Source organism: Megalops cyprinoides, chromosome 2 (assembly GCF_013368585.1).
Source record: "Megalops cyprinoides isolate fMegCyp1 chromosome 2, fMegCyp1.pri, whole genome shotgun sequence".
In the NCBI taxonomy this organism is placed as follows: domain Eukaryota; kingdom Metazoa; phylum Chordata; class Actinopteri; order Elopiformes; family Megalopidae; genus Megalops; species Megalops cyprinoides.
In genome coordinates this window covers 6,314,056-6,386,144 of record NC_050584.1, presented here as the reverse complement: position 1 = coordinate 6,386,144, position 72,089 = coordinate 6,314,056, and the positions used below count along the sequence as shown (strand labels likewise).

General features: G+C 38.6%; 1 protein-coding gene and 1 pseudogene across 1 annotated transcript; one reads left to right on the top strand and one right to left on the bottom strand.

Moving 5' to 3' along the window:
- The first annotated feature begins 3,183 nt into the window (after nucleotides 1-3,183).
- Nucleotides 3,184-4,507, top strand: LOC118795136 (annotated as a pseudogene).
- A 47,974-nt stretch (nucleotides 4,508-52,481) lies between these two features.
- On the bottom strand, nucleotides 52,482-56,102 carry LOC118773628 (dermatan-sulfate epimerase-like protein). Its single transcript, XM_036522643.1, has one exon. It carries the CDS (start codon nucleotides 56,100-56,102, stop codon nucleotides 52,482-52,484), a length of 3,621 nt encoding a protein of 1,206 aa, XP_036378536.1.
- Nucleotides 56,103-72,089: the final 15,987 nt, after the last annotated feature.

The window sequence follows — 72,089 nt, the reverse complement described above, 5'->3', positions numbered from 1 at the left end:
CCATGCAAACAGTGTATTTGTCCATACAGTCATTACCAGTCAGTCCCCTTGCTTTGTCATTTTCATGCATTGTTGAATAAAACTATGAATACAACAGAGTGAATTTTACCAACGTCAGTATGAAATTAGAGCCTGGATGGTTAGCTCACTTAGGGTACAGTGCGATAGAGGCTAATTTCTATGCAAGTCTGTGACAACAGTGACATTAGCCAGTAGGGTTTGCAGACAGCTGTAGGTCTGCCTTGACCTTTTTATTTATTTATTTTTTGTTTGGTGCACTGCTGCTGTTTTGGGCCATGCACTGTATATACTGACCACCTGAACACTGTTGCACTTTTGTAAATAAAGCTCATCATCTTTGGAAGCATCCATGTGGTGACCTGTTCCTCTCTACGACCCCTACACCACATTGCCTTTTTCACAACCATTAACAAGGGTAATCAAAGTGGGAAGTCCCAGACATGTGTGACAGACCCTTAATGAAAAATGATCGTAACCTCAAGAGGAATTATTTTGTTATTCCAATAATGTTGGTAATTGTGTTTGTCTAATGCATATTAAATAAACTGTCCATCCTACACACACACACACACACACACACACACACACACACACACACACACACACACCACAGATTCGAGTCTGATATTTTCCAGGACTGTGTCCCTTATTGGCATATTACCCTAAACACTTCCTTCTGGAAAGGTTTTCAGGTAATAAATGTAAATCTGAATATTAATTTAAATGATAATTTGTCATGTTTTTGGCAGGTCTTTCACTATTTGCTATATTTTTTTCACAAGAAAAAGAATTGCATGAGACAAAATTAAATTCAAATTAAAGTAGCATTCTGGTGACTCATCTGAGTTCTTTGCATCTTACATATAATACTATATAATATAACAGACCAACTTGTTTTCATTTTAGATATTTTTTGACAAGTAAATCATGGGAGAAATCATGATTTCTGTGTGTTGCCTGCACAGTGCTGTTTGTTTTTACAAGGCACCCAGGTGCTGAGCGGGAGCTGGTGTAGTCCCCATGGTGATGTAGCTGTAAATTACCTGCCTCCCCACCACCCTCCGCCATATCTCTCTCTCTCTCTCTCTCTCTCTCTCTCTCTCTCTCTCTCTCTCTCTCTCTCTCTTCCCTAAAGACATGCTTCCTGCAGCACTCAGCACTGTGTCCAGTAGAAAAGTAGTTACTGCAGGACAGCACGACCCTTCTGACATGCTCAGTGTCACAGCTGCTATCCACATGCATGCCAGACTGCACACTGCAAACATGAGTCGAGGTGCAGCAAACACAAGGACACCAGAGATCAAGAAATGCAGAACATTGCAGAACACTGACCCTACTATTCAAACAAAGAAAAATATAGCTGAAGGTGCTCTTCTTCTTCTTTGCCCTTAGTCCTAATAATGTATACCTACAAAAATCAACATCACAAGATCAGCAATAATCTAGCAAAGTCTGGTTATGGATGAGAAAATACATAATATCTGACATGTCTAGTCAAGATATAGGTAAGAAAAAAGAATTTATTATGGTAATAAGGATTGTTATTTTGGGGTGATTTCTATAGTCTATATATCTGAGGAATATCAAGTAATTTTACCATGCCTAAGGGTACAGTAAGGAATAAAGCAAAGAACTAGAAATAGTGTTCAATTCTTTGTACTAAAAAATACAGTACATGGAATTTGTAATAGACATGAATCATGCAAATATAGGGTTAGGGTTAGTTGCATGGCACATTTTTCCAGCACACATATTATTAAAATTAAGAAAAAAAAAAAAAGAAAAACAATAGTGTAGAAGCTGAAGTTTGATGTTGCTACACTTATGAACAGAGCATCTCTGAACCAAAAGGCTTGCTGATATCTTTAAACAAGCCATAAACAATGCAGTTGTTCAGCTACAAACAAAGCAGTATATCTGTAATATGAAATTGCATATTTATATACAGTTATTGCTATTTGCACACGTGCTTATTGGCGCATCTTACCATGGCATTCATATCTACCTTTCCCATGGGACCACGTGCTTGATTTTTTCATTAATAATGAATTGAAAGAAAAGGAAAGATTTTGGGAGGAATTATGGAAAATGGAATCTAATATTTTTCCTTAGATCATCTGAGGTGAGGAATTTGTTCTGATTTCAATAATCAATAGACAATTGAAGCACTCAAAATCCAATGTATTGAATGTCTTGATTTGATTTTGACTGCATCCTTGTTCTCACATCAGTCTGAGTCTGACAGAGCTTAATTCCCCACCTCTTAATTACAGTGCACACAGCTCAATATCACAGCCTGATTAAAACAGCACAAGAGTTTTTTGAATAACATTAACTGCAGATTCATCTCAAAAAAGCGAAAATAATCTCAAAAAAGAAATAATCACTGGGGGTTGAATACTTTCTGAAGATCTGTGTGTGTGTGTGTGTGTGTGTGTGTGTGTGTGTGTGTGTGTGTGTTTGTGTATTAATTTGCGAAAAGACTTAAGTTTGTGAGTCTTTAACACAGCACAATCCATTCATGCATTATTACTTGCCTGACATGATCAAGAGTTCTTTCAGTTTAAGAAGGAAATGGTGTGTTACTCAGCCAACATCTTTAATAAAATAGGAAAAAAATAAAGGAATGGTGTATTATGAATGTCAAAAAAGTATGTATGTGTACTGTTTATTTGCAAAGCATGTTTACCGTAAAGCATGATATCTTGTCAATACATATCCGGCAGTGAAAAAACTGTTGTCATGACAGTTTTTGTGTAGGTCCAAACTTCTACATTTGGTTACATTGATATAAGACATTTGCATATATATTTCAATTTCAATCAAACTTTTTTTTTGCTTTATTCAATTAATTGTGAATTAAATCACTTGACTCCCAATTATCTTCCGACACCTCCCAGAAATTACTTTGAGAGATCTGAGAGCTGTACTACGAAGCGAGGTAACTGGCTTATCCAGGTAACTTCAGGACTAACTTCCTGACGTCGGGTGTAACTTCCCAATTAACCCGTACTACGAAAGGTGGATAAGTCTTACCCGAGGTGTGTTGTCATGGCAATTTACGCTGCATTTCTAAACTGCTCCAAGCAGGTTATCTTCATGGTTAACTCAATGTTACCCTATATAAGCACCGCCCCTTCCACCTACAACTTGTTGAGAAAAATGCAGGCACTTTTGGAAGACCCAGTCGACATTGGCGCATGGATTGTGAGAGGCTCACTCCGCAGGGCGAGGGTGTTTAGAGACTGTCAGAATCCTCTAGCTTACCCCGATGATGTTCTCTATGAAAGATATTGATTTTCATCTGAGGGACTTCAGTATCTTCGCCAGCTTCTAGGGCCAAACGTCTCCAATAGCACTCGCCAGAGTAATGCCCTCACTGTTGAACAGACATTGTGCCTTGCTTTACAATATTTTGCCAGCGGACACTTCATGTATTCCATTGGTGATGGTGAACATCTGAGCAAGAATACTGTATGCCGTGCAGTTCGCAAGGTGGTGTTTGCTCTCACTAAACTGCTGGATGCATTTGTTGTGTTCCCTGGCCATTTACGCGTTCTCAAGATCAAAGAGACATCTTATGCGATTGGAGGTAATGCGCAATATAAAAATACTTGGTCTATTTTTAATATGCATAGGCTCGGCCTATATAACGAACACATTTTTTTCCATAGGAATCCCGAGGGTGATTGGTGCAATTGATTGTACGCATATCCCTATTAGAGCGCCCCTGGGAGAACACGAGGGGGATTATGTGAACAGGAAGTCATTTCACAGCTTCAATGTTCAGGTATTTGATCATGTCGTATTTGATCTGACATGTAGGCTAGCCTACATTATTTTGTCCTTAAAACTTCTACTTATATTCAAGACAAAGACACATTAGGTGGTGATTTTATTACAATGGTAGTATGTTAAAATGGCCTGAAATCCTTTGTCAGATGACATGTGATCCCCATTTAATGCTGACCAGTCTGGAGGCTAGATGGCCTGGGTCGGTGCATGATTCACAAATTTTTCGGGAATCCATCCTTGGTTAGAGACTTGAACAAGGTAAGACAACCACCACCCTATATTTCACACATCATGCTGTATTATGACAATTTCTTTCTATCTTTCAAAGGGCGTTTTTAATGGCTTGTTGCTTGGGGACAGAGGCTACCCGTGTCTGTGTTACCCGATGACCCCCTATCCTGACCCACAAACAAGGGCACAAATAAAATATAACGTGGCTCACAGTAACACAAGGGTCAGGATAGAGATGACATTTGGGGTCATCAAAGCACGCTGTGCTTGCCTGTAAGGCTTGCGGGTGCATCCAGAGTGGGCATGTGAGGTGGTGGCAGCATGTGTGTTGCTCCATAACATTGCCACTATTACAAAAGAACCATGCCAGCTGCCGATGGCACCAGATGTAGTGGCCCCAGTGATGCTGGATCACCCAACAGGAAGAGCCGTCAGAGAGTTCATCACAAATCATTTTTGATCACAAATCAGATTTTTCGACCAGTAAAAATGAACATGAAATGATTCTTTTTTGATTTACGTATTTATTTATTTACAGTCTCCCTTTCCTAGAAATTAAAAGAAGAAAAATTTACAGATGGTAGAGACATATTGATCAAAGGATGGTCAATGTGTAGCAATACCTTTTTGTCATGTTCCAGTTTTTCTACTTCCAGTTTGTTTTATTTGTAGCATTTTCTTCTGGCAGTCAAGCTCAAGCATACGCTTATAGAGCGACCGCACATTGTCAGATCCAGCCTGCACAGCGACACACACTGAGAGAACGAACATGGCATGCAGGATTCGGCATCATTAGTGTTACATATTGTCAGTATGAATAATCTTTTTAATAGCAAAAGAAAAGCTACCCTGTGAGTTCTCTGACAGGCCTGAGAGGAGGTAGCCATGGGTGGGGAGAGTGATTGATTTAGCTCCTCCTGAAAGACAATAATGCGATTGCCAACTGATCAAAGCTTTGTTCTCTTGAAGGTTCATTCTCATTCAGTAGATGTATGACTGGAAATATCAGCTCATGACAATTTGCCATACATAGCCTCGTATGAGCCTATGTTAGACACCGTTAAATAGACATAAAAGTACAAGTGATGAAATGGGTCAACCTAGATGTGTGTGTAAGACATGGCTGACATGGTCTCCTCACCCAAGTCCTCCTGAAAAAAAAAAAAAATTAAAGAGAAAAGCTGTTAAGTTGTGTCAACATATCAGCATTGATAAATCCACAGAACTCTATTTCCACACTTACCTCTACCTGAGAGTCAGATGAAGGGCATGCTGGTGGCTGGAGCAGATCAATAGTATCCCCCTCAACTGTACATAAGACAGGAATGTGAACTACATAAAATTGTAAACTGGGCAATCAAAACAATTAATATGATATTACCCTGTACATAAAGGGTGGAGATTGAGCTGCTGCCAGGGTCAGAACTGACTGCCCCCTCGACCCCCTCCATTATGGGCCTTCCTCTGTTGTTCGCCATTGCCAACTCCTCTACCTGTGAAAATGTAGCAGGAGATGGCCCTCCTCCAGTTTTCACCATCTCTGCCTTTTTTCTGTTTGCTGTGAACACATGAATAGGCTATTATAAGTGTAGGCTACACACCACATCTGTACTCAGTATTAATGATGAGATGCATAATTATCATTAATGATGATTAATGCATACCACTTGATAGAATATTTTTATATTTCATACTGACTTGTTGCCAGGTGTGCTTTCCACTGGGGTTGCAGCTGAAATAGTTGTTAGAATGAAGTTATTCTTAACACAATAGCATTACATTCATACAGGTAGCCCTACAGCCTAGGTGCTTATCTTAATTCATTAACAGTGGGTAACGGGTCAATGTCAGAAATGTAGCCCATGAGTAGGCTATAATTAAACTATCCTAATTGTTTTCACACATTTAGATAGACTATTTTACGTGTCCTTACATATCAATCATATTATAAATCAAAGTCCATAAGACAAAATAGAGAACATACAAAAAGAACACTGTTCTTACGAATGTACTCTGTCAACAATGTGCTGCCAACAAGCCTCCCTGGCTTTGTTGGCCAACACGGTGTTAGATTTGGCTGTTAACGTTTCTTTAGACTCCTAATATCCTGACATTACCAACGTACATTCTTCGGGGAAAAATATGGAGCACGAGCCATTGTGCAAAAACCTGCTTCCTTCTGGCTCATCTGCTCTGTGGCACTGCAGGTACCCTGTCCACCTGTTACACACCTGACAATCACTAGACAGAGAACATAAAGATACTAAGAACGCACATACCACATGCATGAACAAAAGGGACTACTCCCCCACAAAACTGCTTGAATGAGACAGTGGCTCTCATTTCTACCACCAATTCACCACAGTACAAATTGAACTGCCTCTCTTCTCCACAGCTCAGCTTAATCGCACAGCTCCCCAAAGCTCAACATGAACCACGTGCAATTGCACCTTGTTAAGAGTTAACCAGCTGCAATTGCCTATCCTATTTGCTCCTGCCCCACCCCCCAGAAAAGCCCATTTTGCTACCTGCAAGTTTTTTTCACATTGCCTTGTATGGTGGATATGTACAGTACAGCGTGAACATGGTTTTGGGCAATAAGATAAATAATGAATTCTTTAGACAGACACGGACAATAAGAGTTTTGTTTTTTCACATTTTGGATCATGGGTTTGCTGTGTTAAATTTTTATTGTACAACCCTGTCTATTGCAAGTTTATGTGATGCATGTACATCGCTAAGCTAAGTGACAGTTTATACCAGCAAAATAGTGTTTTTTTTATCAACTAAAGATTTCTCTAAAAGTAATTTTACATCAATGTAGCAAAGGACTTGACAACTTAAACAGATGAAAGGAGAAGAGCACAGAAATGTTGTTCTTACTTAGATGGTCTTCAACGATCACTAGAAAATGTCACATCTTTCAAATGAAGAAGCCAAGCTGAAGGAGGGTGCATCACCCACTAAAGCCACAGAAACAGCACAATCGGTTCCCTTAGTTACAGACATATGGCTTTTGCACAGTGTGCTAATCATGTCTCTGGTCAGATTTTATACCACGTGCCACATGCTATTTATAGCCAATGTTGGATTTCCCACCTGGACCAGACAGATTGCAAATACAATGAAACAAAAAGGTCTGTCTTTGAAGCACTGTATATTCATGAGAGACACATGCAAACTGTAACATCTCGGTTTACAGCTCCTGAGTGGCTTAGTCAGCAAGATGCTTGCCTTGAGGGCAGGTGGAGCCCCACAGTCCAGGTTCATCTGCCAACATTGACCATGACCCCACAGTAACAGAACAATCTGGCTTTGTTTGAGTAGGAAGCAATGCGGGTAGACTGGCCAGGGCTTCCTTGTGTTTATGATTTGTCAGGCACTACGAGCTGATTGGATGATGTCAGTGGATCCAGTTGCGGCTAAGGTTTTCATAAAAGAGAAATAAACATTAAATGTCCTTATTCGGTATTGGCTGTTTTCAGTGGCATAATGGAAAGCGAGCTGCGAGAGACTGGTCTAAGCCTGGGCTAGGATATATCTGGAGTGTGAAAAGTTGACCTATACCTGAGTCATGCTGAAGAAAACCTGAATCTAGACTTGGAATGGAGCTAAACATGAGGGTGTTGTTGTGTTAATAGGAATGGCGATGAACACCTCACTCCTTTGAAAAGTACCTCAGAATTTGGTTTGTAGAATGCTAATCCTATCTCTTCATACAATGCATAATTCCTCTGCTGCCATGCTTATTCTAAAAAGAATAATAATTAACATTTATTTGCATGTGCTAAATATGCAGAGTTTATGTTAATCCTGATAAATGGTGCTAATTTTAGCAGTAATGATAAGTAGATGGCATGTGAAAATAAAAATGTGTTAACCACAAAGTTCACCTTTACTTCACAGTTTAAGTAGGGCCTGACCTATCTTGTAAGAGTATCATATAAATATTTCACACCAGAGGTACAAAGATGACAAAATTTATATTGTTTTTGTTTTTTTTCCACAATGTCACAACATGCAGTGGAAAAGTATTAATTCAACATCTTATCCATATATGTAAAATAGTGTAAAAGACTGAGGGGTCATAGTTATATTCTCATGATTCATGATGGAATATGCCACATAAGAATCCAATTGCATGGCTAAAGAACAGATTGAAAACAAATATTTTTGACAAACTTTTTTTAAAATAATAATTTCCATTATTTTATTCAAAATAATATTAAATGTCCAGAGAAACAGATAATGTGAAAAATCCAGAAAACAACTATACTGAAACATAACTATACTTTTATGCTAAATTACATTCTACTCATGAAATGTGAGAGGAAAACAAACCACCAATACCCCAAACCAATATGACAGGGGCCACAGCGTAGCATAGTGGTTAAGGTTGCTGGTTCAATTCCCCATTAGAATGCTGCTGTTGTATCCTTGGGCAAAGTACTTAACCCACAATCACTAAATAGCCAGCTGTATAAATGGGAACATTGTTTAAAAAATGTTACTGATGTAAGTTTCTTTGGATGAGAGCATCTGCTAGATGCCAATAATGTAATATGAACCTTTAAGGACCTGATTGGCAAAATGTTAGTTATGTAATAAAACATATAATTAAAAAGTTATGTAATTTTCTTCAAGAACAACAATCTTTGAAACAGTAAAGGAGTTAAAGCAGGCTGAAGATGTTACCTTTCCTACATTTTCTACTTTTATGTGAACATAGTATAGATTTTGATGCATTATAATAATACACAAGAGGGTGTGTGGCATTGCAGTTATTGGCACAATGGTGATGCAGTTGTTAGGTACAAAGCAAGTACAGCTGGCATCACTGAGTGCCCATAATCACAATCATGCACAACCTCTTGTGTATTATTGCTTTTATAAAACAGGCTGACATGATCTCCTTGGTTTGTAATGAATGAGTAGTTTTAATTTTATTTATTTAACATTTATTTCACCAGGTTTGTCCCATTGATATTAAAATCTCTTTTACCAGAGAGACCTGGCCAAGAAAAGCATCACATCAAGTTTCAGACAAAACAAAACAACATAAGCTAAAAAAAAAACACAAAAAGACAAAGGACAAGTAAAAGGTGCAAAGTACAACAAGTGCAAAAGCAATAAATTTTCAGTGAATGCTAACTGCTGTTAGCAGAGCAGCTAACTGTGATGACTGCGAGCTAACTACAACGGTTACTTGCTTTGTGAATGTGTTTGTTATGGATTGCAAATCAATCTGTAACATATTTAGGCAACCCAATAAGATGCAGCCAGTTGGACGGAATTATCCATTTTACAATGCACTTCATCCAACAAAGACCAATCCAGCATACAGTCATGACCAAAAATATTGGCACCCCTGCACTTCTTTCAGATAATGCACCACTTCTCCCAGAAAATTGTTGCAATTAAAAATGCTTTGGTATTCACATGTTTATTTCTTTTGTTTGCATTGGAACAACACAAAAAAGCAGAGAAAAAAAAGCCATCTTCCACACAGAACTCCAGAAATGGAATGGACGAAATTATTGGCATCCTCAACTTAATATTTGGTAGCACAAAAAAAAAAAAAAAACTGAAATCAATCGCTTCTTGTAACTATGAATAAGTTTATTACACCTCTCTACTGGAATTTTGGACCACTCTTCTTTTGCCAACTGCTCCAGGTCTGTCAGATTTGAAGGGTGCCTTCTCCCAGCTACTGTTTTGACATCTGTCCACAGGTGTTCTGTGGGATTTAGATGGGATTTTAGATGATCTGCCCCCTCTGTACTGGGGCATTGATGCCCAGTGTAAAGTGTATCCCCATATGGCACACCAAGGTGCCTGCAAAAATTACATTTTATCCATATATACAGTTATATAATTCTCTGAAGCAATTTCAGTTAAGTAGTTTGTTCAAGCTAATTAGTTTGTTTTAAGCCCCGTTCCCAGGGGGCAAGTGTTTCATTTTACCTTTTAGGTAGTAGCTTTGTCATACGTGAGATTTACATGCAGTAGCTTAAACAAATTGTCAACATAACCTATTAGACACAGCAGAATCCACATACTGTAATTGTGCATCAGTTATCTAAACAATACTCAAATGCTGGTGCACAATCTTCTGACAGTACAGTCTCATATCTTAGTCAGTATGCAGATTTAAAGCATTTACATTTGCATGCATTCCGCTAAACTACAATGTGACTCACTATATTGTCCATTTACAGCACCTGTGATGAAACCTCTGTACGGGCTAGGACCTGTCCCATATAGGCCACTTTGAAATATGAAACTCCATGGTCAAGGTGGGCTGAGCAGAAGTTAACTGGTGTGTGTTTGACACCGGATTAATTACAAGGCCAGTTTCCTTTGCACAATCCTCTCATGAATTAACAGTGTATCAAAGAAATGTCTTTGCTTTGTTTTATTGTATTACTACATCTGGCATTAAAAAAGGGGAAAGGCTGACAAACTAAGCAGCAACAGATGTACTGTGAGTGAGGCAGCAGAGAATGAATTCTGATAGAGATACGCAGGAATGGCCCCTACAAGGCAATCAGATACAACTTATTTTACAATTATGTGTGACATAAAAGGATGCTAATCATGATTTGTGTGAGAATTGAGTGGTTGTCAGAATTGCAGCGAAGCTGCTGTGGATGGGTGGGGCGAAGCCAGCTGTGTAATAGGTGGACAGGGCACCTAAGGTGCCTCAAAGCAGACAAGGCAGACCTGCTAAGGAGCCTGGTTCAAAATAACCCTTGTATAGCCTCTTACAGTACACTGTTTTAATCTTCTGCATATTTGTCCTTGTGCATATTTTGAAACATTTGTATGTTTAGGTTATCCATCAAAAAATCAGATCTCTCAGAGCAGGATTGTTACCATTGTATCATTAACTCAGCATCATGATTTAGGGTGTACAAAAAGGATGTGTACAAGCAGTGACATTCTTTCTGGTAATTTCGCCTTTTTAGTGTTCCCTCCTAGTTCCACCTAGTTCCTAGTTCCCTCCTCCACTCCTGTATTTCAAATACACAAATTGTAGGTAACATGCAAACAAAAAATGAATTCAGACAGTCCAAGCACTACTGCAACAAGATGGATTAACAATTGGAATATAGAGGGCAAGAGGGAAACAGTCATGCCTATGGAAAGGAAGTATGCCTGGAGTGGAGGTATACTAAATTAAAATGTGAATACTGAAATGAATAAACAGAAAGATGAGGAATTATAAATGAGGAATTGTGTACCACTGTGTCTTATTTGATACAATGAGCAGGTGCTTACATATGAAGTTAGTTTTGCATTTCTGGAAAGAAATTGTCACTCTGGCTTTCTTTTTCTGTTTGACTGGAACAAAATGACTGTTTTCCAGGAGCAAATCTTGAGATTTGCATAAATAAACATAAAAAAAACAAATAAAACTAAAAAATTGCTTTTGAAATAGGTTCATTCAAAATGCGAGGTATAAAAGGGATGTGTTGATTCTGATGGAAGCTGCAAGAGCACTAAGTGCCTCCGTGTGTTTCCCTCTCACAACACTCCCTCGTGGAACACAAATGATATCAGCATATTGCAGTTCAATTTCCTGTCTATTGAAAGCTTCATTATTCATTGTGAACCTCATTCAGACACACACTACTTTGTCCTGTACTTGACTTAAAACACGATCTCAGCTTCAAGCCAGTAGAGAAAGAGAAAAGCATCACCCCTGACATTTCAGTAAAAAGCAACACGTGCAAATAAAATACATTCTGGTATGTTGCTTTCACTGAAATGCATTTATGGTCTTCTTTTAGCTGAGCTGGTCCCTATTGTAAAATCAGTCGTGATCATTACACTGGAGTGAGGCCACACACACTGTTGGGAAGATCTGGTGGCTATTTCAATGACATTCAGAATCAGCACCATCACCCTGTAATTCACAAGAACATTGTCATGACAACATATTTTGGGGAAGGAGTTGTCATGGCAGCGTGTCAAAATAAATGCACCAATACTCATTAACAGTAGTATTTTCTTATTAAGCTGGAACACCATATTTTTTTCTGCAGGAGAGGGAGAAGTTGGGTAACAAAAGAGGGAACTTGAATTAAGTAAGTCACCACTGAAATTTACAATGATGTCAGTGATACAATGTGATGAAAGTGATATCTTACAAGGTTATTTATTGAAAAGTAACACACTGTATTCTGAAATACAGTTTCTGGAAAGGTCATCAGTAATGGATTGCCCTGAGAGAGAAGACTTTTACCTGATAAAAATACTGTGTCATTGCAAATAAATCTAAAAGCAGCGATAGGAAATCACTCATTGAGAAGTCAGATTATGATTCCCATTGTGTTTTTTTTTCTGAGTAGACCATGGTGGAGATGATGTTTTAAATGAGAAAAGACAAGCTCACAATAAACACAGCCTTCACTAAGAAGAAAGGAGAATAATTTTGGCAATGTGAGACTGGAGTCAGCAGAGCTTTCAGTTGTGAAACCCCAGCACGCCGCAATCTTAAACACATCTTTGAAAACATAATTGGACATTTTTACATGCATTCCTGAAAGACGTTCTGCCCCAGGAACCTGTTGAAAGCTCTGTAATTCTGTCAGGATGCCAGCAAGGCTGCTTTGTGTTGTTGTGACAATTTCCTACAAAGGAAGAAAGAACCAGAATAAAAAGAACAGCATTATCCCCTTTGACAATCTGGATAAAGAAAATAAATGAAAATGGTAAATAGGAAGAACAAAGAGAGGAGAAAAAAGGGGAACGACTGAATGGCTCTGTCTAACCTTTGATTAAAAATGCTCGGTTGCTTTTGTCTTTGGAGTTAGATTGGGAATCAATGAATGCCCTTATCTCCCTGGCACCACACAGCCATTGGACTACAAAGAAGATGGTACCAATGATCAAAATAATGTCGTTCTTCGCCAGAGATGAAGGTCCCAGTATGCTTTCTTATTTGCACACTGTCTGTGTTTAATGGGGGTAAAGATGAGGATAACACTGGAAAAATGAGGAAGAAACTACCACATACCTTCATGCTTAATGTTTTGACCTTTATTGTTGTTTCTAAGTGTTACTTCCACACCTACATGTTCTTTCCCCTCTTATATATCCCTCTTCTCCCTTCAAGACTTAATAACTATAGCAGATTTGCACAGACAAACTGATTTTTGTACAATAATAAGTGCAGGAAAACTGCCAAAGTGCTTGTGCAGAACCATCGTGTTAGTCTCACAAACAATGCTTTTTCTTTATTTCTTTTTCATGAGTGCTAAGTCAAGAAAGAAGTCCAGAGCGAGGAAATAGCTGTTACAGTAGAGGTAGTTGGGTATAGTAGAGATTAGTTATTTTAGAAACAGAAAATAAGTTTTCCTTAGATCCGTAATAACATTTTTAGATCTGTAATAACTCAAGCAAAAGAAGTTAAATGTGGTAAAACTTTTCCAACTCTTTGCCTCAGGTATAACTTTTATTTATGAACATTTCAAAAACTTGATGTGCCTGCTCTTTGGGAATCCCTATACAACATTCCAGCATGATTTCTCATGCTACTCCACGTTGATACATGAGCTAATAGGTTAGCTGCAAAACAATAACAGTTTGACATCTGTTGTTTGTGGCATGACAACCGGATCAACATTTTCATATTTACCCCTCATTTTCCTTCCCTATGTACATCAAACATGCATTTAAATGGTTACATTACCAGCTTTCCAAATACCAATGAGCTGCACAGTGTTTGGGATTTATGGGGGTTATTATTTAACCTGATAGTGTTCATATAGGACCATTGCAATTTGCTAAGCAATCTCTGGTTGATTGTGATGGCATTTAGTATGCTGCACACAATCACAGAGAGAAAAGGAAGGGGGGGAGAGGTAAAGCACCTGTACTCTCTGCAAGACATAAACTCAAACAACTTTCCTCACAGCAATGCATATTTTCAATAAGACTAGTTATTCACATTTACACCCATTCCTCTCATGCCAATCCAAGAAGTATGCCTTGATGCATTTTCCAACATCCCAGTTTTGAGGTTTCTGGACCTGCTCTACTGACTCTATATGGAGATATATTTTGGCTGAAACTGAGTGTGTAAGGTTCCACTTACTCATGATAATGAAGGCTAAAGACTAAAATGAGGGTAGGCTAATTACCTGAGTTTGGAAATATATTTTGGTTTAATGATTTGTGACTGGGAAAAAATTTAGCCGTATGCATTTTATACCCCCTTGTATAACTAGCCCCGTAGACTATATCTACTGAAACATAAAAAATAAGCTATAGGCAAATATAAACAAGTATGCAAGTTAAATACTGACTGTAAATGTTTTCCCTGAGAAGGATACCTTTCTTACTATGCTTCTTTCGAGATGATGTTTATTTTATAGATATAGCACATTGATTGCTGCTGTGCCAAACAAATTGTCTTTCACCCTGACAGTCCAGAGATATAACAGTATGAACCAAGTTTTATTTGAATAGCACATCTACAATCTAACAGATAAGCCAACCTATTATACCTACTTGGCGCAAGATTAGGTCAGAAAGAAAATTTCTGCTAAGAGCAATGGAGACATAAATTCACAAGAAAATTAAGGATAAAACGGCCATGGTCACATCCAGCTACATTGTACTTGCTCACGAATAGTCCATCTATATACTTTCCAAAATAACTATCATCACTTAAGTAACGTGCACTCAATTTGCCTGTTGCAACCTGTCAACAACATAGGCAATGCTGTATTTATACAATTCTGTGTGCTCCTTTATTCTATGTGACTGTTAATGGTCTTACTACAGTATTTTCCTCATTCACTCATGACTCACTGTAGCTGCCTTGAAGTTCACAAAAACTACACAATGAGAACAAATTGTTTTAATGGACCGAATAGGGTGTCACAGAAATCTTGACACTTATTTGTAGGTGGCAGTGAGATGATGGTACAGAGACTGATAATGAATTTGTTCACAACTTTTGCTGTGGGAGCACTGGGAGTGACGGGTGGTGTGGGCCTTAGTGACAGGAAAATCCATTGCAGCTGTTCCTTTCATTTTCCTCTTGATAGATGAGCAATTATCAGGCTCTGGGTCTACTCTCTCCCGATGTACACAGATACTTGCAAAGAATTCACTGTAACTAATGAGATATTTTTTGCAGCTATAAATATTCAAGCTCAAGATACAGTTCAATGAAGTCGTCACTTTCAGCTGAAATGGCTGGATTTAACATTTAAGACTTTAGAGAATATTTTGTCATTGGCGTCTTTTAAAGCAAAGAAGGACACCCGTATGCAACAATTAGAAACAAAAAGTGAAGCCAAGTCCTCTTTTGTGGTAGCTTGGGTTGGCTGCATGCAGGCTGAACAGTGCTTTTTTATGTACCAAGAAAGGTGAAGATGTGCAAAAATAATATTCTGTTGTAATTTACAAATGCAGTCATACTTGATATGTAAAATGTGTTTATCATATAGGAAATGGATAATTCTGGATGTAGTGTGCTTGATTGATTGAAGTCGCAATCCAGTTGTTTTTTTTTTTTTGGGGGGGGGGGGGGGGGGGGGGGGGATATTACACAATCAAATGGTTTTATTTATAGATAATTCGATGTAGTGTATAATAATAATATTTTAAAATGAGCCAAAAGGTGTGTGGAAAAGAGGAGCTGACAGATCAACATAGAAAGGGTTTCTGCTATGAGGTGTAAATCATGGTTACAATGATGTCCATTGTTTTTTGTTTGTTTTGTATTTTACAACTGAGTGAAATAAGTATTTACACCTGTTTCAGTATTATTACAATATTGTAATTAAATGCAATTGGTAAATTCCATGGTTTTGCTGTTTTTAAAACAGATTAAAACAGATTTTGGTGAGCTGGGATGGTGTAGTTAGAATCAAGAAGATGAAATACTCTTTTTAATTTGTCTGTTATATACATTCACTTGCTATTTTATTCTCTGGAAAATGCCTGTAATTCTTCTTAAATTTATGAATGCAGTATGTTTTTGTATAAAAATATGCACTATAGCCTATAATGTATACAGTATGCTATAATCAAATAAAATGTTAATAGGGAATTCTTGTTTAAGTTAAGAGCAGAGTGTATAATCAATTACACATTTAAATGTACCCCATTGTGAATTTTACTGAAAGACTGGAAGCTGAATTGAGCAATTTAATGTGGAAATACTTCATAGGTTATGCAGAATGTTGACAAAGAGCTCAAATGACTGTTGCAATTGACTAATGCAGTGTATGAACACTGTGGCATTCTAAAAAGCACTGCCTTTCACTAAAATATAAAGTATACATGTTGAAATTTTACATGTTGAAGTCCTGACATATGGAGGTTTGTACCTGTATATAACATGACACATTTTACATGGAGATTTGTGTTAGAGATTGTAGTTTACTTCTTAAACTATTCAGGTTTTAATGGAGTTAAATCAGATGCATTGATTTATTGAGACCATTTAAAAGTAGAATGTTATATACTTAAGGTAGACATGTAATAGAAGGTAGGTATTTAAGGTAGATATACCATGCTGATTATGTGGCGTTAGAAAATCTTAAGCAATATGTAGAAATGTAAAAAAAGAAAAACAATTTGAATTCTAATAAATAAGAAAGTGTATAAAAAGACATTACAATGATACCTGGTGATATCTGGGCTCAAACAGGCGAAGAGAGGAAAACAGTGATTATCTGGTGCATTTACCGATGACTCATATGTTACTGATTGTATTGTTCAAGTTAACTGGTCTTTTGAAATAACAGTGCATATAAAGTAACACTGATTTATTTTTATGTGCATTGTTCCTTTAGAACTGACCACAAAGCACAGAGAATTACTTTTGTAATTCACAGAGCACAGAGAATTACTATTTTTCCTTTAGTACTGACCACAAAGCACAGAGAATTACTTTTCTGTGTGATCTGCATCCTCATTTTCATTGGCTGATGATGAATAAGGTCAGTGCTGGTCCCTGGCACATCCATGGCAAGACCAAGGATGGATTGTTATGAAATTGATTGTTAATGAGATGGGAAGTATTTCATTCAGATAACAAGATATAGGGACATATGGATATAGGCCACCTCTCTATATTTCCTGTGAAATAAGGCTCAGGGGATTTGGCTGAAGTATGTGTAATTTCAAAGGCAAACGAATTCAGAGGAATATGTATGCTTTTTCAAGCTACAGTGTGTGAAGTGAAACAAAGGACACAGATGGACATTACTGAAAAGTAGATTTCAACTGAAACTGAAACTGAAAGTATATATTCATGCAGAGTTATAAATGCATGGAATAATTTTCTGGGAATTTTTGTGCGGTCAGAGACTCTGGGATCCTTTAAGACCCAGTTTGACACAGTTACAAGTTCACTCTTTTATATTATATGTCAGTGACACAACAGTACGATTGGCTGAATGGTCTTTTTTCATCTTTCTTTCTTTTGTTTTTTTTCACACCAGATGAAGCAAGGCAAAGGACATCTTGGTAATACTGTTTTTGTCATATAGCTGAAATTAGCTGAATACTTTATGACCAGATATCACCTCAAAAAATTCCATTCAGCCTGGAAGTATGCATTCCTGGTTCCCAAACGCTGTATGTGATTTAGGCCTTTATTGAGCTAAGGCCTTCTCAAAGATGAAGATGTTCCACAATAACAGACAAGAAAAATTAAGCTAGTGAGACTGAGTGAATCAGAGCTGAGAGTGAATCAGAGCTGATTAGTATTTTAATCCTATGTAATATCCTGCTCATGGAAAGCCACTTACCACACTTAACAGATGTGTATGATAAAGTGCAATTAACAAACCTTAAAGAATTGGAGAAGCCACCATGAAGGGTAAACATTGAAAGTGGTTAAGTATCAGCATGCTGAGCAGAGAAAAACAGAGCTAGCATGAGCTTTGTAACAGAGCATTGGGATAGTAAAGGCTGTGTCACTTTTATGACCTGTGAAGTTCAAGCTGGCTAACTGTGGCAGCAACATGGGTGAGTAAATAGCGTAGTCATGCAGAATACCCACTCAAATCACATCAATAATTTTCATTACTTTTCAATTAGAGCATGGTTGAATCTGGCCCACAGTACTTTGAATAGCCCTGCAGCTCCAAAATGTGAATCTCAACCTGAGGTGCCTGCCAGTCTGTAATTGCCATTCCTGCCATATTTGTCTGATATTTTTATCATACTACAGCTTCATAATTTGATTATTTTCATGAATGAACGAAGAAAAATATCCTGATAAGTGACACAGTTATTTTCTTTCATGAATAAATTTGAACCTGTAGTTCCAATTTATTTATGGTAATAGTTGAAACAGAACAGAATTCCATTCAGTGTGATTCATTCAAATAATATATGAATAAATTAAAAAAGGTTAAAGACAGCTTTAAGAGAAATTCTGTGTTCACCCACTACACTCTGCTACCAAACGGCGTCTGGTGGTCTCGTCACTTTGCGGCACAAAACCACTGTTGTCTCCCGATGGATAAATGAACTTCCACACTTCATCTGTTCTGCTGAGTTCCTCACTGTCTTCAAGTAAAATCCGAAGACACAGCTCTTTCATGCTCACCTGGACACCTGAAACACTACCACCTAAAGCAATTTCTTATACCGTGAACTTTGTTTTCCACATTAAAAAAAAAAAATCAAATGGTTTCTCGCACTTGTATCTCTACCAGCTAGCTTGGCCAACGATAGAAACATGCGCATGTTGTACTCTGCCTCACCTGTAGTTTAAATTTTAATGTAAATTATTGGTCTATTTCTCCACATTTCTGCTTTGTATTAATATATTTTAAATGTATATATTCTTGGGCCAAACAACATATTCCTCGATATGTTACAATATATTTCATTTTTGTGTGGATTTTTACAACAGGTAACTGTGTGCACTAGTGGAAATTTCGATACCACAGCAAAGTTATCTCACCAGTCACCTATAGAATAGATGTGCAGGTGACAAACTTTGCAACCACTGATAGAATAGTGACCTTAATATATCTGTGTTAACACTGCACAGTCATATCTTTATGATGTTTCAGACAAATTGTCAATTGTCTCTTATTGTAAGAGTAAAAATTCTTTTTCCTAAAGATTATTTCTTTTTTTCTTTTTGACCTTTACTACCAGGAGTAAGCTCACTATCAGAGTGAGCTGTCACCTAAATGGCTGTATTTAAACGAAGGGTAGCAGGGGTAGTCTGGGTAGCAGACATGTTATCTCTGTCTTTCAAGATGAGCTACCCTTGTGATGCAGAGATAAGGCTAAGGCTGAGCTTATCCTTCATAGTTTAAATACTGTTTTTAGGTGGTAGCTTATTTATTTAGCTTATTTACTTTCTATCAATTTTAACTCATTTTTTAGATTGGTCTGACAGTCTGAGGTAACTCATCCTGAGGAGGCAGCTTACATTTTTATAACACACCTGCTATTTTTTAAAGACTGGAAAGAAGTGTAGTTGTGCAGGCAACATGAATACTGTAACCATAAGTGACACTGTAATAAGTATCGCACAGAGGATGCAGGGTATGCAATATCTGTCAATAATCAGAGCAGCAGTGTGGTGTTGTGATAATTAGCAAGGTTTATAACCCAAAGACTGCCGGTTGTGTTTCCAGGTGGGCCATTGTTGTTGTACTCATGGGCATGGTACTTAACCTGAAAGGCCTCAGTAAAACACCAACTACATAAATGGACAGCGTGTGGAAATATGAAGCAATGTAAGTCCATCTGCATAACAGCATCTGCAAAACATCAATCAGTGCAGCCTTCTATATCTATATTTAATTTTAAGAGAAAAGCATGCAGCAGTGGAAAATCGTGTTGCATCAAATGAGCTTTGGAAACTATTAACTGCATTGTTGTTGATTTGAGGTGATTATTTTTGATCTCTCATTTACTGTGTTTCTTCAGCTTCCTAGTTGGACAATGTAACGATGGTTTCATGCTTTCTTTGTTAGAATTAAACTGATGAACAACTGAGTAAGATACCGAGTCAGTGTATGTGGGTAAATGTTTACACAAAAAAAATAGCCAACAGGTCGATGCTAAGTGAGATCTAACTTAAAAAGCTAATGGTAACTACTGTAAGTTTTCTAGCAAGCATACCAATAAGCTGATAACCAGCTAGCTACCATGTTGAAAATGTGATTCTCACTACATAACATTAGTTAACTGCTATGGCATTGCTCACAGTAGAAGTGTGGCAAAGTATATTAGGAGAAAGTATATTAAGACTCCCAACTCAAAATACTTCATACACAAAAAAGTATGGGTCCAAGTCTAATCGTTGTGCTATTATTCTAAACTGTAGAAATAGCTTGCCAACTAACAATGTGATTCTAAATGGCAAGCCAGTTCAAGAAAATTAAATTAGCTAACGTGGCAAGGACACATAGTTAGCGATTGATAGGCTCTCCCTACTATCAGATCGAAAATGGCTTGCAGTGTGCAGCTAGCTAGTAGTTTTGCTCATAGTATAAATTATGATTTTAAACAGGATATATTGAGCCATGTCTCACAAATTATGCCAGCCAGCAAGCCTCAGGATTGGACAAGCAAGGACAGGCTAATGAATATGTTGGTGTATGCAATAGGAACTGAAGCTGAGACTGTTTGGCATTTTTGTAATCGTACAAAGGATTAATTTAAGAAGCTAAGAAATTATAAAAACATAGATGGATAGCCATTTTATTCCAAAATGGAATGTTATATGAGAAGGCTAGGTTCAATAACAGCATAGAAGAAAGCAGGGAAACTGAATCAATTCATAATAACACTCATGAACCAAGTGAACATTGCAAGTATAGACAATTGCACAATTATAAAAATGCATACTATGTGTTATACAGCAATGTGAAATAATACAAAAAAGATCAATAGTTACTTGAATATCCTCTTAATACCAATATGCTTTTATAGAGCAATGCATCAAGTGTAATTGTTCTGATGTCTTTCTGTAAAGTCTTGAAGTTGTGAAGGTCTTCTTACAGGAAAACAATTAGTGTCCTTCATAATAAGATTAAGATTTTCATCATATTACAATTATCAAGTAAGTTCCTGTCTTGCACCAGTACCTATTGGTATGTCCATCCTATGTTTATCTGCATAATTAGTAGTAATACCTTATTGTCACATACAGAAGAAGAATAAATGAAAATTTGCAATTTGTTTTAAAACATATTTTGAGATTCTCTAGAAATCCATTTATTTAAGTAAAAATGACAAAAGAATTAGAGGAAATGTGTCTTCTTGTTTTATGTTCTAAGTAGGTTTGGCTGATACATTCAGAGAACAGTGTGTGATCTCCAGAGCTCCATCTGTGAGGTCATTTACATTACATACATTACATGCATTTAGCAGACACTCCAACACAGTCATAGAGTGACTTCCAACACAACAGAACGTAAGTGTATCCATTCAATTTAAACAAGCAACAGTGTCAGACCATCACTCACATCACTCCCAGATTAGTGAGTGTGAGCATAACACTATTCAAGCCCTGCTACAAGTTAACTTGTGCACTCTTACAAAAGCCAAGTATACTATGAAACAATAGTCCCTGGAACACAAATTCATAATTATAATACTACACATAAAATTGACATCAAATACAAGAAGTAGCAGGTGTTAGGGGGTGAGGATAGAAGTGGAACCGAGATGCAGTCTGAAGAGGTGGGCCTTCAGTCTGTGTCAGAAGACAGCCAGTGATTCCAGTGTCCTGACCCCTATAGGGAGTTCATTCCTACATTGAGGAACCAGTACAGATAGGTATCGTATCTGAGAAGAGTGACCCCATCGGGTCAGGACAGTTAACTGCCCTGTGGATGCAGAGCGCAGTGATCTTGAGGGAACATGGGGTTTGAAGAGGGGTCGTAGGTATGAGAGGGCTGTCCCATTCACTGTCCTGCATGCCAGCACCAAGGTTTTGAACTTCATGCAAGCGATAGCAGGAAGCCAGTGAAGTGAGATGAGGAGGGGAGTAACTTGACTACGCTTAGGGAGATTGCAGACAAGCCATTTGATGGATGAGAATGGCTTGAGAATGGAGCCAAAACTATGTTGTTGTCAGAACTCTGAAGCAGCCTAGGGCATTGCAAGTAGCTGTCAGTTCACAAATGTTTATCTTAATGGGATTTACCTGAATAAATAAAGGTTTATATATATATATATATATAATATGAAAGACCCATACTATACCTTGCTTGGTCACCACATTCTGTGGATAATCACAGCAGTAGTATCTCTCTGTCACCTCCAGCATGAAGGATGGGTTTGATTTATCAGGCCCCCTTTCCCCCTTCATGAAATCCCCTCAAAACCCAATCACGTAAGCCATGTAATGAGGCAATCTGTCCACAGGAGCATGAATCAAACATTATCCCTCTAAGCCACAGTCCAGGAAGAATGCCCCAGTAATGAATGCCTGATTTAGGCAATTGCACCATTCTTACCCTGGAGAACATTACCACTCCCTGGCAGGCTGAACAGCATTTGATATTCTGCCAGATATACCCTTTGCCCTATGAGCAAATGTGTAGTTTAAATGCCTCTGCAATGTGTCTTCAGCCACCACAACCAGAATTTGGGCTCCATTTATTGTACACTGATAACCTATGATTAGTTTTATTCCAGGTCCAGTGTGTTCAAAAGGTTAAGGCCTTGACCTAAAGAGAGTATAATGAAAAAAGAACTAAAAAACTAAACAAAAAAATTTAATTTAAATTTAATTTATGCATGTAATTAAATGAATGATGTATACAGATTTTGTATATTGTTGAAATGTTTTTGGAATCAGCTGCATTTATTATTATTTTGTTCTTCACTCTGGAGGAAATAGCTTCGCAAAGGCATGTACAGTGCTGGCCAAAAGTATTGGCACCCCTGCAATTCTGTCAGATAATGCTCAATTTCTCCCAGAAAATGATTGCAATTACAAATGTTTTGGTATTAATATCTTCATTTATTTTGCTTGCAATAAAAAAACACAAAAGAGAAAGAAAAAAAAGTCAAATCAAGTATCAATTTACACAAAACTCCAAAAATGGGCCGGACAAAAGTATTGGCACCCTTTGAAAAATCATGTGATGCTTCTCTAATTTGTGTAATTAACAGCACCTGTTACTTACCTGTGACACATAACAGGTGGTGGCAATCACTAAATCACACTTGCAGCCAGTTAAAATGGATTAAAGTTGACTCAACCTCTGTCCTGTGTCCTTGTGTGTACCACATTGAGTATGGAGAAAAGAAAGAAGACCAAAGAACTGTCTGAGGACTTGAGAAGCAAAATTGTGAGGAAGCATGGGCAATCTCAAGGCTACAAGTCCATCTCCAAAGACCTGAATGTTCCTGTGTCTACCGTGCGCAGTGTCATCAATAGGTTTAAAGCCCATGGCACTGTGGCTAACCTCCCTAGATGTGGACGGAAAAGAAAAATTGACGAGAGATTTCAACGAAAGATTGTGCGGATGGTGGATAAAGAACCTCGACTAACATCCAGACAAGTTCAAGCTGTCCTGCAGTCCGAGGGTACAACAGTGTCAACCCGTACTATCCGTCGGTGTCTGAATGAAAAGGGACTCTATGGTAGGATACCCAGGAAGACTCCACTTTTGACCCAGAGACATAAAAAAGCCAGGCTGGAGTTTGCTAAAACTTACCTGAGAAAGCCAAAAACATTTTGGAAGAATGTTCTCTGGTCAGATGAGACAAAAGTAGAGCTTTTTGGGAAAAGGCATCAACATAGAGTTTACAGGAAAAAAAACGAGGCCTTCAAAGAAAAGAACACGGTCCCCACAGTCAAACATGGTGGAGGTTCCCTGATGTTTTGGGGTTGCTTTGCTGCCTCTGGCACTGGACTGCTTGACCGTGTGCATGGCATTATGAAGTCTGAAGACTACCAACAAATTTTGCAGCGTAATGTAGGGCCCAGTGTGAGAAAGCTGGGTCTCCCTCAGAGGTCATGGGTCTTCCAGCAGGACAATGACCCAAAGCACACTTCAAAAAGCACTAGAAAATGGTTTGAGGGAAAGCACTGGAGACTTCTAAAGTGGCCAGCAATGAGTCCAGACCTGAATCCCATAGAACACTTGTGGAGAGATCTGAAAATGGCAGTTTGGAGAAGGCACCCTTCAAATCTCAGGGAGCTGGAGCAGTTTTGCCAAAGAAGAATGGTCTAAAATTCCAGCAGAGCATTGTAAGAAACTCATTGATGGATACCGGAAGCGGTTGTTCGCAGTTATTTTGTCCAAAGGTTGTGCTACCAAGTATTAGGCTGAGGGTGCCAATACTTTTGTCCGGTCCATTTTTGGAGTTTTGTGTAAAATGATAATTGATTTAATTTTTTTTTCATTGTCTTTTGTGTTTTTTCATTGCAAGCAAAATAAATGAAGATATTACTACCAAAACATTTGTAATTGCAATCATTTTCTGGGAGAAATTGAGCATTATCTGACAGAATTGCAGGGGTGCCAATACTTTTGGCCAGCACTGTATACTGTCTGTTAGCAATAATTCTTATAGTTTCCCACTCAACTGAATGCAGTGCAATTCAAATGCTGCGTTGGTGGCATGACTTCACCTTCACCTGCCAAATCAGACATAAAAATGCTGCCCAGTTACACAATTATAAAAGCAATAATAATGATAACAATAATTTACATACAAATGTAAATATTCATGCAAAAGGAATGGTATTAGGATGACAAACATTTAGAAATAGCAAAATAAACATTATCCTACACTCCCCTCACAGTCTCTGAACAGTCAAAATAAACCAAGGGTGAAGCTTACCTGAAATTAACTTTAAGACTTCCAGAAATAGCTCTAATAAGAGGTTGTGAAACCAACTGCACTGTCTCCAGTCCAGGCACCAGATGTTCTTCAAGTGCCCTCACTGGTCAGTATTTGTTTAGTGTGTGGGTGCAGTGACTGGTGACAAAATAGTGTTGCTGTGCCCTTGAGCAAGATACTTTATGATAGTTGTTCCAAGTGTGTTCAAATGGTCAGCTCAAGATAATCTGATCATATCCTCTGTGCTGACAACTGGAAAATGTGTTGAATCGGATGGCTGTTTTGCCTGTAAACCAGTGCGCTGAGAATCTGAACTATATCAATGCCAGTCAGCTGAGCAACTGGGGTGATGCTGGCTCCACTATTAGAATGTAGTCCTCTACCCTAAGAAGGGTCTCAGTGTCGAATGTAGTTGCGCCAGTGAGGATCAGAGACCTTGCTGGCACCCTCACCAGGACTTGATCCTCCAGTGTTCCTCACAATGCCACCTTGTCAAACATTAAGTATACAGTTTTAGTAGCAGTACAGCAGTAATGTACATTCATTACATATACAGTATGGCCTGGCATATGTAATATCCAATCGCATGTCCATCAACAACTGTCACGGAACATTCATGACAAAGAGAGCCTGAACTGTTCTTGTTGTTGTATGGATAGAAGAACTCAAATAAGATACCTCTCACTGTTTTCTCATTAGGTACAACAGTGTATTGAGCTCTCCACAACGTTCCATAATTTTTTGTGGCTCTGCTTCAGATGGTAGTAACACTAGAGTGTGCCTCACATTTTGTGCCTCATGTTATGATGGTGTCAGGTACAAATCAAACCTATGATATCATTTGTTTCTCTACACACAGGCATCTGTGAAATGTTTCACGAATATTTATACAATACCTGTATATTTATGCCACATTTTCTCAGTTTCCATTTAAACATTTCTTTTCATATTGTGTCAGTATTCAATGCTTGCTTTCTTATATCCCCTTATAACAGTTATTATTGTTGTGTACGATAGTACCGTTTTCCACTGTGTTTTATGACAGTCAACTGCTTTACGTGTACTTTTGTATTGAACACGAGAGATGCTGCAAGTAAAGCTAATGGTGTTTCAGTTAACTACTGTGTGGACCTCCAGTCATTGTGTCGGCTCCCTAAACATAACAATTATGGTCTAATTGTGTCATAACAAAACTGTCAGAGAATAAATGAATCTTACCCTCCCACCTAGGTTTGAAAAAGGTTAAAACATTCAGGCAACCAAAGTAGACTTCCAAAAACAAACATGATAAATATTGTGTTCATGATAAAAGATCATGAATACAAAACCATGTTAATGTCTCATTTTAGCAAATCCATGTGTTTATTCCAAGTGTTTGCCACACACCTAGGCAGAATTATTATATGATAAAACAAATATATTTCAATAGGCAAGAGACTACTTTTACCCTAGGGTGTTTGTGATTGCCAAAATAATAATAATAATACTTTCTAGTAGTGCTGTCACTATGTGCCTTTGTAATGCTGTCAATACTTTTTTCTTTTCTTTTTTTCTGGCAAAACATAATTATAGTTTCATTTGGGAGTGGATTATATTTTACTTATAAGCAGTAAACCCTTGAGTATGGCACAGATGTCAACACTGTTGATTTCTTAACTTTGAGATTCCCCATTGTGGCACACCTGACAGGTTTGCAGCAAAATAATGATTAAACAAGTGTTCTACGAATTTGTAATAATGCAAAGCATACTCAGCTTGAATTTGAGTATAGTAACAGAAATGCAAAATACATTTTATTTACATACATTTTAAGGATCAGAGAAGGGGAAGAGTGATCCAGATGTGGTAATGAAAGACATGGATTCAGTTTAAGCAGTAGCAACCTACGGTAATTAGTCTGAACAAATTACTTATATATAGCTTTTTAAGATGGTTTTACGGATTTTAAGCTGCACCAAGATTGGAGCATGATTAATGGCTGTGTAGCTTCTTTACCTTGAAATTAGTCGTGGATGGTGGTTCTTCTTCACTGCTTATTCTTCACTGTGATAATGTCTAGCGCAAGAAAAAAAACATCTGAATCTCATAGCAAAAATGCATTATTTTGCTGCTGCTGGAAAGGAATTTGAATTTGTCAACACATGATACAGTATAAATACCCCTTTTTTGTCAAGGTGTAATATGAAGTTTTGACAGTGAAATTTAACCATGGTTTAACTGTTTTAGCATCATCTGGAGTAGTCATCACTGTAGAGCAAGAGCATGTCTCCTTAGGGAGGTGCCAGAGAGTTTGAGGGGAGGCATAACCTAGGTCATGGCTGTTGCTTATATACATTCAGCAGTCTGGCCACAGAGCTGGTACACATCTTACAGACCACTTTGCCTTTGAATGAGAGAGGAATAGCAGCTTTTGTGTCCTGCTTTGTACAACCTATAGTTGTTAATGTTATTGCTAATGTATGTAGCTGCTACAGCTGCAGCTAGCAGACCAACTTCAGATACATTGGTCAGCAGTCTTTATAATGACTATCTGGTTATCTGGCTTGCCACCCCAGAAATCCACCACCAGCCCCACCATGCAGATCACTGGCACAGACATAAATGGCAAAGTGACCACAGGTGAGCACACTACTGTTCACTATGTCACTGCAAATGTTCACATTAAAATTTGACAGCTCCACTTAACAATGTGGAAAGACTAACTAGATATATTGAATTGAAAAATGAGTGATAACTTAAAAAGAGTACCAGTCTCTAGAGAGCTTATAATTCACTCTTAGTAAGCTAAGGGGGACAAACTCCTGCGCTTGCAGATGCCACAGCAATCAGTTGATCTGATGTCAATTTGGTTTAGCAAGCTAGCTAGCAACAACCAGTCAAAATGGTATTATCAGTGCCAAAAAATGTTATTTTAAAATAACATTTTAGTATCTCAGAGGTATCAATACCATTTAGCAAGCTAGCTTAGTAAAATGTTGAGCCAGCCAAAATGCTGAAAATATGATGAAGCTTACCTAAAATTAGGATTTATGTGGACAGGATACAGTAATTCACGAAAGTCCCAGTGAGTTGTCTGCATGGAGGTACTCATCAGTTACAGTATGTGACCCTGTAAGCTTCACAGGCACTTAGAGAGAAGGTACCCAACAACGGTGTCTAAATACAATCTACAGCCAAATGTTTTCCCAGAGGAAACTTGATGAGCTACACGATAAAACAAAAACCCATGAGAAATTCACCATCTTCACTGTAAAAGCCACATCACCAAGGCAGGTAAAGCCCACAACATCTGAGAAACACTTACTTACAGCTGCCAAAGAAATGTGTTCTGTTTTAATGGAAGTGGGTACAGCAGCTCACCGGCATATAATTCCACTGTCTGACAATACATTTTCATGCCATATTTCTAATATGCCATTTGACATGCAGGAACAAATCTTAGAGTTTGTTCTAAGTCAAAGTCCATGTTTTCCCACTCAGATTCATAAGTCCACTGACATACTTGTACCGTATGCCTAATGAAGAAATTTCCAAGGTTTTGAATAAATTTGCTCCAGAAAATAGCCTTGACTGGGGTTAGGTTGCTGCTATGACATTTGCCATGATGAGGCAAGCTCATTGACAGGCCACAAAAGCAATTTCATCTCAGCAGTGCAAGATGTTGCTCCTACAGCCACCTGGAACAACTGCAGGATCCACAAACAGGCACTGGCAGCAAAGAGAATGCCCGAGAAAATCTAAAGCATACTTTGTGAGCCAAAAATATTCAACCTCATCACGTCATTACCTTGAATGCATGACTATTTGCTATTCTGTTCAGGAAGCTTTAAATTGCTGCTTCTACACTATGAAGTTCAATGCAGTTTGCCAGAGCAAGGTGCTGACCAGACTGATTGAAGTGTTTGATGAGGTGTGAGTTTTTTTGGCCAATCTCAGCTCTACAAAAATTTGACTTTTTAAAGAGTGGAATATGACTACATGGAGGCAAATCTCCATACCCATGGAATATTAGCCTAGCATAAGATTATCTGGAAACTATTAGGACACTTACCGCATGACTATTGTGGCTTTCGTCTATAGACAAACAATACAAGCAGCTGTCTTCTCATGTTCAGTCACAACACATATTCACAGTGCACATGGTCATGTACCGCATGACAATAAGCATGACAAGTATAAATGTACATACTATTGTGCTGTGCTGTGTTTCGGATCCTTATCAGTACGTGTATTTGTGCATGTAGCTGACACTTTATATACAGCCATATAATGCTGATATCCAATCATACCTAATACATTATTCTCAGAGAGGCATCCTGTTTGTTTCTTTTCAGTTTCCCTTAGATGAGCACTTCTGCCCAGACAGATGGATGCTTGGACCCTCACAAAGCCCCTGAAATTACACCCTCTCTCCCACTTCAGACATTATGACTGGCTTCTCAGAGATGCAAATCACTCTAATCATGGAAAAATAATTCATACACATTGTGTGACAGTGTAGCATAGTGGTTAAGGAGCAGGACTTGTAACCGAAAGGTTGCTGTTTCGATTCCCCACGGGGACACTGCTGCTGTACCTTTGGGCTAGGTACTTACCTCACAATTGCCTCCGTAAATATTCAGCTATATAAATGGTTAACAGTGTAAAAAGCTGTAATTGATGTAAGTCGCTCTGGATAAGAGCATCTGCTAAATGCCAATACTCTAATGTAATGTGCACATTGAAACAGACTCAGGATGAGTCCGTCCTACCAAACAAATGAGACAGCCTCTTTCTCTGCAAACACTGCTGAGGCTTCCACTGCCAGTGGTATTTGCCTGACATTAAATACGAGAGTTGCAAAGCAGACTACTCCCAGGCACGAAAGCCAAAGAACAGGAATGCAACAGCACTTTACGGTTTGTAAAGCCTCATTATGAAGGGCTACTGTATCCGTCATCCAGGAACTGGCTTCCCAATCAGGCACAGGGCCATCTGGAATCTCGCCTTCACCTCCGCACGCAGTCAGCTCTTGACGACATAACAGGATCTCCCCTTCCATGTGTTCTAAATCCCAGAAATGACTCTGCTTTGGCAAACAGTCTCTTGCTAGCAGGGTGTTGCCAATCCTCTACAGAGCTCCAGCTCCAAATTCAGAATTACTCATTTATGGTTAGTTGCACTGGTATGTAGGCTGCAAAACTTTCATAAACTGCATAACTTAATCAATGCAGCACAGAATTATATCTTATAAGGTGCTGCATCAGTCCCATTTCTTTCTTTTAAAGGAGCAGTTTGGTACATTAATGAGAGCAAAAGAGCAGTCGGCCTTTTGTTTTCCCCATTGTGTCTCACGCCTTCAGATTAAGTGTTATCTTTTCTGCAAGTGTGCAAGGAGGCTAGATTATCCTCTGCATGCACTCACTCATATATATGTACATATAAAAAAATCTCATGTTTATTCACCATGTTTGTTCTTTTTCAAATTTCTGTACCCGCAGAAAGTTGCTCATAATTTTATTTACCCAGAAATTAGCTTTGATATGTGGAAATTGAAATTCTGTGATTCCTATGTGAAAGAGACAATGCTCGATTTTGTCACTGCCTGAGTGTTGGGAACATTCCAAATTGTTGAAATCAATGATGTCTTTAGGCAGCATTCAGATTTTAATATCCCTGTGGTCTCCCCCAGTCCCTGTTCTTGTTACTGTTATCACTTTGTTTCACATTCTGTCATTGTATTATTCATTATTTACTAATTATTATATATTATTTATTATTTGTTCTGCAAATCATGTTAAAATATTTGTTTTCATTAGTAGGTAGCTACCGTTTATCTTAACATCATTGGTGTAATAACAATTGTGCTTGATTCTTGCAACCTCTTCTGTTCTGCCCTCTTAATCTCCATTGGGAAGGCTGCAGCACTGAAAACACCAGTAATTCCTAGTAGCACGCTTTGAAATCAGTCATGGAAATCACTGATAATTAAGCTGTTGTTTAACAATAATGATAACGCTAATTATGACCCTTATTTACCCAAGACTCTTTCACATAGGGTGCTTTCCAAAGATTAAGAATAAAACTGAAGCAACTGAAATGAGAATGCAAATGAACAATATAAACAGCTGAAACATAACAGAATCAATAAGAGGAAAAACATAAATAGCAAGTTTAAATCAGGTCTTAAAAGCAGACACAAGCTGTGCAAAACTGGGCTGTGTTTCATTGAATATGATTTAATTTTGTGGGGTACTTTTGATGTGTGACTGCCACTTTGCAGGGTTTAATGAAGTATTAAAACTTATGCCACCCTCATTCTTCGCACATGCATTTAATTTGGGATTGAAGTCAGTCACTTGGGGGGGTCATCAAAATCCTAAAAGGAGTTGATGTCTCATTTATCATGACACCACAAATAATTTTATGTTGTTTTATGTATTAAATCAGATATCTTCATTGTCGACATATAAATATCTGCGAGTAAAAGATATTACTGGTGAATTATTGTGTTTCAGATCCTTTATTGTACGGAACTTCCATGGGAAAATCTGCACAGTGACGAACTCTCCATAATTTTCTAATAAGTAGCATCCATACAGTATAATTGTTAATTGTTGGGTTCATCTACTTCCACATACTTTGCCATCGTTAGAACATATACACTATCCGTATGCAGCATACTTATGTTTTTAAACTCGACCTGTGCTGTGTACAAAAATTTGGCTTGTGACTTCAAGCAAATTTTTGATATTTGGTCTCAAATTAGATTCTATCAATGGGTCACTCATGTTTTCTGCAAAAGCTTTTCACAGACTAGGAGCCTGCATTGAGTAAGGTCATCCTTTGTCTTCAGCTGGGTCATGAGGACACAATTTAAAACCCTTGTGGTAAATAGGGAGCCGGTAATTCAGACCATTTCATGCCTTAAACAGTAAATAAATAGGTGCAGCAATCATCCGGTGCAAGCAAACTAAGATTGGATTAGCATGTGGCCTTTGCTTCTTCCTAGTGAAAGTCTAGAGGGAGGATTTTGTACTAGCTGCAGGTAATATGTGGCTATTTAGATTTCAAAGAAAATAATGACAATTCTTCAGTCTTAAGGAAATGAACAGATGGATTAATTCTCAGTATCCTAAAATGACAAAAATATTTAATTCCATGTATTTTCCTTAGTATCACACCTGGGGTATCCCATTAATATGTTATTATTGATTTTTTTAAATCCCAGCATTGTTTTAAAAGTAACTGAGGTTATTTACTTCATGTTTATACCTTGGAGTAAGGTACACAGCTTACAATGACATGGATCAAACTCGTACTTGGGACCCAGAAACAGAGGTTCTTTTATATCAGAGTTCATCCGGAATAATTTCCTCTGCTGTGTGAAAGTGTGCAGTAGATCACATACAGTCATTTCATAAATTATTTGTCCAGGAGACATTGTTTCGCTTCGCCTATATTCATATGGGGCGCCAAGTGTAACAGACCTTTTTTCGTAGACAGAATGCCTTCTGTGCTATGAAACGCATGAATTCATTATGAAACCATGTAACACCGTAACACATTTTGTCCAGGAAAATTACAAACGCGTTAGCATTGTGTCCACGAAATATTGAAGAGAGTGCATACTTTCGTGCACAAACAAAACGGATGATTCCTGTCATGTACTGAATTGTTGTGCTTTTCATTTTGTGGACAAAAGGCGGAATGCACTTCTCACTATGTGAACAAAAGAAACTCATTTTGTAGACAAAAGTAATTCTGTCCACGCAATAGATGTCTTAGGCCAGCATTTATGCTGTTGTGGCACAAAATGCAGAATGCGCTATACTATCATCATTCCGTGCCATCAAATGTTCATTTTGTCCACTTAGCTGTTTTTCTATATTACTGAAAGTATGATGCGCACGAAAGGGATTTAGCACAATATATTCCGTGGCTCCGCAGTTACACAAGGCATTCTGTCCACGAAAAGCAAAACACTAATGTCTACGAAAGTTCAAGCAGTCTTTGCTTTCGAGGACGGAATGCTCCTTAGATAGTTTGATATCTTTGTAGTTATAAATTGACCAGATGTTTACACTGCATTTGCAGGCAATTTTTGTCAATGCTGGATGAATAAAGTTTTACACCAGGGGTTGGAACAAACACCACTGAAAATGTTGCACAGTGTCTATTGCAATCCCTTTGTATAGAGCAACTAAAGATGAAACAGTAATGCCTTTTGACTGCATCCAAGCACTGCCCATTCTCTTTATTCACACTTTGCTACCTTGCAATGAAAGGCTTAGCTGCCAGGATGCTGACAGTAACAGGCAAGAGCTGGGAGTGAACTTCATAAAGTCAAAATGTCACAGACTTTTGAAAAGAAAATTATTCTGCTATTTCTTCCCAACAATGAAAAGTTTTAAAACTGTAGTGGTACAACAGAGACAGAATTCTCCAGTTTTTATGGCCATTGAGCGACAGGGCATGTAGGTGGAGAATAGAGAAGAGATTATGGGTTTCAGTGCAGACTTTGAGTGGTGAATTTCAAATAGGCGTTACTTTCAGGGTCAGAACAAAACAAAACTTAAAAAGCAAAATCGTGTTGAATCTGTCAATGGCTTGTGCCATTATGCAAGGAGGGATAAGGGAACAGTCTGGCAAGAGCACAGCGGCGATGACTAACAGCACAAAAGAAAACATAATTTACCACGTTTGTTCTCCAGTCAATAACATCAAGTGAAATAAAGAAATGAACGATAATTCCAGCTTTTAGCTCTGCATGTGAATAAAACTGCTGTCAGATTTTCTGATGAATGTCAGAGGAAGTGGCACAGGCGTAGAGTAACTTCACTGTAGCTAAAAATACTCATGTATATATTCAATTATTTATTGCTTTCAAACGAATACTGGCAATATATTAGCAATGGCATCTAATCAAGGTGGGTAAAATATGGGAAAGTATTTTTATTTTCCAGTATAAAAATAGGAAAATATCTCTGATGCACATTTAATGGAACATTGTGACATCAAAATGGCTACTCATAGAGATGTGTTCCTTCAAGATATAAATGGAAACAACAAATTAGGCCTTTAATCATCAGATTCACTTGCTTGGTTCAGTTGCTGGAATACATACATACATAATCCTGTATATGTATAGAGAGCCCTCCATATTAATTAATACCACATATTAAGTACAAAATATTTAATAAGATTTTGATCTATGTAGTGAAGTGCCGTCCATATTTATTAATATCCCATCTAGAAAACAAAAATGCACATATTGCTTAAAACCTCTGAAAAGTGTTATGCTTTCATCTTAATAACATTGCACAGAGCAGGTTCATTACAAATAATGAGATTTACTCTAGAAAATGCCACACTTATTCACACCTTTAATTAATCTTGACAACAGCGTCACAATAATGTAATGTATTCATCCTGAACTCCCGGTTAGCTCAATGGTCAAGGTGCAAAGTCTGAATGCAAGCTGCTTTACAGCCATTCTAGTCATGTCATTTGCTGACAATAACCAGGAGCATACAGTGTTGAAAAAACTGGCTTTGTTCTGCTAGGGATAGGGGTGGGTGAGTTGACCAGGGTATTTTTTGTCTCGTCTCTTTCTGGTACCCTCTGACTCATTAGGTGCCTGTGAGTTGCTCAGATAGCATCACTGCAGTGGCACCTATCCTCCACTCTGTTGTAGTACGCTGTGTGACATGTAGTACAAAAACAACTGTTGGCTAGTGGTAAGTATACTGGAGCAATTACATTCATCTTGCCTTAGTGAGGCAGAGAGAGTGCAGTTTGTTGTCATGAGATGAGAATAGTATATAACTGCAGATTACAATACCAACCAAACTACAGTTGCATAAAGAGGAAAAAAAAACACATTAAAAATGTGTAAGTAAAGAAAATGTTCATTCAAATCTAGAAAGACCTGTGTACAATACAGAGCAGGTTTCCAGCCCTCAATCCAGCCAATCATCAAGAATGATGTTTGATGGAAAAAAAAAATGAAACTGAAAAAATAAATGACATAAACCAATTCTGACAATGGGAACGATCAAGATCTCTCACTGAAGTTCATATTACACTATAGGAGGCTACCCATCAGGTTATTCCATGCTAAAACTGTACCAGTGCCTTTTCCTAAGTCAATTATTGTAGGGGCTATAGATATTATTAAAATGAATGAAATGTTCAATTTACTCCCAGTTAGCAGCATCCTAACATTTTGCAGCTTGAGGCCCCACAGTATCAACCAAACAACTGGATATAGTCCTCACCACTGGCCAGCAACATCACTGAACTGGAATGGGAGATGAAGCTACCTCGTATTGCAAGAGTTGAAGCAGTCAATATGACAAGTGCACCACAAATTGTCGACTTCTGACTGTAGACAGATAACTGTAATTAACTGAAAGTAATTCACAACAAATTCAACAATATAGGACATGCGTCTTTTGTCTTGACACAACAAAATGAAGTTTGTAGTATGAAATACACAACTCTGATTGGCTGAGATCACAAAACGGGATGGATCAAGGCCACAAAAAGGACTTAAGCAAAAGGAAATATTACACTCTAGAGACCGTTGTGCATGTACATCCCAGGAGATCAGCAGTTTCTGAGATACTCAAACCACCCCGTCTGGCACCAACAATCATCCCACGGTCAAAGTCACTTAAGTCAGATTTCCTACCCATTCTGATGTTTGGTCTGAACAGCAGCTGAACCTCTTGACTATGTCTTTGTGATTTTATGCATTGAGTTGCTGCCAGATGATTGGCTGATTAGATATTTGCATTAATGAGTAGGTGTACAGGTGGTCACTGAGTGTGTGTATATATACATTATATATATATATATATATATATATATATATATATATATACATATATATATATACATATGTCCCTCCCAGCCAGAGGAGCTGTTATTGAGGGACAGTACCTTCCCCAGAGATGGCTCCAACTCCTCTTAGTTTTAGCACCACCCCGTGTTGAGAACACCTGGCATGGATTAGCTCCTCATTAGGGGCACACAAAAGAAGCCTGCAAGTCTGTGTGCTGTGGAGAGTTGAGTTGAGTTGCCTGTGTGGGAAAATACTGTCGTGAGTTCTAATTGCCTTCCGGTGAAAGAGTCTTTTTTTGTCTGAGTGCCCAAATACCTTTGCTTTGACCCTATTCCTGTGTGCGTACCAAACCTTGCTTTGACCTCACTGTTATTTTGCTTTTCCCTTATTGTTTGCTGCCAGTAACATCTTAGTTCTCTGGCTGAATAGGAAGGGAATATTTAATCATTTAGGCTCAACAAGAAGCTAGTGGTTCCTCTTTTGTCTTTCATTGTTTACATCATCCATTTTAAGTTGCCTTTCATAATAAAAATCCAGGTAAATTCACAGAGGAAATCATATCTGCTATTGTGTTGTGTTCAAATTATTGCACACTTCCCCCTTCCGTGGTGGTAAACCTGCCATTGCGTCACAATATCTATATCAGATATGTATGTGTGTGCGTACATAAATATATACACAAGGTATACAGCACATACAAGGAAAAACTGCATCAGCAAAGAGGAACAGTGCTTGCACATCAATGCTTGCTGCTGTGTACAAAGAACGAGGAGACTGGCATGATATTTAGGCGAGTGCCGTGTTTACTTGTCTTTTTTTCATTCCTTCCCTTCCACCTCTCTCCTCCCTACAGTGGCCCTCTAGCTCAGAAAACGCAACATAAAACAGTGGCATATAAGACACAAACAACTGAGTAACGCAGTGATAATTAACTGAGAAGGGGTCTCAGTACACACAACACTTGCCATCAGGAATAAATGGACACTTACGAGGACAGCCTCAGAAATGACCACAGCACTGATTCTTCTATGTATGGTAGGAGAGGGTATGGTTGGGCTATCATTCGGAAACTGCTTGTATCTATGTCAATGTGCAAAAATGCATACCTGTAAAAAATGCATAAACATGGTGGTGGATCTGTTAAGGTATGGGCAGCTATCTTGAGAGAGTCACTGGTTGTGATTTTTACTCTGTATGGTAGAATTATTTAAAAGACATGCAAAACCATTTTAAGCAAACATGGTATGGTGCAAACATTGTTTTCTCAAGACGATAATGCTCCCAACACACTGCTTAACAGATTCAAGACTGGTTGCATGACCACCAGGATGAAGTCAAACACCTTCCATGGCCTCCCCAATCACCAAATCTAAATATCATTGGACCTTAATGTGATGTCCTAGAAAGCGTAGAGCAGATTTCCAGTGTATTTCCATCATCTTCATCTCTGAAAGAATTTGAGTTTTTCCCCCTTGAAGGTTCAATGTTCCACTAGAAACAGAAGGACTGAAACACTCTGAAGGGTGGTTGAAATATACAGTTTGTATATTAAAACAATATGTATAATTCACAATATGTATATTAAAATTACAGACAATACTCTTTTAGTGACTTTAGTAATTCTGTACTCGGTCATTTAGATAACCTAGTTTTTCCAGTCACTGTTTCTAATGGATGGTGAAATTTTGCAGGATTTTGATAAGACCAGTACTGCTATGCATGTTTTTTTCTTTCTTTTAGAAACTAATTTGTTATTTTTCTGCTATATATCTTCTAGAAACACATGAATGGTCATTTCCTATTGTTTGCATCCATGTAGAATTGCAGGATTGTATAAAACAGACATCCTTGCTGGGTTATTCCCAACCTGGAAGAAAAGAGGAACAAAAGGAGTCATTTGTGATTTCAGTGAGTATCACAGGTTATTAAGAGACTCTGTAAATACACTGGATGAGATAAAGCACCCCCTACTGTCTCAGATAACAGGTCATAAGATGGGAAACAGTCCTAAAAATAAACACTGAGTCAAAAATGACATCCAGGCAACAGCTGATCATATGGAGAAATGGTAAATGTACATTAGAATGCATGCAGAATACAACAAAAAACAATCTTCTATGTCCCAACCATAGAGAATAATTAATGAAAGGATGGGTATGTTTGAAGGTAGTAATATGATGTGTGCTTGGGGGAGCTGTGACTGGGTAAGGCAGTGATCTCAGTGAATGCTCTGCTAGCTTTGATGCTTTTCCATTTTTGTTCACTTAGCCCAAAAACCCTTGAACATCTGAGAAAGCAGGCAAATAACACCATTTAACTGAGTGTTCTGATCTGTCCCTAAAAAAGAAAGCCAGTAGCCTCCAAATGGGATCTCCAGACAGATACTGAAAGCCTCCAAAGAGCTGTCTTTAATCTTCCATGGATGTTTCTAGTGGTTCCTGGAATTCAGTAGAACCCGTTGACTAGTAGTTCCAGAAATCCACAGCAATATCAGTCCCAAAAATAGTGAAATCATTGGTAGGACCACAAACCACAGTGCCTTTGCACTGATTTCCTTAAAGGGCTTTGGGAGCATTGTTGTTAATGCAGCAATTTCAGCACAAATGCCTCAGATCATCCTTTTCCATTTTACCTTTGATGAGGTTAATGTTCAAATGGAAAAAGGCTAAGTTTACAACACAATGTAATGCTTCCAAACTGTAAAGTTGCAAAGTATGTGTGAAAATGCCCAAATTGACTCTAAAGAAATAGTAACATCAGCATACCATTTACTAATATTCCTGACCAGCAGTTATTGACCAATATAATGACAGTTCTATTCTCTTCCTGCCTAGTAAATTCTAGTAAATGTGGTGCTGTCAGGGTCAGATAATCGTAGGAAATGCATTGCACTTACAAAATGAAATGGAAACATGCTGAACAACAAAAATTGTCAGTGTATACATTTGGCATGGTAAAATACTCTCTTCACCAATAAGTAGTTCATGGTTTAATGGTTGTTGGTTATTTTCTGTCATGTCAGTGGACAGATGGTTTCACCAATGGAAAATTAATATTCATATCACAGCATTCTCCAGTGTATTGCTAGTCTGTACTGTGCACAGTAAATACTAGTATAAGTCAAAATGCATTTTACTGACTTCTTCATTCAATCTTCATTCTGTTGGACACTGGGCTACACAGCAGGGCCAATCTTGCTGCAAAAGCAAAAAACAGATTTTTTTTTTTATTTTTTTCAAAACAGCACTTTTAGTACTGCTTGAATGGTGTGCATGTACAGGCAGTCAAAATTGGTGGCCAGGACTTTAGGACTTAGATATAGGTCACTCTTTTTCTGGTTTTACAACTCAAAGTAATCACCACAAATCCGAGAGGTTCAATCCAGACACCACCAATCATTTACATAATGTGCACCCCTCTGTCCTCCTACATCAGCAAGCAGCATTTCTCATCTCAATAATAATATCAGTCAGTATGGACATCACTTAAACATTTTACTTTTAAAACTTGACAGGCCTTACGACTTACAACTTCAATCAGTTAAGGATGTATACAGTTACATAAAGGTACTATTATCCCAGTTCTAGTTGTATCTTTGTGAAGGAGTACATACACCAATGAGCCAAAACATTACGACTACCTGCCTAACATGCTGTTGATCCTTCGTGTGCCACCAAAACAGCGCCGACCCACCGAGGCATGGACTCTACAAGACCCCTGAAGGTGTCCTGTGGTATCTGGCACCAAAACATTAGCAGCAGATCCTTCAAGTCCTGTAAGTTGCAAGGTGGAGCCACTATGGATTGGATTTGTCGGTCCAGCACATCCCACAGATGCTCAATCGGATTGAGATCTGGAGAATTTGGAGGCCAGGGCAACACCTTGGATACTTTATCATGTTCCTCAAATCATTCCCGAATAATGTGTGCAGTGTGGCAGGGTGCATTGTCCTGCTGAAAGAGGCCACTGCCATTAAGGAATACCATTGCCATGAAGGGGTGTACCTGGTCTGCAACGATGTTTAGGTAGGTGGCATGTGTCAAATTGACATCCACATGAATGGCCGGACCCAGGGCTTCCCAGCAGAACATTGCCCAGGGCATCACACTCCCTCCACCGGCTTGTCATCTTCCCACAGTGCATCCTGGTGACATCAGTTCCCCAGGTAAACAGTGCACATGTACACAGCCATCCACGTGATCTAGAAGGAAACAGGACCCATCAGACCAGGCAAATTTCTTCCACTGCTCCAAGGTCCAGTTCTGACGCTCGCATAAGTGCTTTCAACGGTGGACAGAGGTCATCATGGGCACTCTGACCGGTCTGTGGCTACGCAGCCCCATACACAGCAGGGTGCGATGCACTGTGTGTTGTGACACATTCCTCCCGTAGCCATCATTAAAATTTTCTGTGACTTGTGCCACAATAGACCTTCTGTTGGTTCGGACCAGATGGGATAGCCTTCGATGCCCTCACACATCGATGAACCTTGGGCACCCAACACCCTGTTGTCGGTTTGTGGTTTGTCCCTCCTTGCATCACTGTCGGTAAGTACTCACCACTGTTGACCAGGAGCACCCCACAAGCCTTGCCGTTTCAGAGATGCTCTGACCTAGTCATCTGGCCGTAACAATTTGGCCCTTGTCAAAGTTGCTCAGGTCTTTACTCCTGCCCATTTCTCCTGCATCCAACACGTTGACTATGAGAACTGATTGTTCGCTTACCATCTAATCTACCCAGACCTTGACATGTAAATATGTAGAGGCAAACCAAGCAAATGTTTGGGGCCCCCCCAAAAAAATTTGGGAAAGGGGGCCCCCGATGGCCACTCATATTGGCACATTTTGCAATGACAACTATAAACCCCCTTAAACCTCCCATAAAGGCACTATACAGTGCACTGCCGCTGCCCCAAAACCCCCCTAAGTAGGGCCCCTTCTAGCTACCATATGACAGCTGGATACCGTTAGTTAGGACAGTCAGCTAGCTACCTGTAACTGTCATACATACAACGTTAGGTGTAACCATCAGCGCTATGAAACGAGCATACCTTTCTGGTCACCAGAAATGAAAGAAAAAATGACAAGAGGAGGAAAAAACACCAGGACCATAATTATAAATAAATACACGATGATTAGATTCTACTTTATATTGTCTATGCAGGCAAATGTGCTAGTGTTAGCTTGGTAGGTAATGTGTCAGTTCATCTCATTAGGCATTACTGTTCTAATGAGTCACAGCTTGTGGCAACATCTCTTTAAACACATATTTTCTAATCAGTTGACAAGTGTTATTTGCTATTTGCACACAGATAACACACAGATATAGGCTATGAAAAAGCAAGTCACAAGTTAATTTAGGTTTTAACGGCATCTGACTGATACGCAACCTACTAGCAAACTTTTACATATGGTATCAATAGCTGGCTAGCTATCACTAGCTAACTATCCAGCTAGCTCACTGAGTTTAGGTAGCTAACAAAACATTTTTAAAGTTAACTAACAATTCATTTGTTACGTATTTAGTTGAGATCTGGGTACAAAATACAAATAGTTAATATACATTTATAATAAACCCTTTAAAGAAAGATGCACGATATGATAATGTAGAAAATTGTGCTTGCATATAAGACACCTTGATGGTTAAGTTAGCTAGCTAATGTGTAGTAGATATGTTAGCTTAGCTTCACATTGCGAGCCAGTTAGTGAGTTAACTTAGGAAGCACAGTCTCATTTTAGAACTGACTTTTTTGCCATCTACATGCCACATGTGTGTGTGTGCATGGTGTTATTTATTATTTTTTAATAAATCACTATGACGTTTGATCAAGCACAATTGACCGAATGCATTTTTATGGGGGGTTGGGGGGCCTTGATGGGCCTCTTTGCCCATCTTATCTAGGATCGTCACTGTATCCAGCTGTATAAATGGATATCACTGTAAAAAAAAAAAAAAAAAACTGTAACTGATATAAGTCACTCTGGATAACAGTGTGTGTTAAATGCCAACAATGTAATGTAAATGCTTACATTAAGAATATATGAAATAACATAAGCTGATATAAATGTTATACCATGCCATATACATTGCAGATATAATGATTGTGGAAAAAAACAATACAGTAATACAACTGGTGCCTTTATCAAACAGCACTGCTTCATAGGATATTGATGATATGGCAGAGAATGTTCCAGTGCAGTTACTCCAATGCAATCAAAGCATACATTTTACATACATTGCCTTATATCTGGATGAGTCAACCGAAGTAGTGAGCTTGGCTCAACTTCTTGTATTTGTCTGGTACTTTCATAAAGGGACTATTGAAGAGGATTTTTTTTTATTTTGCAGGCTGCTTCCCACAGAACAGGAGAGGACATTTTTGAAGCGTTTGATGCTTTTGTGAAAGAGCAGGGACTTACGTGGACCACATCTATTGGCATTTGTACCAACAGTGGCAAATTATTGCCTGGTGCAATGACCCACGTTCAAATGGCTGCTCTTAATTCAACCTGGATCTATTGTAGCGTACACAGGAGGCACTCACCACCAAGTGCAGATGCAATATGAGGTGAAAATACGATCGCCCATTCCCCCTTTCCAACTGCATGCATAACCCCACTTGGTACCTGTGTTGAGTCTATCTATCTGATATTTTATACAGATAGGTTTGATACAGATGGTACTTTTTGATCAACTGCCATCATATGATACTAATACATCTTAGCAAAAATTTGGGCACCTCTGCACAATTTAGCATTCAGTTGGCAACATCAAATCAGTTCACAAGGTCTCTTAAATACCCCAAAAGTTAAAATGCATAGATTATGCATAGATGCATAGATAGATATTATTATGAGCCTATTTGATTCACGTCTAGAATTTTCAAGCACTTCAGAAACATTTCCTCCTTAAAAATGCGGGCCCTGCACTTTGATTGCAAAGTGTGCTTTACAAAAGAATGTGGGAACTTTATTCTGTTACAAGTCATGACTGCCAAATATAATATTCATACAAAGGTATCTCCACCAACTGGCTGTTAATAGACAGACATTTCATTCAATAAATAACACTCCACATTTTATAGCTCTTGCAACAGGGACAGAAGAACACATATACCATTAGCTGAAACATTTCTGAATAACAAGTGCTGTACTCTGTATCTGTTTGGAGCTCATTATGGATGCATATCCAAAAAAAGTCCAAAGTATTCCACTTTGGATACTACTGTTCATTGTATTGTTGTACTAATATAATGCTCATGTGTTTGAAAAGCAATTGACCAATTGTTCAATTCAGTTGTCCATGTCACACTGATGTACCTGAAGTTGAACCAATAGCTAGCTAGCCAAGCTAAGCTGAGTAAATTTTGTAGGTTAATGCACACTGAAGATCACAAGGGCTTCATTGTATGTTAGCACCTGCAAATAAGAGTCTGCCTGAGAGCAGCTACAGAGAGCTAACAGTATTGACTAGATACTGTACTTCCGAACCCGGCGAATGCAAGATTGTTTACCGTATGTGATGTGAAGAACGGATTCTGGCATGTGAAACTGAGTGAACAATCAAGCTACCTGACAACACTCACAACAGCTTTTGGTTGTAATAGGTAGATCTGAATAGCGATGGTGTCAGGGCTCAGGCACGGACTCAGATGCGGACCACGAGTGCTCCAATTCCAGGTGTTTATTAACAGAATCGTCATCCCTTTGAGACCTTGGGCTAAAGTAGGTATGGACCTCTTCACTTTTAACAACAGAGACTATGTGGTGACGGTTGACTACTTTTCAAACTTTTGGGAAGTTGACCATCTACCCGACACCAGATCTACCACCGTCATACACAAGTTGAAAGCTCACTTTGCACGTCATGGAATCCCAGATGTGGTGATCTCTGATAATGGACCGCAATACAGTTCACAAGAATTCAAGCAGTTTAGTAAGGACTGGGAGTTTGAACACATAACATCATCACCAACATATCCTGAATAACGGCAAAGCAGAGTCTGCCGTCAAAACAGCAAAAAGACTCATGGAAAAAGCAATGCATGCAAAGTCAGATCCTTACCTGGAGATCCTGGCACACAGAAATACTCAATACAGCACAGGGATTCCATGCCAGTCCAGCACAAAGACTGATGAGCAGAAGAACGAAAACACTGCTACTAACATGTGACAGTCTGCTGAAGCCTGCTGTGGTGAAAACAGACCAAGTGATAAAAGAGAACCAGTCCCAACAAGTTCACTATGACAACAGGGGCTAAGGAGCTGAGACCACTGCAGGAGAGAGAACAGGTGAGAGTGCAGGCGGAGAAAGGTCGCCGCATACACTGAACACCAGCCACCTTGATGAGGCAGGACAACAATAGATCATGAACAGTCAAACTGGAGAGCGGGACTGTCCTGAGAAGGAACTGGAGACACTTGAGAACAGTGCCAGTGGACTCACCTAAAACAGAGACTGACCCCACTAACAGGGACACACAGGGTAACTTCAGGACGGACCACAGTACACCTCATGCACAAAACACACCTCATACACAAAACATGCAGGATGTTGTTACAACGAGATATGGTAGGGTAGTTAATAGGCCTGCTCACCTCAGGGATTTTGTTTGAATGTTATTCTGGGTTTGATGTGTTCAACCTACTTCAGTTTAATTCAGTTTCATTTTATAATGCAGTCTAAATTCATTAAAAAAAGGAAGGATGTAGCAATGTATGTGTTGGACTGTTAAGTGGGTGTCACTGGGAGTTGTAAGTGGTTTTAGCCTGAAGTAAAACTGTGAGAAAGAAGCACACCACTGAGTCGGAGTCTTTTATTTATTAATTTGCTTATTAAATGTGCAGCAATTTTAACACTTTCCACCAGGTTTCAGGTGGTGGTATCATAAACACAGAACAACCTACAGTACTGTGCCAAAATACAGCTACACCTTGAATATTCACAGCCACTCCTTATTTTTTAAACATGACCCACTACTCTCACACAGGGCAAAACATTAACACAATGGGACAAAACTGCAAATTCTGGCATTTCCTGCAAAATGAAATCACAAAAAACCCCATTGTGCAGTGTACATTTGCTATCAATTTGTACACAGTTAAATCGTAATGTCTTATGTCACTCATAATACATTTTTATATTCTTGAGCATTTGCTTTCAGTTACGCACAGAAAACAGTAACTTTGTTCAGCTCATTTTACCATTGTAATGAGAAATGAGAAATACATTCTTGTTAGCTTTGTTTTTGGGAGACTGTATGTGGAGAAGCTAACTGATGCTTCTCCACTGTCCCTTCGTTCCTAAAATAAATGCCGGAAGTGTGCTCAGACATACGATGGGCGCCTCACTAGCTGCTAGCCGGTTTCCTACAGCACAGTAGTTCGTCAATTTACATAATGCCGTTCCAAATGATTTGCGGGTTTGATTTTCTGTCCATTAAACAACACCCTTCAAGTTATCGTTATCATATTTACAGTACTTGTTTTGTTTTGTTTAGTTAGTTTTGCAGTTTAATTAGTTACAACGTACATTGGTTGTTTGCGTTCTCCCGCTCTCTCTCTCTCTCTCTCTCTCTCGTGCGTGGTCTCGGTGCGTGGAGGAACCCAGCTGCTCAGGGAAGGAGGTGGTCAGAGGAAGCGCACGCCAGTCTGTCAGTGTGAATAGTAATACACCTTTTACTGGCGTGCACATTACGGGCCCCAGGCATTACTGAACAGGAAGAGGATTTGCTGTTCTATAGCATAGGTGTATAGGTAGTTAGACATTCTCTTGGCATTGGGCTCAGTTGCCTTAGTTGAGTGCTTATCCTGGTTTTTTATGGGACTTGTGTTGAAATATTAATGTTTCTCATTAAAGGAAACTCTGACTCATTTATTATTTATCTGTTGCCTAAATAGTACAAGGAAGAAAAAGGAAAATGCAATTCCATGCACCCACCTAAATCCTGGGTAATGCAGAACATCCTTGGCTTTTGTGTCATTATTCTTATGAGATGTTAAGTACAGCTTGATTTTAATCTTAGATACCTTGTTCTTCCTATAAATGTCGCTATGATAGCAGAGATGCATCACTCCTTTGATTTCACTATGTGTGGGCACAAATATCCATGGTTACCACAGTAAAGACCTTCCAGAAGTCCTCTACAATCAGCTTGATTAGTGCCAGATAAGGAGCTTTATTGGTATGAAGGATTCCATTTTGACCACAAAGGTGACTGTCTTCAGAAATAAACTGACAGAACTTCAACATTTAAAAGTGAGCCATTTGTAATTTAAGATTTGACTGATTCACACAACTCCTTGCTCTAAAACACAGAAATGTGCTCATGGCTCTGTCAGTGTAAATTTAACCAGCCAAAGCTAAGTGTCTCTCAAGGAATCACTAAGGTGAGAAGCAGAGGTAATTATCCGGGAAATTAGATGTGTTAGATAAGTCTATTAAAGAGCACGTCTTACCCCTTCAGGAAACTGAGACAGCCACACAGAAGAGAGAAAAGTAAATGCTCCACACTGTAGAGAATTAGAGCCCAATGAAATGGATCATTCAAAATCACAAACATATTTTAATTATTCATGAACAGAGAAATCTGAAATGAAATAATAATGACTCAGAAACTGTTTTTTTTTTTTTTTTTTTTACCAGACAGGTCCAATGTTCCTGCAGCAATACCAAGAAATAGCTAGGAAGGATGACTGATGTCTGTCCAAGCCACTCCTAAAACCAGCCTGTGTGTATTTATTCCATGAATTCAATGGGATACATTTGCTGATACTTTCCCTCTAGCCCCTGTTATTAAACACCGCATACTAAGATAAGATAAATCATTTGCAAGAGACTGCACAGAGTACTCCTGCTCGTTGTCTGAGAAATGGCACTGAGTACAAATGTAAGGAGAAATGAGCTTGAAACCATGCTCCAGTGTTACATGTCAGTGAGTCTCATTTTTAGGCCTTTCTGTAGCTCCACTGATACCCTTTCTCACTTCCCTGGTGTGGTCCCTCTGACTGGATTCAGTTGTTTTGCCAGAATGTCAGTTTTGCAGCGTTTGTGTATTTGTATATGACAGATAGTCAGTGTCCTATGTGGTGCCTCAGTTTTCCAGTTCTGTTCTGAGAGTGACTCTGTTTTAAATGTACTGAACTCATATTGCTCTGGACTATAAGATATAATCTGATGTCACAGCACAAAAACAAGTCTTGGACCACTTGAGCCAGTACCATGCTAACCCCCAAAGACATTTATTTTTGTTACGTGCCACCTATTCAACTTATTCATTTTCTACTAATTAATATTTTCAAATATTAACTTTATAACTCTAAAACTCAAATCAAATTCTTCTGATGGTATTCAATGTTGATGGTGTCCAGTGCTCCATGTTCAGTGCTGCAATGGTACACCAAATACTTATTTTTGGGTAAAAAAAAAAAAAAATCATTCAAGCTTTCACATGGAATACTGAAACACTTCATACAAGTAACATTCTCTTGATTGGAATAAATTGCAAACAAGGAATCAAAATGTCAGTATTTTTTTTTTTTTTTTCACCCTGATTTTGGAATTGCCAGTTGGGCTTGCCTCCTTATGAATCCTTATGTACCTATGGAGGAAGTGCTTAAGTGAGGCACGTGCAATCCTTCGATGCACACACTACAAGGCCCCACTATAGGAGCACCAACTCTGAATGGAGGATTTTTGCATCACTTGCTGACTCACTCATGATAACTGAGCAATGGCAGCACCAATCAGTTTCAAAGCATCATACGCATCTCAGTCATAAAGAAATTTAACTATGTTATTCGTCTCCATTAGATAAATCAAAATATGATTACAGAAAGTTTGTTATCACAAATAAGAAACCGATGCAAGTATAATGCCCTCTAATAACTGATGATTAATCTTACACTGATTGTAACAAATTGTCACAGATAATGAAACTTACAACAGCCTGAGTTAATAATGCTTCACTTATTCTCATTGGCCTTAAAAACCCTGCTAAACCCTCTCTTATTGAATCAGGTTTTAAATGACAGTATTGCAAGGTGATATGTATAAATTTCAATAGCAGCAGAATGTCTTCTGCAGTGCTCTGATTAACAGTCAAAATATTTATGACCCTGGTTCTGCTCCTAATACTGTCAGAAAATTGCAATCAGAGAACATAAAACATAAGTGTGGAACTTACATTTTCTGTTAGGGAAAGGAGCCCTGCTTTCCTTTGACAGACAACACAATAATGTCAATCAACTGAGGCAATCTCACAAGTGAACACTAAATGCATTCCATAAAGAATACATGTGAAATGCGTGTTAAATACATGTGCAGCTAAAAATACCAGACAGCTCATCTTGGAGATGGCAAAAGCACCTAAAGATAATCTTCATCAAATGAGCCCTGGGATGATGGTGAGTGACAGCATCAAGGAGACACATACCTTCCCCATATTATTTAACTGGCATCTGAAAAACATTGATAAGACACTCTCATTACATGTGCTGAGAGAAAAGTGCTCTGGGATTTCTTGAACTGGGCCAAAAAAAACTACTGAAGTTAGACTGGTGACTTTCTGAAGTTTCAAGTGCAGGACTAAACAACACTTCTGCATGGTGAGCTCATCCAGTGACTGGAAGGTTGTGGACTCATGCGTTGTCATTTCCTTCTTCCTTCACAGTATCACCTATGATGAAAGCAGGTTTGAGATGTATATATTGATGAGACAGACTTTATCAATGGCTATGTCCCATTAGTAGTTTATGTTTCACAAAGTACCTGTATTTAGTAGGCTGTATACATGCTATGTAGCTCTATCTTTGTGATGGAGTGATATAACTGTGAATCGGCCAGCTACCTTTTCACTGATTTGGCAATAGATAAGGGTAGTGAAGAACAGGCAGTCTGGTGCCCACCACAGTCAGGGTGACAGGAGGGGTTCCCCAAGGACCAGGACCTGCAGCGCAGGTGGCAGATGGCCAGGTGAAGGATACCACATGTGCCACTCCGTGAAAATTTAATCCTGCTTCCTTTCATTTGGTCTCCTTAACTGTCTGCTTAGAGAGTCAAGTAATCAAGGAGGAACACATCTTGTATTTCAATGACATGAAATTCTTTTCTTCCATTCATTTGTAACATAACAGGATGGGTAATATTCCAAGTTTCTTTTCAGGATGAATGAATATTCTGGTATTACAACTTGTCCATGGAGTGAAATCGGTAGTCAATATATTATGAACATAAGCATGTCATTGTTGTGGGATCAGTTTACATTTACATTTATTTACTCAGTATTACTATTAGGTTGGCAGTATTTACCCAAACCTGGCAGTATTATGCAGCTATTATGCACAGAATAGTTTAAGCATATTCGAATTTTCACAGTTATGAACTTGTGTATGAAGTGATGTGTATCTGTGTCATACTTATAACACACGGCTGAAATCAAAATTGCTTTTAATCACATGGCCGAATATGTTGTCCTTCAATTGAGGGAACTGCTGCTTCCTTGTGTAATTTAAAGTATTGAGGTGAACATAGAAGTGACAAAAGGCAAAATATTTTATTTGTGATGCTACAGTCTCAGAGGGAGTAAGACAGGCATGACTGGTGTGGATGCGGGTGTAATGTCCATCCAGCAAAATTTGTATATCCTTAATATGTTCTCTCAAATGTCACAATCCAATATATTATAATTCCTGTTGTTTATTATTCATATTTTATAACATTTAACATTATAAAATGCATTTTCTTCTGTAATTGTGGCAAAATGTTGGCATGTTCTAGAATGTGTGTAAGGAAAAACAGCAAATGCATTCATATGGCTATCCATTTAGCTACTGTACTGTCCCTAATGATGAAGTCATTTATTAAGGCATTATTTTTTATGACACAAGCAAGGTATCGTAGTTAGATGAAGTCCAAGAAAAGACGATTGTGTGTAGCAAATAATGTGTTTTTTCATCATTTACCCTGCTAACTGATCTAAATAGTGATTACACTATTTAACTCTTCTTGCTCAGCAGTTTTGCCTACTGGTATTTCTATGATATTGTAGAGCATAAAAAAATAAAATGTCTACTTTGCAAGGAACTAAATGAATATCCACCTAGATGACTGCTGAATCAATGACACACCTGCATCATTTTTAGTTTCCTATCAGCCACGCCTTTAGCCAACTTTCAGTTAACCTTACAGATTAACCTGAGATAACCTATGAAGATTGGTAGTTACTGAAGCTACATGCATGTACAAGTTTGTCTGTTCAATTTAACAAGCATAGTTTGTATAGCAAATATATGTTAAATATCAGTGGTACACAAAGGGGGGTTATTATATGAAACATTTCATTTAAAAGACAAGCTCAGAGTTCCTGTAATTTTGAATTAGTCAAGAGGTCATGGGATACTGCTGAGATGCTTGTGTGGGCAAGAGAGAGGAGATCTCTGATAAAATGAGACATCACACAGCAACAAGCTCACACATCATACAGCAATTTTTTTTTTTCCAGAAAAATAAATCACACCAAAACCAGGACTATTTGCATGTCATTATTCCTAAAAAAATCTTCTGTATTCTCTTCTAAAATAATGAAGGCATTGGTCTAAAATGATTCTTAATGCAAAAAAAAAAGTGGAAGTCTCCCGTCACTTTCTCATTCCCTTCATTCTATGCTATTTCTCTTCAGTTTGCAAAATGCCAACCATTGCAGAATTGCTTTCTGCTTGAAATATAACAGTGAGAAATATAAGCTATGAATAATATTTACTGGATCTTCTGTATTGCTGCCACATTGAAATCAAATAAATGTTTTATGTACTTAAACCACAATCCTCATTTGAATTGCTGCTAACACCTGCAACAGTCCTTAACACAAAACACTGATTTAAATAGAGGATGTTTGCACTCAATACTGAAATTGTATGGAAACACACATTTCCAGTTAAGGTCTTTCATACATAGCTGTTCTAGAATAGTAAAAAGTTGTATGTAAAAAACAGTTGTATGTGTGCAGTTTGTAAAACTGGGGATGGATATGCTTATGATTTTCAGATTTCGGGTATCTAGTCTGCCATAGTTTCAGATATATAGTTTGTGTGCCTTACTGGGTCAGAAATGAATCAGCCGTGTATGAACAAAATTCTAAAAAAAAAAAAAAATTAAACTCAAGGCCAAAAAAGCCATGTAATTTATCTGCCCAACACACACTCAAAAGTGTACATCACAGTCAGAGTTTGTGTGAGTCCACACACAATCAGAGATCATACCCCAACGACGGGCAGTGTCTTCATAATAGAAAAAATAAACTGAATTTATATGGGTAAACACACAGGTTTCTGTTTCTTTGCAGGCCTAATTCACCATGACATTGTTTTCAGTTACATAGTCTCTAATGATATCTGACAACCGATCACAAAAATGAAGGTGAATATTTTAGTCAAAATTGACATATCTACACTTCCTACATGACTAGTGTGGAATACATTTAGTGCAGAGCAGAACCAGATGTTCGGGAAATGTATGTTCCCTACACATTATGCAGAATGAATGGCAAAGAATACATTGACCCAGAAAAGATTATAGATATAGTAGTTCACTTTCATAAACTTAATTTTTTGTGTCTTGTGCCTATCGTGTCTTGTTTACCTCAGCAAAGTGGCCTGAAAGTTTCAAGACCACCTGACTGAATATGACAGGAATTGAAAACAACTAACCTTTGCATTTCCTCTGGGCTCAACTACAGATAACAAAAATAAAAGCTTAAGGTAATTAAAAAAAAAACAATGTCTCATGGGATGTGCATGTGATATATACTATAGGTGAGCACCTCATTTTTGCATGGGAAACATACAAGTGACAACAGTAATTATACTTTAATCTCCAAAAATCCCAGGTTATGTGCTTAAGTAAAACAAAAAGGCATAAACTATCTACTTTCAGCCATCTCTGTTAACACTCCTTTCACAGATTAAGGCAGAGTAAATAAGCACATCAATGCCTCCGCTGTGGCTTAGATGTGAGCAGTAAACAGCTAAGTGCTAAACCACCCAGATCTGCCCTACACAAACATGATCGCAGTACAGAGAATTATTTAAACAGGACTAAAACACATCTTAAAATATCTGAAGACAGCACTCAACAGTTCCAAAGCACAACTGCTTTTGACATCATTGATCATTTTGCGCACATTCAGCTACGATCTGCCATAAACCTTTTTTGCAAAATATATAAGTATAAAAAGATACAGCTGTATATTGACTACAGATATTAATACGACTTTATAAGAAAATAATATCCACATTTAAATATTTATATTTATAGTACAACACCAGTAAAGTACCAGGAGCACATTTCTACACTTGACAAAGCATTACAAAAATAACAACTTTTAAAATAGCTCTAAACAAAACAAAACAAAATATAGATCTTTTTTTTGGAGATTTCTAAACACAAGGAATCTACACGACATCAAATAGTTCAGAATCGCTACTCAAAAAGAGTGCTTAAACTGGCTAACATAAGGAAATTGCCACTCAAGTATTTTAATCCCAAATTATCCAATACATTTTAATATAAAATATTACCTTCTAACCAACAAAGGGTACCAGTTTTAATCAGGACAAGCTACACATCATAAAGAGAACCTAAACATTGTGAAGTTTAACATGAATGCCTGCTCCCTTTTCCTCCATTTCACACTCCGCTCCTTTGCGGATCACAGTTACAATCAACATCTCCTGTTCGTGCAAAAGACAAAATAAAATAAAATCAACAGTAAGACAACACTGTGGCAGCTGACCTGCAGCATTTAGTTTGTAAACCTTGAATATCCCAGCCTCTTCATCACAACCCAACATGTATCCTCAATTAGTTTGATTTCCTTGTGGGGCATGTTCTGCCTCCATATGTTGATGTTAGCCGGTGATATATCCCCCTCATACATCAGGTTATACAAATTTGTGGAGGTGGTAAACATGAGCTGGTTGAGGCCTGTGGGTGTGACTGGAACACCTAGGAAGGTGTGTATCCTTTCTGCGGTCTCCTCTGGGAAGCGCACAATGTCCTCAAACCTCACCTGCAGATACGAGCCTGTAGGCATTTCGCTGTTGACCCTCATTGTGGCAGCCGTGTGTGCCAGCCACAAATGGGCCAGCAGCAGGACGGGGTTAGTCTCTGAGTGAGAGAGAAGCCTCCGAAGCACCCGGAACTCAGGGGTGAATCCTGGGCACTTTTTCCTGCTACTATCCTCTTTCAAAGTCAGAGCCAGGTGCTGTGGTATATTTTTCAGGGAATAGAGGCTGGGCTTGCTGTTGTACAGCATCAAGTAGATCCATGCACGTGGGTCCCTAATCACATAGATTGCCCGCAAGGAGGGGCCAATCACCTCCTGAATGAAAGGGAGTTTCAGTGTCCAGCTGCCACTCCTCAAGTTCAAGACTGCTCGGGCACTCTGAAACTGGCTCACATGCCGTCGCAGTTCTCTGATGTACTCTGCATCCCTGTCCACACTTCCTTTTCCTCTGCTCTTTTGCTCAGCCAGGGGTTCCTTCCTCCTCATCCTCTTCCTCTTGTCCTTGGAAGCGCCACCTCTTTGGGTCAGCCTGCCCCTACTGGACTCATACAGCTGGATGTTCTGCAGGTGTAGCTTAGTGTTATAGACCACAGAGTGGAACCAGCCCTGGATCACCTTAAAGCGTCCATGCTGAGCATCAGACTTTGACCACACACAGGCATCCACCAGAGAGTCAAACTCAAACTCCGTTTCTGGAATGTCCAAGTGTTCTGTGGGGACTCTAATGTAGACAAAATCAGAGCTGTTGTAAAAAAGATGCTTCAGTATTTCTGCTCCAGAGCCAGGCAGGGTTGTAATGACAACAGTTGGAAGAGGGTAAGGGTGTTGATCATAATGTTTTAATTGTACGGCTTCCTCTGGGTCAGTGGTCACACCTTTCCATTTCACGCCACACAGCAGCTGATCACAACTGTTTGATACAAACAACAGTTCAAGTATCCACAGCAGGAGGACAAAGAGGAGAGCATAGCGCATTAATTTGCTGAAACAAATATAAAACCGTCTCTGCAGAGTCAAAAATCCAATAGCAACACACAGTATCACCCCAGCTATCACATTAACTGTAAATCCAAAGTCAAACAGTGTATTGTCTGCTGTGCTTTGCTTGGGAATAATTTGAATTCCTAGGCCAAATCGAGTTATCTGATATCTGTCCTCTACTTTAGCATATCCCCCAAATCCTAAGTAGTTTGATCGGGCACCTAAATCTTTGTAATTTGTTGCAATGGACACAACTTTTTCAGTGTTGTTAACAATCACTGACAGCCTCAGCCCATTTATGCTGTTATCCACAAACCTGCAGTTTGATACTTTCACGTAAGGTCCGTGCATCACATACACAGTTCTGGTGACTGTACTCCTCATGGGGAAGGTGACATTGACAAACTGTGTCCATCTTTTTTTGAACTCTGCTGCCTGTTCTGCTTCCTGTATCCTGGCAGCTGGGCTGGAACCCTGACTGTCAAACCAAAACATTTTGTAATGGGCATCCCACACATCCATCAGTGCTCCATTGTACTTGTCCATGAACCTGAATGGGACATATTTGAAATCAATATCGAGGTTGTGGAAAAATGCACTAACCATGTTCACTGGTGAGTCCTCCTGTTTCTCCACATGGTCCACAACAAGCAAAGTTTGTGAGTTGAGCAGTATCAGAGCACGGAAAACACTTTTTAGCTTCATAGCAGAAGAGTATGCTGGTGCTGACTCTCCACTCACAAACATTGAGTCTCTGTGGGAGGATGCTGTAATGAGCTCGCCAGCCGCATCCCCCACCTCCTCATCTGTCCAGCGCAGCCATTTAGCACACTCTCCAAGCTGCCCCTCCCATGGTTTGTTGCACTGGCTGGTGGGAGAGGGGCTGAACACAAGCACATTGTTTAGATAGCTATATTTGGGACCGTAAAGTGCCTCGGACACAAACACCTGCCCGTTCGGAGCAAAGGTAAAAGAGTTCTGGTCTGGATGCTCATGCCCTGGATTGAAATTATTCCACCCATCAACCCAGGAGTAAGGCTTGTCATGGACAATATCATACACTGCACGGCCACCCAACTTCCCAGATTTGAAGGAGACAAATGTATTACCCTGGTTGTTGGGCAGTCCTGCCCCATATGTTACCACACCCCAGTTGGAGAAAATATGCATCCTTGCTTTTCCAAATCCAGGAGGTGGCTGTGGGGTAAGGTGGGGGTTGTACCAGATATATTCCGTGTGCAGAGTAGTCCAGCGCTGGGCAGATGACTGACCCATGGGGCCATCTTTAGGTCGATGTTTTCTGATCTGTTGTGCAAGCCAGTTCCCAGTGCCATTCTGTAGAACAAAGGCATCCAAGAAAACCAGCTGGCTTTCTGGCCCATAAAACCAGTTGTAATTGGAGTCAGCGATGCCCACAGTCCTCTGAAAGCCTGGTAGCAATGTGGCAAAGTAGAACCAAAAGTGTGTCCGAAGCCAGTTGTTCTGAGTGTTGTCAATGTTAAAGTGGCGCTGTGCAAGGAAAACGTACTGTGTTATAGATTTGGCAGTATAGCTTCCATAAGCTACGCCCTCATCCAGAGACCCGTCCACAATGTGGTTCAGTAGGAACATAGTCTTCTCCATATAGTTCACTGCCACCTGTTTCCAAATCATACTCTCTGGATCATCATGGGTGCCAACAACAATTGCACCAATCAGGATGGCTAAAATGTTTGTTGTTTGATGATTTTGTAAAAACTGCTTCCCCCATCCCCTGTACTTGGACAGCTCATATAGCTCCTCTGTTGCAGACCATATTTTCTTGAGATACTGGTCTCTCCGCTGGTTGTCCAAGGAAGAATAAATGAAGTCATATGCTGTGGCAAATCCAGTAAGAGAGTGTGCCATGGGAACTTCATCATTAGGGGCGCTAGTAACTGTCCAGTCTGGGTAGTCTGCCATCCTGTCCATGTACTTCACTAGAAACTGAAGGGCAGCTGTGTCCTCTGGGCATATTAAACAATAGAGGGCAAGTGGGGGCAGGTTGTTTCCATAGATTTCGTTCCACTTGCTGGTAAACTCCTGGTGTTTCACTGGGGGCAGGTAGAGGGGCACATTGGACAGCATGGTGGTGACAGCAGCTCGGACCACTTTGAAAATGTGGCTGTGAGTGGAGGTGGACCTTTGCCTCAGTAGCTGCACATCACCTTGGCTGAAGTACAAGTTGGGGTGAAGGCTGACTGACAGCTGCTTCCAGTGCTGCGATGTGCTATCCTCCGTCAGTTTGAGATGCTCCAAAGCATCTTTTCCTGAAGTATTGAAGACACCAGAGAAGGCAGTTCCCACTGTCAAGAATGACAGTAAAACCACTGACTGCCCTGTGCACTTCACAGCCATGATCCAAGAGGTGTTTTGCTTTAGTTTTTTTTTTTTCTACCTTCACACCGCCGTTCCTTCACTCCTCTTCAAAAGAGCTGCAAGCTGTATCACAAAAAATATTAACTGAAAGGAGGAAAACATTTTCCCCAACTTAAATATATCGACTGGAGCAATTTCAAAATTTAAATGGACAAAAAGTTAACTAATGTGCACTTTTCAATTCACTTTTCATTATATCATATTGCCAATGCTTATGCCCTCTGATGATAACAGGACATCCAATTCTATTTGACTGATGTTAAAAATATTTCCATGTTAATAAAATTCACCCTAAATGATGGCATGAAGTTCAAATACACATCATGCAGCTTCGTGTAGAAGTATGGCAAACGCTACATACCCGACACGTTTGATGTCTGAATGTCACCGAACATAGACAACAAAGGGTATTTTTTTTTACCCTGTGTTTACCCTTTACTCCCAGTCAAAATCAACACATTTCAATTGGTCTGGATTTACGTTTATAAATGATAGCTGCTCCGTGATTGTAACTCCATCCCCCTAGTAAAAATTGTCTGTGTGCAGAACGCTTGTGTCCACTTCAGATTGCTCCAACACGTACATAACAAAAAATTAGGCGAGGGTAAATGTAAATAATAGCGCTGTTAGTAAAAATAACCCCATATCGGTAAGCTCCGTATGCGTCTGAAAGCACAAAAAATCAAAGTCCATATGCAACGGCCGAAGTTTTTGTAGCAACGTCTTATCATTCCCGGTGCTGCTGGGAGTAAAGACAAAGCTCTTGTTATATCTCCTTGTGAGCGGCAACAAACTTGTATTGATCTTCTCTGTCCAAAACATTTCCTCCTGGACAAACATCAGTCAGCTCCAGTCAGTGTCCAGTCCAATCACCCAAATGCGTTTTTATCCTAGTCACTGGGGCTGCAACACACGCGCGCACGCACAGACAAACACCAAAGTAAATAGTGCATTTCCAAGGCATACAGTAAAGCGCTACCGCTGTCTAGTTCTATCCACATGCTTCAGATTCCACTCAAAAAGGACTCTCTGCTGGTCCCTGGTTTCATGCCACTTTTCTCCCAACTTCTTCTGACTTCCGTCAAGAGAGTCTTTAGCGAAAACATTAAGCGAAAAGGAAGTTCGTCTAGCCAAGTATTCAAGGAATTGACCAGCACGCCAACCTTGTATTGCTTACCCGCAGCTTTCTAAAGCCCCCGCGGCTTTCAAGAAACAATCCACATCGGATGATGTTTCCTCATACGTTTATCCAGAGACCAGTAATGTCATCGTATTATACTGGCAATACCGCAGAAGATGTCGTGTGGTTGATGACAAGGGATAAATGCGTGTGCCCATTTCCCCGTGATCCTGAGTATGACTGTTCTTTATTATATTTTGGAAAATTTATACTTTGTTGTCTTTAGAGGGCGCTGGGACTTAAGCAGCTTTTTAAATAGAGGAACGACAGTGGTATGGCGGCGTGTGGAGCTGAATCTTCATTATATCCTATTTTTTTTATAGGTATAAACAAAGCTGTCAGTCATATTTAAGCAGAAGACAAGAAGGGTAAGTGTCAATATTTTTCTTATTTATCACAATTGATGGCAGATCTATATTTTAAATGTGAACACATGCAGCCTGTAGAAGTGGCATATTTAAATATAGTTTAAATAGAACATTTGTTTCCCAATTTGACAATAATTTGACACCAGAACATTAAAAAAAGTTTAAACAAAAACGATCAGATGTCTGATTACAGGAAAAGATGTCTAAAAGATGCAGTAGGCTATTTCTCATTTAAAAATGCTAATGTTATACATCTATCAAGTTTAGTTTGTATGAGAAAAATATTCTACACATATTAGAAGGTTTAGCTGATAGGATCCTTGATCCTTAGATGACAATCATGTATTGCAAATTTTTATTGCCCTTTTAAAACAGGTCAGCTGTAAAATTATGTCACAAAACATCATATAGTACATACAAAACAATATACTACTATACTATAGTATATACTATATACAATATACATACTTTACAAAAAGGTATAATACACTATTTGGATTAGCAGATGCCTTACTCAGGGAGACTCACATACCACGCATTTTACATATCCATTGATACTTCATTTTCACTGAGATAATTTCATGTCAAGTGCTTTGCTTAGGAGTAAAGCAGTAGTACCCCACCTGGGGTTTGAAACCCAATTCTTTGACTGCTGTGTCACATCTCCATCTCGCACAAATATGGCCAAATAATTGCCAATACGCAAGAAGTCTGTCACCTGTGCATTTGAAGATTCTGTCTCAACTGCATTCTGTCTGTTGCAGTTGCAGTCTGATGGTAAGAGGAGGGTTGTCTCTGAGAGAGACTGGAGATAATCCAGTTTATTTTCTATCACAGCTCACAGCCAAACAGGCAACAAAATTCCACTACTGCTGACTATGTACATATAAAGCAGGGCCGTTGTCCAGGAACCTGGATGACTAACTGGCACATGTATAGCAGGGAACTTCCCTCATGATTTAGCATTTACTGGGAATTTCTCAGCAAGTGATCTTAAAATCAAAGCATCATGGTGATGTCATGCTAATGTGACATGTACAAGAACAAGGGAATCGATTTACGTTTTAACATTTATCTTATACAAGGAGCAACATAGCTGTTCCTCTTGATAGATACACTTTGAAGAGTACAAACTTTTGAGTTTTATGGATGCTGTCACTCTTTATTGGCAGGATAGAGGTCGTTATAGCAATTGAGTTTTTGATTGTTTGTTTTATTTTCTTATTTTTTAAGGTGTTATGAAAGGAGCTGGACCATGAAACACTCGCTCATATCTGATTATATAATCATATTAGTTTTTCCATCCCACATACACCCAAAATGACATCCTCTGTGGCATTTGATAATTCTCTTGATATTTACATTATACTTTGTATACACTGTGTACCGCAGCACTCAAGGTATTCACAGACACGTATAGAATATGTCCTATCGAAATGTCTGTAGTCTTCTGCAGTGACTGAGATGGACACACAGCCATAACAAGTAGAAAGCTACAAATGATGTTCTTCTCTCTTCGCTGGCTGTCTGTAGATCTCATTTTAGACACTAGGAGGAATCTTGGCAATTTATCACCCCTCAAACATTCTTACTTACCAAAAGCCTCCTGTTAAGCCTGAATCCTTTTGCATTTCATTTCCATTTGTTGTCAATCTGCTGGGGGGGACCAGAGCAGCTTTGGGTTGACTAAATTAATCAGAGATTTGAATGGCTGAATCTAATTTCCCCAGTCTTCTTTTCTCTGAATCAAAGATTTTAAAAGTGTTTTTTTTTTTTTATCTTGCCCTTACAAGTGCTTTTATCAGATTGAACATACATGATGTTCTCTCAGTATCTGTGCTCATATGCCTCCTTCACATCAGTGACAAAATGAAAGAAAACACTGATTTTGCCCAGGAGATATTTGCCTGTTCTTTCATTCCCTTGAAGATGAATGTAATCAACTTTATTATAGGTTTGAACAAAGTTGTCCCTTTCTAAATTAAAAGATGTGGGCTCTTCAAAGGATAACTACGAATACTTAAAGTATTTCTAAATGGAACAAACAAAGATAAGAAGTTCAAATGATTGCCTGTGACATTTCAAGCCTTACTAATGCCAAACACAAAAGAATCAAGCCTAATTTCAAAGAAGGATGTGTGAAGTGGTCTCTGAGGAGTGAGATTATGTGCACTGTTGATTCTTCTCAGCTTTTTTGCACGGATGTGAAAATTTTAAATGGGATTTCATGTTGTTGCTCTCATCTAAAGAAAATGTCCCCAGTGATTAATCATTGAAGTTCATGAAGCATAAGTAACAAAATGGCTGTAACTTGAAATAAAAACATACATACAGGGATGGTGGAGAATGCTCTGTGTTGTCAAAACAATTTAATATTATGGTTACACGGTACTCTTAGCCATTAGCCTTTTTCGACATTATTTGTATTACCCACATCTTTAAAAAGAACACGTGCAAACAGTAGCATACATTTTGTTTGTTACCTTGATGAGCAAACACCCATCACACCAATCCACTCCGCAGTGCAAAAACAAAAATCTTAAACAAAAATTAGCAAGCATTCAAAGGTGGAAACCCAGTTTCATATACAGCAAAAAAAAAAAAGTTTCAATATGTTGTATCACTGTCCAGAGTAATTGGTGGAGCACTCCAGTCTGACTTTTCTGCAGTTTCAGTACAAATATTTATACTTGAAAATAAATTATTTATTTTTTTATTTTAAATACATTTTTCCCCATGTGTACATTAACAGTACTTGAGATGAATGCACCGTTTATTTATACATGCTCCGCCATTAGTTTTGCAAACGATGCTTGCTTGCAATCCAGTAAAACCTTTCATATGAATTTCAGCCTCTTAATATAAACCCTCAAAGGATAAAATGTTCTAAACTTTTCCACCTCGTTCATCATCATTGCTCTGTCAGTTTTAGGAGAGGTTAATTGTTCTTAGCAAAACAGTAATGTTCTGCCATTACAACCCACATGACCAGTTCTCTAAAGGCCATCAGACCTCCTAAATAGAACATAATTAGATATTGTCTTTTTGTTCTACATCCATGTTCATCACACTTAATGTAGTAAATATTACCACCAAGGGAGAATAATGCCTTATTATTATCTATACCATTTAATATACAGCCAGGTCAATATGTATTGAAAATGTTTGTTACGTTTATGGTGGTATGATGACATCAGTTTCTGATTCCGAAATATCAGTCAACAGTTACTACAATATACTATTGCTTGTGTACTGTAAATAAATCGATTTATATTGTTATAAATAATTCACTTTCAGCTGCAATTCCTTCACTCATCTTAGGCCCGTGATGATGTCTTACCATGCATTGGATTGATGTCTACACTGATGCATAGGCATTGGTGTTAGATTTCCTATTTGAACAGCAATATCATATGACCCTTAACAGAGACCTAATGCAGAGGTCATGTGAGAATACTGTTAACAGCATAAAAAACAGCCTTGCACTATGCAGTAGAATAAATGATAAATATAAGAACAGTTCTCCTATGCTGTGTTTACATCAGCCCAACTTCAGATCTGTTTTCATCCCTTTGATGTGAACTGGAGATAGTATCCTTTCCATTTTATGTTGCGTTTCACACTAGTAGCCAAAGAGGAAAATGGTGCCTGTCATATGATGTTAGACATGAGATGTGAGCAGAGCTATAAAATCATTTTTAAACGTGTTGTATGACATGCAATTGCTAGATGTCCAAAAGAACAGTCCTATTAGCCAATCACAGAGCTCCAAACAAGCAAGTAATCAAAAAGGATGGTGAGGAAGTGAAAGCTGATATTTTTCACTCTTTAAGAGCAGCAATTTCTAAAAGTTAGAAATAACAGATCAAACACATTAAAAATAAAAAAATCAAAGCAGTGACTGCCAACAGTAGTGAAGCAACCTGACAGAAAATAGCTGGGTCTCTCAATTTGCATTGTAAGTGTCCACTCCATTACAACAAAAGACAAACAAATGTTTTATTGTCAGTTTTTCAGAAAGAAAATGTGTTCATTATTCACCCAAATATCCCATACCCCCTTTCGCACAGTGATAGGGTTTGTGACATGTCTGCTCGGTGGTTGTGGTTCAGCAGGCTTGGCATCAATGAGCAGCAGTCATACTATGTGGGAGACTCGCTCCTTCCATAGCAGCGGTGTTGTGTAGTACAACAAATGCAACCTTAATGTCACATCTCTGGGGCCACCCTGAAACCTTTCAAACAAGCAAAACTGGTGTTCAGGATGCCAAAAGTCATCTCTGGTTTTATACAGTGCCACAATGAAAGGACTTTGTGCTCCAGGTGTAAGATTTAGATAAGGGGCCATTAAAAATGGATGGTGGGCATATCCATTGTCACCCTCAAGCAGCCCATTAAAATGACCTGAATAATATCAAATATAAAGTGTCACACGGAAGAAATGTAAGGGCATACAAAATGCAAGTGGACAAAAAGCACACTGTGCATGCCAGTTAACTTTAAATGTAATAGCATTCCTTCTATTTTTCACTTTGCAAAATTATTAGTGTAGCATGGGCTCTCTGTATGCCGCAATCTAAGCCACTTTGCCTCCATGTTGGTGATGAAGTGCTGTGAATTCTAGATAATCTGAAAAGTGTAGTTGTTTGGTTCTAAGGACTCCATGTTTTCATTATGATACCATGGTCAAGTAGTCAGAGTGTACTGATTGACATCCTGACTTTGATTTAAATTATGTTTTGATGTATGATTATACCATAATGGACATTTCTGGTGACAGAATATGACTTCTGTTACAGTATTCCCTTTTGGCCTTATTCTCCCATGTGCATAAGTCCAGAAAAGCACACAGCTAAGCACTTCTCAGCCTACGTGTATTCACCCCTTGACTTAAGTCTATGATTTGCATTCCATGAAGGCAGTTATGTGCTTCGGGTGGAGCAACCCCAAAATCTGGGTGTTTCTTATGTAAACACCATTTATGCGTATTCTGCCCTTGACTTGCAAGCTGTAGTAAGTCAAGCGCCACTACATGGCGAAACACCATAGTGCCTTTTAAGTCGGCGGTAGGCCTTCTTTTAACATTTACAAATGAAGTACAAAATTTACGATATTTGTGTGTCATTATTTTTAAACTACAATTACATTTCTTGTAACCCTATATTATATTGTTAAACTGAAATGTTTAACACAACATGGTGTTGTGAACAAGCCTGGTAAATAACTAGTTCAATTAGAATAAAACAGAAATATCAATTAAGATGAGTATAAATAGGACCAATCTTCTAGTATGCCTTAATAATCCTAAACCAAAATGCCTGCTCTGCATTCGCTTGTGCTCCTGAGAGAGTGGGAAAGACGGAGAAGAGCTCGCCAAGCGCAAAGAAGACAGCCATGAGTATTCTGACCTCGTTTGGATATACTGGGCCTCACTGACGCGCAGTGCATCCGCAGCGATTTCATCTTGACCGTGAAGCCACCATCCACCTGTGCAGACTCCTGGACGAACAGCTTTCCAGCCACAGTAATCACCCGCATTCCCTACCGGTCCTCATCAAAATCACCAGTGCTCTGCCTGTTCTTGCATCTGGGTCATTTCAAAGGGTGGCTGAATTTTTAACAATGAATTTTTAATAATAGGCTACTCAGCATGAGTTCAAGTGTGGATACTGGAATATGCATTTTGTTGCACCTTTTCTTCAATAGTGCATTTTTATTAATGAATCTCCACACGTCAAACATGTCTTTATGCATAGGCCCAGCACATGTGTCATTTGGTATATTTACTTTATTTTTGGGTTTATGTCATACATAGAAACAAATGCTTTCCTTTGAGGTGATTCGTAATATAGCTCTCCCTTTGCATTTATTTTCAAAATCAGAGTCTGGTTTATGGTTTGGATGGACTTTAATGACATTCACATGGTAAATGTGTAAGTCCACGTTCCACGTTTTCCCGACAGCCAAAATAAACGAGGTTGTGACTCAGTCTACTTCTATTTTTAATAAATCATGCCTCTTTCATGAGCCCACCTTCATTCTGAAGTTAAGTCAAAGTCAACTTTATTGTCAATTCTACAATATGCACAGGACATACAGAGGATTGAAATTGCGTTTCTCTCAGGGCCACAGTAACAATACAACAGTTAGACGTAACACAGTGACACTGAGAGACAAGAACAGAATAAGAATAAGAATTAAGTAGAGTGGGCATGATCGAAGCGTGTTTGGGGAGAATACACGTAACTGAAATGCGTGTAACTGGAGGCGCACAGAAAAGGACTTACACGCAAATGGGAGAATACGGCCCTTTGTGAATACGTGGTGTTACAAAAATGTCAATTGAAATGGGCTCCTGGATTCAACCCCCTCAGCATAAAGGACTATTCAGTAAAAAAAAAAAAAAAACTTTCTCAGATCAATGTGATGCTGTATTACAACATTTTGTAATAGAGCACCACATTCAAGACACTTTTCATTATGAGAGCTTAACCGTGTCATTTTATGTTAACATGGTGCTGGATCAGTTTTTTAGGTTGAATAGCACTTGCCCGACAGACAGCTTGTCAGTTTAGATTGAATTTTGTTGTAAAGGTATTCTACCAACGAAGACACCCCACTCCCTACCCCCCAACCCCTCCAAAAGTGTGATGTCATTGCATAACTTATTGGCAACTGTGCTCTTGCATCTGTCTCATTTTACTAGAGTGATGATGACAATGTCAATACACAATACCACACTACACTGATGACATCCTACCAGATGAACATATTTGTTTCTTTCTACAGTGACACAGAATAGACACATAGGGTGTACATGGAAAATTAAAAAAAAAATTAAAATCACACTTTGGGTAATCAAACAAAGCTATGAAATCTCATGAATACAGTGTGATACTTTACCAATCCCAGGTAACCCTTATGTAAAGGCCAATACACCATGACTTTGCATTTTCAGTATCAGTAACTGACTAAAGTAGGTGCCACATGTGTACAACCACATAAAGATGTAGCATGCCTGCACTGTCAAATGATTCAGAATTGTGACCAGTGTTTTTCAGTGATGGTCCTTGAAGACCTGCAAAGTAGAAGGTAAAATGGGGCTCATCACTCAAGGTACTGCATTTTTGGTGTGAATGTTGAGTGTTTGCTTGGCTTTGAAAAGTGACGCACGATTGTATTTACTTCTGTCCTACAAAAAAAGCTAGATAATGCCTTTCACAGTACTCTTCTCAGACACAGGGAATTCTGCTCTTTTGGAATCGGATTTACAGTGGCACAGATAAGGCTCGCTGGACTTGTTCTTTTAAATAGTGCGTGTTAGACATGGTGTGGAAATTAATAAATAACAGAATAAAAATAAAAATAAATAAATAAATAAATAAAAGAATGTTTTATATGAACCAGCATCCTGCCGGGTCCTGAGTAGAGTCAGATAAGCTAGGCAGCTCTATAACATGTTTTAAAGTGCAAAATAATGGTTTGAGCTTAGAATACACGGGGTAATGATAATAAAACATTTACCACCCAGGCTGTGTTGATACTCATTTTAGACCTAGCAAGAACATTGTACAAGTAAGCTCTTAAGCCATTCATTAATATTTCAGAATGCTAATTTTAGAGTCCCCACAGGCAATTTAAATACATGGTTTTGCCAAAAGGATTCTCTGTTGTAAGTGTTATGGTGGCATAGAATTGATGAATTACTTGAAAACACTGAAGTAGAGGCAGTGAGAAATATGTTTATAAACACAAGCCTGAAATTCTGCCAAAAAATTTTGTTCACCATGGATGAAAAAAACAAACATTTGATTTAACCTATAAAACAAGAACACAAGCTACATGTGTATTTTTTTCTCTTGCTTTACCTCCAAATGCTTATCTAGTTATATGTATGATAGAGCACAAAGGATTCCTCTGTTGTATTCTGCATGGTGAACGACTTGTCTGTTTTAGATTCAATAGATGATTTATGCTGTGTGCATCTGAAATAATGCAGCACACAGAATAATATGCACTTTTAAACTTTATTTCCAAATGAATCACAGAAATGTGTGTTCTTATGGGGGTTTAAATCAGAGATCCAGGCACATCTAAATTAGGGCTGTGCGATATGACGATAGAAAAACGTCTATCGTTTCATATTATGCTTTATCGTTTATTTCGTTGTGTCGCAAATCACACACTTAACGGCAATATTTTTCGTCATTTGGACGACAGGCAGGCAGGAAATTTACATGAAGGCAACACAAGCAAACATGGAGGTGAGTGAACGTGACACAGAACTATAGTTGAAAAGTGTTTTCTATTTACCTTTCTATATTTTATACATTAATATTTTATATTTTGCTACATGCTTAACCCTTTTGCACATAACTTATTTTTACGCTTTGTAGCGCGCGTGTTACCTTACATGGTTCGTTATGTTTTTATTAGCGTTATTAAGCTTCTCATAGTTAGCATTTGCTATATTTTTAATGTTTAATCGCTGTTTCCTCAAAAATAAAATTAGCTAGAATTTTTCCAATCTAGTGTTTTAATCTCACCGGTTGTAGCATACGTGCTAAACGGCTAAGCACACCGGTGTGACCGTAGGCCCTACGCCTCATTTCCACACAGTTTTGTCCCTCTAGTGTTCAACGCAAGGAAATGCATTTCTTTACAGATGGATCAAAATGTAACTCTCACTGGTGTCTGTGTCATCATGGAATGAATGCAACAGTGAAGCAACCTCTATTTATATGTCAAATGAGCAGCAATATAATGGAGGGAAATCACAGCTGTAGAATGGGAGAGAGATAAAGTTTTCATATCAAAGTGAAAAAGATGATCTGTATTTCTTAAGATTATTGGTTAAAGCACAGTGTTTATATCGATGCAAAAGGTTCCCTGATTACACAAATTCTTTCTTCAAAATGTGTTTAATGAACTCTCACTTTTATTTAAGTTCAATCCAGGTGATATTTTTAGCAGAATAACATTACTCAGATTCACAATGTGTTAAACTAGCTAAACTAGTTTCTTTTTAATTATACAATTACACAATTTGACTATCAACATAGCTAATTTGTTTTTCCAATGCCATTAACTTCCTGGCACACAGTGCATACAGTCTCTCTGAAATCTGCTGCAAAAGTTCAATTTTTTCACTGCACTCGAAGGCAAATTCCGGATTGAAAAAAAAAAACGGAAGGAGGAGTTTCACAAACACATCAGAGATTCCCACAGGAATGAATGGACTTCCAGTTGACTCGCATACGTACACAGAGCTATATGGAAATGAAGTGTTAATTGAAAAATTGCACAAAGGTTCTAAATAAAAGGAGAAAAATAATCAAATATGAATAAGTACCTTTTATGTGTCAAGTACATAATTCAAAATGTAATAAGAAATAGGCCTTTCCATGTGGTCATTTTAAATAAACTATGCATTCATTGAATTTACAGAAAATGTGATATGTATCGTTATTGGGATATGAAATGACCTATATCGGGATATGAGATTTTGGTCATATCGCACAGCCCTAATCTAAATTATATTTGGCAAATGATTCTGGTGCAAGGTAGCTCTGTATGCTGTGAGGATAGACCGCCAATGTTTCCATTCGATACAATGTTTGGGGTTTAATTTAACACTGTCAAAAATTGTCTCTTCACCCCAGACACTTCAAAGAGCCCCAGAAAATGCATGTTTTCTCAGGCTTGTTTCCCTCTCATAATCTGGGCTTCTTCATCTCTTGCCTGTACTACGGCTTTGATGCACTTGAGGAGTGATAACTTGCCACTGTGACTGAAATGCCTTCAGGGAAACTAACAGTGGCTATTGAATGCTAAATGAAAAATGTAAAGTGATGTGCTGATAGATGAATACCCACCATACTGAAGATGTGGATGACAGAAACAAGTGTAGGAGTCCAAGGATGGGAGGAAAACTTTGCTCTCCTCTTAAACCCGATCCCTTCGCTCAACTGCTAACATAAAAGCCACATTACAATTTAGCATGTTTGCGGTATTTGGCTTTTAAATGAAAATGTATAATATTAATTCACTGAAGTCTAAATTAATTTGAACTGCATAACTCCTCATCAGTCCATCATTAATAGTGATGTTCCTTTACAGACTCTTTCAACTGCGTCATATTCAATTTTAGATGAAAAGATTTATTTAGATTTGTTTTGACAATATGCTGCCCAGAATATAATAATATTTTTTTGTTTTATTGTTATTGCTCTTCAAAAGGTTGTAAGCTTTAGCCTGTTCATTGTGTCTTCTTATTTTCCTGTTCACTGGCGGTTACTTTACTGAATGCCAGACTTCAGATTTTTGCCATCTTCACAGTATAAGAGTATGTCCCGAGCTGTAACAGCAAAAAGAATTGGCTAGTGATTTACGATTTCATTTCTTACAAAATCTGTCACAATGAATGCTTTCAGACCATGCTTATAGTGATGTGAACTCCCCTGAACTGAAAACTACACACAGACTTGATTTCGTGCTGAATGTATGGACCTGCATTTCAAAAAATTCGTAATGGCCAGAAACACACTATATTCACCTGTAAAACCTGAATGGTGATTTCCACAAAGTCCTATTTGCCTCTAATTTTATTTGTTTCATCTTCAACAGAGAAATAGTTGCAATGAGTCAACGTCAAAACAATTTTCATTTGTTCCTGCTGCCTATCCCTTGTAATAATATATCAAGCCGTTTTCACATATGAACTCCGGACAAAGTGCGGAGAATCAGGTCCGGAAATTGGCCGGAATTGCCCTTTCACACATGTAGCACACAACAGGAGATTGTCCATGACAGACGCATTTTCACCTACAGGAAATACTCCGGTTTGGTTTAGGTGAGGGGCGGCGCCTGGGTAGAGCGTGTAGGAGGCAGGACATGACGCAAAAAGTACGCTGCAGAAATCGCAGTGGCTGTATTCGAAACCGCCTACTGTATACTGTGTACTGCATACTACACAAGTACATACTGTACTGTACTTGTGTAGTACTGCATGCTATTTTTCAGTGTAGTACCTTTGTATGCAACCATTAATGATTACATTTGTAGTATGTTACATTGTCGCTTGAAATCATTGCGAGTTTAGAAACGTCCAGATTTCCTTGTGGTATTTTCCAGTTAGATGCCACTTGCATTCTCACAAGTGAAGAGTATTGACGAGGTCACCTAAAGTATTTGCGAGTTGAAGTATTTTCAGTTTTTTCTTTTCAATGTCTTACCTTTCGGTGGTACAGGTACATAATGTGGAACGGAGGAAGAGAAGGTGAACATAGCTATTGTACTTTTGGGTAGCCTATATAAAAAAAATCACACATAGCCATCCAAATGGTGCTACCGGTACACATAATTTATTATTAATTATACATTTATTATAACAATAAGGTAAGTTTTTGTTGTTCGCTATGTAATGTTAGGTCACCAGTTCACCTATCTCACTTATACCTATCACTATTACTTAGCTACAGCTTAGCTAGCTACTAACCGGATAATAAACTACTAACCAATGTTATTAATCATCGTAAGAGACAGGTTTTGGCAGTATAGCTATAGCTAACTATGTCTTTAATGATCATTGGACATGTATTCACATCACATGTATTTGGATATATCCGCAATGTCAACGAAACAGTGGAAAGCTATGTACAGGCACGCGGAAAAGAGTATGAGGCAGATGTCTGTATTCTTCCGGTTTTGCACCAGTCACATAATAGAAACGTCATCAACACGCCCACTCACTCGCGGTGGATTCTCCTGAACGTTGCCTGCTCTATTCACACATGGGCTCACTCCGACATGAGGTAGACTTTGTACTAGGGAGCTGGCAGAACGAAGTCCGTCACATGTCCGGTTCGATTGATTTGGACATTTGCATTCTTACATACAGCTCCTCTGGCTAAGTTACGGATATGTTCTGGCGTTCAGTGCATGTGTGAAAGGGGCTTCAGTGAACTGCTGTACAGATATTCATGAAGCCCATGGTTGACCTCAACCTGACAACAGTTTAGCTGAACAGAAGTGTTCAATTTTGGAAATGCCAGTGTTCCACATCTTGGCTCTGACAAGTGCACTGTGAATGATGTCAAGGGGTCGACCTCTGCTTCCAAACTAAGACTATTGTCCTGCCATCTAAGATAAGTCCTGGTACTGGGTAGGAAAGAGTAGGAATAGTTATCACATGAAAATGCATCTGTGGTTGCTGTTGGTGAAATATCAGCAGTCTCAGAAGCTGAGATCTAACTGAAATTTGGGAGTATGTGAAGCATGTGAAGCAGTTAAACCCATAGATAGATACTTTATTCATCCCCTTGGGAAAATTCAGGTGTCCAGTAGCTCATGCGAGGTAGATCAGAGACAGGTCAAGCATATAATACAGTACAATACAATACAAGTATTATTGCACAGACAATACAAACATTATTGCACAGAGTCCAGTGAGTCAGGGTGGTGGGTATGGGGGGGGGATGGGGGTTAGCTATTGGCTCTTGGCTATTTGCCATTGGATAAGGTGTTGTACAGCCTGATGGCAATGAGGACAAAGGATCTCCTGAAGCGTTCAGTCCTGTAACGCAGCAAGGACTTATGAAAACAAGACAAACTTTGACTGTCTTTAGAAACATTTTATAAACAGAATAAGAGCATGAGGTAAAGGATGGGGGAACAGTTGCATTGGATGGCCCGAACATATTTAAATTGCCTTTGGTATTGTAGAACCATAGATTTGTAGTGTGCTAGGCATGTGCAACTAAATACCTTCCCAGGGAAAGTTTTCAACACACCTTTTTCCAAAAAACTTGAAATCAATGTCAAAAATGAAAATCTTCAAGTAAACTAAATGTATATGTTTTTCATACAGTATATTCAACCACATGGACTACATATGGATATGCTGTGTGAGGCATAACCCAGATCGTTGGTTTGTATTTTCAGACACTGTTTCTTTAAAGTTTAAAACGCATTCAAAATGAGGTCTTGGACTCAGTTTTCATAAGTGGCTTATTTAGTGTTTGCATTGTTCTTGGAGTTGAATATCACCCTGGGGCTGGTTTACATATCCAATTTTCCAAGTTTGGGAGGTGAAGTTTCAGATAATCCCTCTGTGATTGACTAAACCTTGACAAGCTGGTCCCGTCAATGGCCACTTACTTATTGGCACCCTTCCTCCACCCCATATCCCCCTTTCTTTTCTCTTCTTATGATGTCAAAATGGGGGGTCAACACTCTCAGCCTGTGGCCAGATGCCATCCCCTTGTCATATTCCAAGCCAACTAAAAGTACTGCTATAGCCACATCAAATGAATCTTCATGCTTTGATTGTATGGAAACTCATATCTGTCTGAATCTATGTTGTATTTGGCAACCCAACTTAGGTATCTAACTATTCACCAGTCACCTTGTTTCCACATCATGCTATTGACAGGTAGATTTCTGATCATACAAATTCTAACTCCCCTTCACTGTTTAGGCCTTAAAATTTATGTGATGTATGGTAACGTGAATTTATGGGTGGTACGTAACACTGTCCAGTTGTAAAGTTGATATAACACCTGCTGATACGAAAAGTGCACAGAAAGAGGTGATCACCATTAGGATTTATAGTTTGGATTACGAGTTGTATTCAGATCACTGACTACAACATGGAAACTGGCCCCTCACCTCTGAATTGCATTATCTTTACTGGGAATACAACTCCCACAACCATTTGGTGTCAGGACACACACATTGACTTGAACTGGTATAGCAGTGTTTCCTTCTACACTTCAAATCTTTTTTTCACAGTTTGAAATATCTGACATAAAGAATGAGAGAAAGACAAATGAGCACAGCCAGTCCATCCAGTACAATGTGGAGTTTTTAGGAAAGCCAGTATTTACATACAAATTAGGAAAATGAGTGAAATAACATGAATATAATGAGAAAAGTCAAGGGTGAGAAATAAGGAGTGGGTGATGCTTCTAAAATCTATTCATATTGACTGGTCTTATAGGTTATAATTCCTGAGTCAGATGACGTGCCTGAAATGATGATGCCAGTTTTTTTTATAGGCAGATATGTTGAAACGGTAGATTAAATCTTTGTGATATAGCTAGAGCTGAGAAGTATGGTGTTGTTGGCAGTGATTTAAGTGATAAGAATACGTTTGGGCTATTTGATTGGTGGATCAAGGTCTAAGAGACCCCTGAGAGATCAGAGCAGTGAGGAAAGAGGAAGGGTTTCACACAAGATTGATGATGTTTTATGTATGGTGGTTTTCTGTTGCTTTGGAGAACAGAGCCAAAGGCTAAGGCTCAGAAGGACTTGCCAGGTACTTTAGATGTGCAGCGTGTTCACCTGTCAGAGTCTGTAAATCCAATTCTTAAGTTTGTTGAATGAGATGTGCTCCATATATAATTTATTGGGTTTGTAA

Coding starts and splice junctions, on each gene's coding strand:
- LOC118773628 (XM_036522643.1), bottom strand. CDS start 56,102: ATGGCTGTGAAGTGCACAGGGCAGTCAGTGGTTTTACTGTCATTCTTG.